General features: G+C 34.0%; 1 protein-coding gene and 1 long non-coding RNA gene across 4 annotated transcripts; one reads left to right on the top strand and one right to left on the bottom strand.

Moving 5' to 3' along the window:
- Positions 1-15,073: 15,073 nt before the first annotated feature.
- Positions 15,074-16,463, top strand: LOC124897551. 2 transcript variants are annotated; one of them, XR_007054291.1, is made up of 3 exons: positions 15,074-15,125; positions 15,413-15,519; positions 15,806-16,463. It is a non-coding gene; the product is annotated as an uncharacterized LOC124897551 (long non-coding RNA). The 2 variants fall into 2 exon arrangements; XR_007054290.1 differs by lacking the exon at positions 15,806-16,463 and having other exon boundaries at positions 15,413-15,686.
- A 19-nt stretch (positions 16,464-16,482) lies between these two features.
- LOC107867710 (putative transcription elongation factor SPT5 homolog 1) lies at positions 16,483-40,800 on the bottom strand. Of its 2 annotated transcripts, none has more exons than XM_047410364.1 (22): positions 40,346-40,800; positions 32,987-33,225; positions 32,403-32,549; positions 32,120-32,281; positions 31,955-32,038; positions 31,537-31,607; positions 31,089-31,449; positions 30,853-31,008; positions 30,670-30,767; positions 30,522-30,570; positions 30,299-30,451; positions 30,066-30,209; positions 29,856-29,952; positions 24,721-24,879; positions 24,413-24,461; positions 24,246-24,340; positions 24,083-24,152; positions 23,570-23,624; positions 18,951-19,068; positions 18,710-18,853; positions 18,035-18,135; positions 16,483-16,925 (listed from the first exon to the last, which is right to left on the bottom strand). In XM_047410364.1, exons 1-22 carry the CDS (start codon positions 40,656-40,658, stop codon positions 16,680-16,682), a joined length of 3,111 nt encoding a protein of 1,036 aa, XP_047266320.1. In that variant the 5' UTR covers positions 40,659-40,800; the 3' UTR covers positions 16,483-16,679. The 2 variants fall into 2 exon arrangements, with proteins under 2 accessions (XP_047266320.1, XP_047266321.1); XM_047410365.1 differs by having other exon boundaries at positions 30,853-31,005.
- Positions 40,801-72,089: the final 31,289 nt, after the last annotated feature.

The raw sequence follows: 72,089 nt of genomic DNA, 5'->3' as shown, positions 1-72,089 counted from the left end.
GTTGGCCATTCATTTTGAGCTGTAACTGACTTGGCTATAGTAGTGAATGCAGTCCTGAATTCTGCATGGGAGACATGCTCGTCCAGGGGATCTTTCTAAACTTGCTGAGGGGCTAACTAATTTTTGTTTATTCTTTTGGGAGGCATGTTCTACAAACGTAAAGGGATAAACGGATTTGAATGAGAGTTAAATTTGAGCTCATGCTCACTGGCACAACATAAATGCTAAAATAAGAGAAACTATTCCTAAAATATCTTATAGCCTCATGTACATAAATGTGGTGCGCAACACACCCATGCATGAGACTCTACTAGATGTGACTTTTCAGAATTCCTAGGACTCTATTGAACCTTAGTCTCTAATACCAAGTTTGTAACGCCGCAAATCTGATACCCAGAATGCTACACAGTGCTAACAATCCTGAAGGACCACAAGCTAATCCATGACTGATATCTGTAACTGAGCATTGCATAATATACTGTATAAATATGGAATAAATAGGCTGAAAGGCCATAAGGTTCAAATATCTGATAAAACATAAAATCTGGAAATACGGTATATCAATACCAAAACTGAAATAAACTGTCTGAACATGCTAGTCTGAAAGCCTCTAAACTGTCTTAATACTGTGGAGTTAATGGGACATGTCCCCAACTAACTTTGTCTACTAAAACTAAAATAATGAAGTGATAAAATAATCATGCTATCCTTGAATGATGGAGACTAACTACAAATTTACTGTTGTTGGTTGAATCTGAAGCTAAGTGAGATCAAAAACATGAGCGTCCGAACCTATGGTATAAAGTACCATAACGCAGAAGAAAAGTATGCATCAGTACATCTGAATATACTGGTATGCAAAGTGAGGTAGGCTGAATGCACGGGGTTCCTATACATAAACAATACTAACTGATTGAACAACATGAACGTGAGAACTGTAAATAAGATTGTGATAATACTGACTACTGAGTCTGAATACTGATAACATGAGTTTCATATAACTGATATACTATTAACTGGTAACTGAATGATTGTTGCTGACAGTCCTAATTCTGATAGAACTATCTGAGTTCCATACTGGGCTGAGTGACTGTATCTGAAAGTCCTAAATTTGTAGAACTATCTGAGCTCTATTAATGAGATTGAATCTGAAACTGAGACTATGGGAGGTAATCATCTAATCAATATACCCCAAATCTGAACAGGTGGGGTCTAACTTATAACCCCAGCTGTAAGGGTGTCAATACTGTGCTACGGGTAAAGACAAGTTGTAAGTTAACCCTCTCTGATAGGGAGCTCATTTGTCAACCCCTCCTAGTAGGAAAACTCAAATGAGATGCATAATCCCTAGACTCGTAGGGGTGATACAAGTATGATCATGATCATGACACTTTTGAGTATTTTTTAAGACTAGTCACTAAAGGGCTCTTTTATCATTTCTCTATTATTTGTAATATTGTATAAATAGAACCTTGTTGGGTTTATTTTCTTAGTTTATTCTTGATATTAAAGACACTACTCTTGTGAGAGAAAGTTCTCAAAACTAAAATTAGGGCATAGCATAAGGGTGGATTCTTTTGTGTGTTGCAAAGCTTGAGACTTTGGTGCTTTGAGAGATGGATGCCTCTCTTGTATCACTGTAAGAGTTAGGTATTTGTTGTATGAAGTGTTAAAGGTCCAAGAGTGAATATGCTCTTGGGTTGTTAAGACTACATCAACACTTGTCTAACTATCTATCTTTGTTTTTTGTCCTAATCTTGTAGTTTGTGTTGTTGTTGTTCAAGACGTTTGGTTATTGTGGTTGTAACATCGTTGTACTTCATTTTTATTATCATAATATAGTTTGGTTTGCTTCTGTAAATTAGGTGCTAAACACCTTATTACATGGTGTTCTTGTTTTGTTCTTGAATCCGAGAGGGTTCACCAAAAGAGGTCCATAGTTCCTTGAACTAGTGGACTATTTTGGTGTTTGTTTTCTTGTGTTCTTGGGATGTCTTGTATCATTTGGTATCAAAGCAAGGTTTGATTTTGTTCCAAAAAAATCAATCTTGGGATTGTTATCTTGAAAATCAAAAAAAAAAGTGAAAAGAAAGAAAAAGAAAAAAAGTTACTGTTCACGTTTTTAGGGTCTTTCATAAAAACTTGATTTTTGTGTGTTTCTAGAGTTAGATACTAGTTCCATAACACTATTAGAGTCTAGAAATTGAAAATTCCAACAAAAAAGAAGTGTCAAAATTAAAAATCTCCAAAAGTTTTGAGTTTTTGATTTTGTGTTTTTCTTGTGTTTTTAGTGTTAGATTTGTGTTCTCTAACACTATAGGAGTATAGGGTTAGAATTTAAGCTAAATTGGAGGTTATTTGAGCTATCCACCATTGTTAAGCTTGAGTTTGAAGAAACCTGAAGGTGGATCTCATTGTGGGAGGTTGTTTTGAACTCACATATGTTTTGTTTTGTAGAATTTGTATTGTATTGTTGTGTGTGGCGTTGTGGACTGATTGGGTGTCTTGTTGGACCATAACTTGAAGGGTGATTTTTGGTATAACCACAATGGAACGCGAGGATTCAAATGCTCAAACAATGGATAATGTTACACCCCAAAATCATAGAGGTGAGACTAGCACATGGTGCCACACTTGACTGTACATACAACCTAAAACCCAACCAAATAACATTAGTGTACTCTTAAGGCCAAGTTGAATTTTAAAAGAAGGGAGCATAATGATCATAACACAAATGCAACAAAAGTATAACATAAGGACACTTGGACTGTAACTGACCACGTGACCCATATCAACAATCGCCTACAAGCCTCTAAAATGAGAAATATCTACTCGCTAGGCGGGACAGGCCTCGTAGTATTCATCAATTATACAAACCAAAAATAAGTTCTAGACTCGGCAACTTCGGAAAGAATGAAGCATACCAATCATCAGTTGAAATCGATCATACGCAAAAAGAACCTCTTTTCCTTCTAATAACCTACAGGCATGAATGCAGTGCCCCCCAAGCAATGGGGACATCAGTACAAAAGAATGTACTGAGCATGTAAGGCATAAAGTGACCATATGTAAAATAAGAGCTTAAATAAAACCAGATATCAATGTATAACCATAGGGGAAAGTATAGAAGATCACCTTTTGTTATAACTGTGGAATCATAGTACATTCATTACGTTATTTTTTTCCTTTCTTGCTTTATAATCTTTGTAATCCATATAATGCAAATGATCAGCTGATCAGTGGTAAATATCAAATCAGGATCGGCCCATGGTAGGCTTATGCCCCTGAGCTGCCACCTGTAAATACATTAACTGGAATCGGCCCTGTGCTAGGTAATAGAACCCCTTGGGCTGCCACCCATTACCATATCAACTGGGATCCGCGCTATGCTAGGTATAAGAACTCCTTGGGCTGCTACCCATATTACATATTTTCGTTACTTAGTTTAATTAGCCTTTAAGATTGTTACTTCGGTGATCATAATCCTTTTGAGCTGTTGGAACTATAAACATCTGATGTAGACATATAGATAAAATGCTTGAGGCAACAACAATGACAAATGAAGTAAAGAAAAAAAAGGCGGACTTCAACGTGACACTCAGAAACTCATATGACTCAATGAACTTTATTAGACACGGTGAATATACACAACTAATCCATAAGGCCATGTGAGAAGTAAGGACTTTAGGTCGATAAATGATCCACTACGGTGTATAAAAAAAGGACAAATAGTTCTACTTAGCACGAGTTTATTGAAGACACATCTAGACATCCCAAAATTGAGCTTTCAATTGGTGACACATAACTTCTCAAATAAAGAGGTTGGACTTATAATAAATACTTACTATATGATAACAATTAAAAGGGTACATGAGCATGAGAACTATTGAGGAAAGTGAATAGGTACAAATTAGGAACAAATGCATATTCCAAATAAAGACATAAAGTTGTATGATCAAACCAACAGGGACTCTACAGGTCACATTATCTTAACGGGACAAAAGCGATATTGAATCAAGCAACATATGATCGTATTACCTAAATAAAGTATACAATCAAGTAAATAATTAGAGGGTATAATTTAACAAATATCACAGATGCATTCGTGGGTAACTAGGGTAAAAGTTCTAAGTTATAGGCAAACCTTAGTCTTTTACACATCTTCAACCCAACTATAGCTTGGAAAGTTCAAGTTATTACACAATTAATTGGTTCACCCTCAAATTATAAACAAGTGTATTTGATACCTCATTAATTCTCAGTAACTCCCATACATTGATATGAATTAAGATTAACATCTAAAGTATACTTAGTTTGTGCTAATCATACTAAGTCCGTAAAACAGTGAATCTGGACAGCCTTACTATTCAGCGTTGCAACTTAGTTTCGAATAGGTAGACGACGTAACCAAGCTTTATAACCTTCATTAAAGTTATAGGTATGTATCTTGGGGTCGTAAATAATCCACAATCACCACAAAATATATTTTGTAAAGGAAGATATCAGTTAAATACTAACAGTAGCACATAGAGGGTTTCTAAACTAAAGAACTGGGCAGAATTGGTCCTCTCTTGCGTACACTATTTCGGAGCCATAAAAGAAGAATCAGCTTTTGATATAGAACATAAGTTGTAGAGCTACGTGTCAGCTTTCCAAAACATATTTCTATAATTAGAAAAGATCACTACATACCGAGATGAGCTCGTTTTACTAAACCCTATACAATCTGACAACGTTTAAAATTACTTACTCACACTCTATGATATATCTAAACCCCCAACATTTTTCCTATCGGTGTTTTATCGCATAATAACTATCCTTATGACTAGATTTTTTTTTCCAGGGCATTACCTCCAACTTGGTACTAAACACAAATTAACATGAGCTCTCGACACAAGATAATTAACTCAAATGAGAGTGAACAACATAATCAGAAAGCTCCATGAGATATCCCTCAATAGTGTACCAGATTCAGAATCTTGAAATTAAGAACTAGGTCATGGAAAGAAAATTTAGCCTGTACATACTTGTTTCTGTTGCAAATCAGTACAACCTACCACAGTTCATCCTCCCATTATAGGCATTATTCTACACTAGTGTAAGTGGAAAAACTAGTATTAATAGCGAATTAACCCCATGATATATCTGGCCACTTCTAAGCTCTATAGGTGCCGACTAACCACAATCACATAATTAAAACAAAAGGAGTGAGGCACGAGCAATCAAATCCAACACACCTAAGTTTTAACAACCTTACTTGCCCTTACTTTAACTCGTACGCTTATAACACGATGACTACCATCGGTAACTGACCACCAATTCTATATGTATCTGATTCTTATATCGTCATAATAAGAATAACTTACCAAGCCTCCACAGTCCCCACACATAATGAGAGACAAAAACTCAAAGTTTGATTACAAAATCATGTAAAATAAAATCCATGTAGTGTAGGCGTACATCCTGACCCCTAGCCTCAAAAAGAAATGAATTGAAATGCATGTGATGTAGGCACACACCTTAATCCTAGCCCCCTAAAGCATGAAATGTAATGGATAATAACTATGCATATATATAGATGTGGGAAAACAACATGAACACCGGGCCACAATAAAAATCCTAACCCATCCAACAGTTCACAACATAAATAGCCAAGTTGCTTTGCGGGTTGACAAGATCACCATACTATCTAAAACATGTAAAGCACAAATTTGAAAATAGCAACACCACAATTCATATACGTATGTATGTAAAATGTCCTCTCCAAAAGTAACCTTTATGTAACCACCCATCTTTAAAGGTTCACGATCATATACGATAGTGGCCGTAACTATAACTCACATCTAGGCAATCCTTTAACGCAACTCTATTGCTTACAAAAACTCACGGTGGTCTAGTCTTGGTAACTGTTAGATAATTTCTGTGTTTATTCTCCTATGTTATGGAGCAAGTACATTTAAAGACGTCACAATTCAATGTCAAATAACATGAAGAAGATAAAACTATAATTGAGATTTCCCGGTTAATTATGTTCAATTAATTAACATGTGACAACTGAAAATAAACTAATCAAATGAGGGAGTAGGAGCAATTAAGGGAATTAACAATAAAGAGTTGAATTTACTAAGTGCTATTTCGATTTCCTATTTCTATTTCTAGTTATCTTACAACAACTTCCCCCATAGCTCGATAGACCCGAAAGTCACAATACTTGCAAAATCATGCCAAAAAGAGAAGGGATAACCTTAACATACCTTAATAATTGTCTTCCAAAGCTACCATGAATTCTCGAGTGCTACGTCGCTACAATAACTTATTCAGCCAGTAATAATCTCCTTCTCCCCATAGTAAAAAAAAAGAATATGAAATAGGGGATATCAATCTAATAAAGGCATATAGCCAAAGCAATTTACAACCTAACTTTCTCTGTAGCTATGTTTATACCAAGAAGAAACCAACAATCTAATGGTTCTTTCTATTTATAAAAAAAAAAATGGTTTCTTTATGCTTAACTTAATGGATATTCTTAGAGAAAGCAGTAACTTTCCAAATTTCAAGTAAATTTAATACCAACACTTACACAATGTTTGCTGGGTGCTCCCTCCACTTTCCACGTGAAACTGGTGGTGGCCCATATAAATTATTTTTGATCCATTACATATATATTCGGATATTATATAAATTCATGATAAAATAAATACACCATTTTTAAATATATCACAATTAATAGAAAATTATACCAAATAAAGCCTACCTTTCATATTAATAATATTTTAACATAATGAACATTTTATCTCCATTAAAATAATAACAAGTTATAAAACTCTCACTAAACTTAGTTTATACAAAAATGAATTGTAACTAAAAAAATTTCATTAATCAAAGAAAATCATTCATGAAGTCTGAGAGATTCTTTTCGTATTTACTAGAATTCATACAAATTTCCTATGTATAAATCATGTCCTATAGTAAAGGAGTAATTAATTCATTTTATAATTGGATTTATCTTCTAACATGATAATAAATAAATAAATAAATAAATAAATACGTAAATTTCCTATAAATAAAATATGTGGTCCTCCTAGATTGTTTCCAAACGATTCTAATCCATAGCATATCCTTGGATATTTTATTAAAAATAGCCACTAATTGATAAACATGAAAGAGATATTAACAATTATTAAGTATTACACACCTTATATTTAATTATATACAAGCACCACTTCATGTAACAATTAAGAATAACTAATGACTTAAAATTGTCCTTACATATATCATGAATCTGATTCTTCCACCAAATACTATTGAATTATAAAAACTTATAAAAATCAAATTGGAGGTCCTTGTGCGAATATGTGTGACTATCATGTTACAGTAAAATAATCGAAGTTAGGCTTCTAAGCGCCTGACAGAGGACTAAGGACAACCATAAAAAGGTTGGGGTGTTACATCTTTCCCCCCTTAGGAACATTCGTCCTCGAATGTAAAATAAAAATATGGATTCAACAATCTAATTCATAAGACTCAGCTCTAGAGAACAATCTAAAAGATGAGAGAATGGAAACATATCTTAAATGTCATGTAGCCTCCAATATATAAGTGTGGTGCACGACACACCCATAAGCAGAACTCTACTTAACACGGCTTGTAGACTCCCTAGGACACGACATTACTATGATACCAACTTTGTCACGCCCCAAAATCATAGAGGCGAGACTAGCACATGGTGCCATACTTGACTGTACATACATCCTAAAACCCAACCAAATAACATTAGTGGACTCTCAAGGCCAAGTTGAATTTTAAAAGAAGGGAGCATAATGACCGTAACACAAATGCAACAAAAGTATAACATAAGGATACTTGGACAATAACTGACCACTTAACCCACATCAACAATCGTCTACAAGCCTCTAAGATGAGAAATATCTACTCACTAGGCGGGACAGGCCTCGTAGTATTCATCAATTATACAAACCAAAAATAAGTTCTAGACTCGGCAACTCTAGAAAGAACGAAGCATACCAATCATCAGCTGAACTCGATCATACACAGAAAGAACCTCTTTTCCTTCTAAGAACCTGCAGGTATGAATGCAGTGCCCCCCAAGCAATAGGGATGTCAGTACAAAATAATGTACTGAGCATGTAAGGCATAAAGTGACCATATGTAAAATAAGAGCTTAAATAAAACCAGATATCAATGTATAACCATAGGGGCAAGTATAGAAGATCACCTTTTTGTTATAACTGTGGAATCATAGTACATTCATTACATTATTTTTTTTCCTTTCTTGCTTTATAATCTTTGTAATCCATATAATGCAAATGACCAGCTAATCAGTGGTAAATATCAAATCAGTATCGGCCCATGGTAGGCTTATGCCCCTGAGCTGCCACCTGTAAATACATTAACTGGGATCGGCCCTGTGCTAGGTAATAGAACCCCTTGGGCTGCCACCCATTAACATATCAACTGGGATTGGCCTTGTGCTAGGTATAAGAACCCCTTGGGATGCTACCCATTTTATAATTTGAGGCAAGGGAGCAAGAGTATCATGGCTTACTACGATGAATTTCAACAATTGATGTTGAAACTTGACCACCGAGGCGAGCAAGTAAGTCATGACATTGTGCGCTTGAAGGTTGGGTTAAACAAGGACATCTTCACTCACATGACGCTTCACAAATTTGAGACGAAGATCAAAGAGAACACATTCATGGCTACCCAACCCGACGCCACTAAGGGTTTCCAAAAACATCCTCCAAGGTATGAAGGTAAATTGAATTCTACTTGCAATCCCAAGGGGTTTCAATGATTCAAGTGTCAAGGGTAGGGGTACAAGGCTAGTGAGTGCCCAAACCGGCGAAATATGATCCTAAAGGGGGGTAGATTGTACTATCTTGGAGAAGAGATGGGCATTGAATCGGTTAAGAATGATGACAAACTGCAAGATAGAGAGCAAAAAGAAGCTGAAGTGCAAAATGAAGAGTATGAAGAAAATGTGTGTCCGGAAGAAGAAGATTGCGAAGTGCCTTTGTAAAAGATACAAGTATGATCATGATCATAAAACTTTTGAGTATTTTTGAAGACTAGTCACTAAAGGGCTCTTTTGTCATTTCTCTATTATTTGTAATGTTGTATAAATAGAACCTTGTAGGGTTTAGTTTCTTAGTTTATGCTTGATATTGAAGACACTACTCTTGTGAGAGAGAGTTCTCAAAAGTGAAATTAGCTCATAGCATAAGGGTAGATTCTCTTGTGTGTTGCAAAGCTTGAGACTTTGGTGCTTTGAGAGATGGATGCCCCTCTTGTGTCATTGTAAGAGTTAGGTGGTTTTTGTATAAAGTGTTAAAGGTCCAAGAGTGAATATGCTCTTGGGTTGTTAATACTACATCAACACTTGTCTAACTATCTATCTTTGTTTCTTGTCCTAATCTTGTAGTTTGTGTTGTTGTTTAAGCCGTTTAGTTATTGTGGTTGTAACATTGTTGCTTTTCATTTTTCTTGTCATAATATAGTTTGGTTTGCTGCTGGAAATTAGGTGTTAAACACCTCATTACATGATGTTCTTGTTGTGTTCTTGAATTTGAGAGGGGTCACCAAAAGAGGTCCATAGTTCCTTAAACTAGTGGACTGTTTTGGTGTTTGTTTTCTTATGTTCTTGGGTTGTCTTGTATCATAGGTTTACATCTCAACCAACGTTGGCTACGTAGTTCTGAAATACAAGGATTGCTTCTAAGGGTCACACCCTCTACTGTTAGTGTGTGCCCTCATCTTTGGGTTCGCTCGGTGCTGAATCCTACTCCCAACTGAATAGATACTGAACTAATTATACTGAGAAGAACTGGACTGAGTTCACTGAGTTCCGTGGACTGATGTAATGTTACTGAATTCTGTTAACTGACTGAGTTCGTAAGATTACTGAGTTTTCCTGAGTCATGTAACTGACTGAATTCTACTGAGTTCTGAAATTGACTGAGAATACTACTAATCATGGCGTGACTAAGATTATCTTGAAACTGACACTGGCTCTAGGCACACCGCTAAATTGTCAGGTATAAGTACCCTCAGGACTCGATAGCATGATACTGGCAAGATAGGACACTTATTAAACACATGACCATAGTCAACAATTCATAGTACAAACGTTGGGGATTTTCATGAAGTATTTGTATGTCATAAGCTTACACATGAATAGGAATACATATAAACATGTCATAATTTCGTAAGTCAAAGCTCATGAGCATTCCACCAAACTATTACAATGCATAACAATAACATAGAGGTCATTGTGAACATAAGGGTAAAGCATGGATTCATCAATTTGGTCACAATTGAGTCATAAAGCATAATTCTTATTCTCATAGGCATTTTAGCAAACACCTTGCATGCATAACTTGAGACTTAGGCATGAACATTAAAATAATACATCATGGCAATATTTTTCACTTCAAATACAAGAATTACAACCACATGCTAACATGATTTTATTATATGTATTAAAGATTTCAACTTGGTAATCATACAATAATACAAACACGGATATGATTCAATTCATAACATGGAATTCAAAATTTATATTTTTGAAAGGGTTTCTTGAGCTTCATGGGTGAAAGGAACCTATGAATCAACACTTTACATGCCTTAGATGGAATTTTCTTGAAGATTAACGGTGGAATCTCCTAGATTAGAACCTTCAATTGAAACCCTAGACTTGTTCTTGAGGGAATTTGAGAGAAACAACTATATTTTGGTGAAAACCTAGTTGAATCTCATGTTATAGGCTTATATAGGGGCAGAAAATTGACCCTTTTTCCCTTAAAGACGTGGACATTTAATGATTGAAAACTAGGCATCTACGTGATTGGCGATGCGGCGCGTCGATGGCATTGACGCTATACCCGACGCGTCGCGCCATGATCGCGCCAAGCCTCAGTTGCTTTTACTGGCAGTCCCTGCAACAATGTTAACCAACGTGATAGGCAATGCGGCGTGCCAAGATCGTATTGGTCCACTATTTGGGGACACCAAAAAAGGTCTAAACAAGTTCCAAAAAATCTGAAACATGTTCGGAAACACCTATTGACCTCTCTGATCATGAATCAACAAAAATATAGACCATTAAGGTCACGAAATGAGATTGCCAACTTTTGAAGGAAAAAAATAAACTAAGTCTGATAACTTAGCTAGAATTTTCTAAGTCTGGGACCCCCTTGACAAGCTTAAAGAACTGAATTAAGCTTAGAAATTTTGCAGGGTCTTACACATATGAGTCAGGTCAAACAAGACCAACTGGTTATAAGTCATTAACAATCTCATTATCAGTATCATATTCCAGAAAAGTTATCAATCAAATTTCTTAGGTATTAACAACCTCCCCTAAGTGTTCCACTTTTATTTAAATCTTATTATTTTTTCAAGCATTAAGAATCCATCCACACAAAGAACTCAAAGATAATATCACTTAGCTAGTCCTCACAAGGAACCAATTACAATTTCAAATAATACGACTGCACATGACTTCCAAATACAGTCTCAATGATCGGACCACATAACTCCACATAATATCAAATAACTGAACCATACAAGGATCCGCCCACAATATCATTAGCAAGATCCTCTTATTAAGGGAAACACATATCATCTCAATTTTTGTTCATGGCTTTTTCATTATCTTTCTTTCACAATATGTTCTCTTATCATCCTCTCAATTCTCATATCATCAATTTCATCAATATAATAGTACTAGAAATAAGTAAGGACTATAGAATTATTAGTTACACAACAACAGGATATCACATAGTCCTATTGCAATTATCAAAAAATCAACTTAGTAAGTTTTCCTCACTGAATTTTAAAAAAAAAAAATTCACAACAATGAAAATATATAGCAACCCACGGTCAGCGAAATATCAAACACAAGCAACAAAATAAGTTCACTACTTTCATAAGTCTTCACCTATTAACAATAATCTTTAGCCCTTGTTAACATATATTAATTGGAATCTCCTATATTCCAATTCAAACATACTAAGATACCAATTAGAATCAATTAGATTCTAATTGAGCTTTGTTGAGATACCAATTAGAATCATCTAGGTATCAATTGGATCCAACCCAGTAGTCAAATATTAGGATGGCACGACGGGGAGAGATAAAGGAAAACGATATCTACATGCCTTATAGCCTTCCAAAGATTGGGTGTGGGGCCCTACACACCAATCTGTGGAACTCTACTTGATATTTTTCTTGTACTTATGGAACCGATGAACCTAATGCTCTGATACTAACTGTCACAATTCAAATTAATAGATCATGGGAGTGCCTATGCTATCCTATGTAGCTAGAATCCTAATTACCCAACTAAAAATATGTGAATGACTTCTGTTATTAAGAGAATATTGGATTAAATATAATAAAGTAGATTAATTACCAATAAATAAACTTTTTCAAAAAATTCTCACAACTATCTTTACCACCCCAATACTTAGTCAGACATGTACAAGAGCTACCTATTATAAACTAGACTAACGATAAAATAAATAACACAAAGACTCTATATCTACTAGAAAAGAAGTGCGAAGATGGTTATGAATATTGCCATCCATCTAGTAACTGTAAACTAATTTACATCCAGTCTACACCCCAAGAAGAAATGTAAAAGAGTAGGATCAGTACAAACACATATACTGGTAGGCATCACTGACCGATTAGTGTTAATCCACATAATTGAAATATAGAATCAAAGAAAATAAATTATGACATCTTAAATATAACATAATTCAATAATTGTTTTAATATCATTATAACACTTTTCTTGTATAATTTACAATTTCCCAAGTCCGTTAATGAGATTATACTTACCACTAGCATAGTTTAGCCTCATTAATTCAAACTATCCACCACAATCTAACACTAAACCACCACTATAACCCCTTTATTTTTATTACCTCTTTCATTACCCACATCTATAGGATCAATCCATTAATCATAAATAGCTCACACTAAACTCTCTTGTTAACAGCCAAACATTCTCTTATAACATTGAAGAATAGTAACTAGCCAATCGGATAAGCCACGATTACAACAATTATAAATGAAGCAAGTCTACCAATATATAGTAAGTAAGTACAGATTTTTACTTTTCCAATTGCATGTCACAATCAATCTCAAGGATATAATCAAGTAGGGAATACAAGTCACCTTATATCTTAGTAAAACACAACAGAAAACTCAAATCTCATTAGCAAACCTTATAGATACTCTTAGAGAAGGATTAATTCAATTATTAGAACTTCAAGATCATTTCTTTGGGATTATTTATTGAAGTCATCACTTTATATCACTTTATTATCATCCTCCTCCTCCTCCTCCTCCTCCTCCTCCTCCTTATTATTATTATTATTATTATTATTATTATTATTATTATTATTATTATGTCGGGTCGTGGCACCCAATCCAATCACGTCACACAGCAATATCAAAATTTAACGTCGACCACATTACTTGAGAAATCAATAAGGTAGCTATACTGGAATTTAACATCCACCTTATTTCTTGAGAAATCAATAAGATAGAAATACCAAAATTAACATTAGAAACATTGCTTGAAAATTGATAAGGTACCAATACCAGAATTTAATGTAATTTAACATTATGCACATTGCTTGAGAAATTGATAAGCAATACCTGAATTTAACGTCGGCCACATTGCTACTAACAATCTTTTCACTTTTCATTTCTTAATAAACATTCATCTTTCACCTTTCAACGTGTATGAAGGTATATCACATTATCATTATGGTTCAAGACCTCTCATTCATCAATATTTTGGGTCTCTAACGGGCATTATTTCAGCAATTCATTATTATCATCAACAAGCCATTCTTGACATCAATTTGAGGATTTATTATTACTCCCTCCATCTCAAATTACTCGTCAGGATTCATGATGAGTCATCATATGAAGCGTCACCTACGTGTAGGAAATTAGACAACAAGTCTTCACCAAATACCACAAGTCGTAGCCAGACCCGATGACTCGTAGCCACTACCAAGCTTTTCTCCTAAATAGTTTAGGATATGATTTCTTTTGAATCTATAAATACTGCCTTAGGTTTTATGTTAGAGTTAATGTACTATTACTTCTTTTGAGTGCATATATTTGTTCTTGAGAGTTGTTAAACATATTTTGAGAGACTAAGCATAATTGAGATTTTTTATTTTATTTTATTCTTCTTGTAAGTACATGGTTATATTTTCTTCTTTGAATTATTGTCGTGTTCTTGCAATTATGAGTAGCTAACCTCCTTAACTAGGATTGTACAAACTATGATGAAATAACGAAGTAGGGTCCCAAGTATATAATGATTCTAGATTGGTGTGTGCATGTATTGTTATTCCCTTCGTATTGGTTGGCTTTTAAAAAGTGCATGTGTTAGTACCTGCCTGTATTTTTTACTTGCTTTAACCTAGAGAGGTAGAGATTAGGAAAAGGGAATCAACAACGGTGTCTTGGAGCAACCAACCTTCACTTAATAGCTTGACCCGTGAACGCAGAAAAGCTAATATGGAATCAAGGATAAGGGTTAGATTGTAAAACTCATGAGGCTCGGATAAGCAATCGGGGATAGTCATCCAATAGGGGCGAACCAGCCGTTTAGGTGAATTTAACTTATTGATTATGCATGCTAAGCATCAGGATAGATCATCGGTACAGAGAACCTACGGAGTTATGAAATCATGGGAAACACAGTCTTGTCTCATACTGTCTTCAACTCAATTCAATAATTGTTACTTGGTTACATACTGTCTTCAAAGATTACTTTCAAAAAAACTTTCTTCCGAAATAACTGATTAATAGATTAAATAACCGCATGGACCAGGCTCCTAACCATATTTTATGTGGGATCGAACCCAACATTGATTAGATTCTTTGATTCAACGAATGTTTTATACTTCATTGTGAGGTATACTTTGGACAACATCACCTATTTCCTTTACTATTGGGTTTCCTCTAGCCAAAGGTATACCTTCTAAATTTACCTTTTTATCCGATATCACTTTACCAAATAGACTTACCTCACAATCCTTCATGCTGGACCCTTATGGCGTTTTTCAAGTGTAAGTTTCCTTAAGCACATGTAACAAGTCCATAAATTATCATACAACTAACTTCTTAGAAATTGAAAACTTATGTAATTGTAGAAGATAGAAATTGTAGAGTAATATGTTCTAATCCTCAATGGATTGCTCATTATCTAATAGCTATTATTCCATAATTTAAAAGTTGAAGTACTGAAATGTCCCTTCTAATTTAATGCAATATCCTATATAATTAAAATACGATCTGTATAATTAGATCGAAGCTGTCCCTTGCCAACTAAATAACTGTATCACTTGGATCGTAGTTTTAATACTATTTCAAGGTGTGTGCTGAAAATCTCCACATGTCGAGCTGCACAGAAAAATATTTGTTTGGCTTTATGCGAGGCTGATCAGTCTTATTAATCTTCAGGTATATCTCTCAGACAAACATCCACATATGTACTATACATTGTTCATAAAAAAAATGATGTTAAACTATCAAAAAACCTGTCAAAAAGGGGTTAATAGAATTAAATAATGACATTTCATGAATATTGGTTTATGTATCGATGCCCTTTCTTTAATGTCATAAGCTCTTTAAAGTTCGTTTGCAACAATTTTAATCCATTGTAATAAATTAACTGCTAGAAATTTTTGAGGAACTCTTTAAAGTTCGTTTGCAACAATTTTAATTCATTATAATAAATTAACTGTAGGAAATTTTTGAGAAACATATCACGAAGAGATGTTGGGAAAATTTTAGAAAGAACCATAACGACACAACTGATGGCTCAATTCAGGTGATCAGGTGTGAAAACTTGATCTACCTAAAATCAGTCAATATTCACGACAAATGTTTCCTTCATGATATAGAGAAATAATTCCTTACCAGTATTTGGAATAAATTTTCATGATCAGGTACTTCATTAAGAATATAATTTTCATTTATTTTAAAACACAACAATTTTAACGAGTCGGGGAAACAAGAGGTATTAATAAAAATGAACAGCATTTTATTTCTCAAATATTTTCTCAATGGAAGTATCATGTCAACAAAATTAAATTAGAAAATCACCTAAAACAATTCAATGACGTCGTAAGTAAAATATCGAGTGACTTTAGGATAAATTAAAAAAAAAAAAATTTGGTCGGTGTCAATTAGAAATAGACTCCTAGTACCAGCCATGAGCCAACAATAGAATTTGGCTGGGAAATGAAAAGTACATGTGAAATATCATAACAATTAGAGACCTTACAGCCTTATGGTTTCAGTGATCACCCTCTATTATTTTTTACACAATCAAACAACTACCAGAGTACCACTAAAACAAATTCTACCAAGTACCACTGGGGCATTCAATTAAAACAGAAACAAATAACACATCACAAAAAATTTTCACAAATCCTTTTAAACATTTCTTTTTGAAAATGCATTTACATAGTTCCTTTCATACATGAAATAGCAAAGTAAACAAAAGGACTGTAAACCCGAAGGAACCCTTTTAACTCATGAGCATAACATGAAATATAATACAAATGCAAACTATTGCTATTGATCACTACTTGCTTACTAACTAGAATTGCTCGTCACTATGCATGCGCTAACTTAGCCAAAAGTACCATGTCTAATATTTTAACATCAAGGGTATCATCAACCTTTACAATCCCATCAGTGCCATCAACACCAATAAGCTTACCGGTTGCACCGCGTTGGGGACCACCCATGATCTTGATTTTATCAGACTTCTTTGGTACAACTATATCAATTTCAGTTGGGTGTGCAATGATAGTGTCACCAATGCCACCTGATCCAAGAGCAACGCTACAGGAACCATCCTGCTCCAGAAGCAAGTTAAACAAATGATGGTTAACTTTCCAAAAAAAAAATTGAAACTATTCCCCTTGAAAAGGAGGTTTTAACTACGACCAAAAAGCAGAAGAACAAATATATGATAAAAGCAGCAACATTTTCAGGAATATGTATAACAAGCATGTTATGACATGCTGGTATAGAACCATTAGAATAGTTTTATATACGTTTAACTATACACACTCGTCTCAATTTAGCGGCTTGTACGTTACTGCTGAGGAAAGAAATTTCTAAAAAAAAACATGGTTATATAACAGAAAAAGAAACATTACATCAAAGTTGAAGCGTGGATATTTTAAATTAATTGTTTAAGGAATCCAAATGCTTGCAAGTTGTGAAAATTGTAGAACTACAAAGATATCAATCATTTCGAAACGTTCCAGTACGGAGAGTATCATTATTATTCTGTTATTAGCTTATACTACTTACTGTTGATATTGTTATTAGCTTATACTACCATTACTGTTGATATTGCTTGTGTTATTTTTTGTTGTTGGTACTTGTCTTTTCTGAAGTGCTTTTGAAAACACTTTATTGAGCCAAGGGTCTATTGAAAATAGTCTCTCCACCTCACACAAAGTGGTCGTGTGCCTGTGGCGGTGGAGGTGGTGGGGTGGGGGTTAAGGCATACACACCTCACTTTCCCCGGACTCCAGTTTTGGGATCAGACGGTCATGTTGTACTTAAATGTCCAATGCATCTGCTCTGGAAGTGGTTTAAGAGATTTCTATGCACTTCCCAAAGAGAACACCCTCTAAATGTAATGCTTATACCAATTTATGTTACACTTTCTCTTTTTGAGATTCAAACATACATATATTACGAAACTACGTAAAAGGTATTATAAGTTTTAATTACACACATTAAGCTAAATGACAATTTTAATACTGCAATGATCTACAAAAACTGAAATTTAAGTCAAGCTGGTAAAAGGCATTATAAGTCTCCAAATCTGACCATCATCACATAAATAGGGATGGAAGAAAAACTACTATTTATAACATGCACGCCAGATCATAGTAAGTGAAGCAAAATCCAACAAAGGAGAATACAAATTAGTACAGAATATACATACCGCTAGCAGCTCATGGACAACTCCAGTGACAGTATCATCATTGGACTTCCGTACATTGACCAAGATATCAGGCAAGAGCCAAGGACCTTCTGTATCCCCACCTGCAATACAGAGTTGTCACCTACTACTGAATGTTGAAAATAGTATTGCCTACCGCTCTTCCAGATGAAATAATAAAATGAATTTGCAATAGTGAACAACATTAAAGGTCATTCTCCTCTACGACTAAATCTTGTAAAGCCACAACTGTTGGGACTTATTTGCATCCCTCACATTGCGATTTTGACTAACATTATACTAAGAAATTTCGACATTACAATCAACAAAAACCATTGAGAATATGTAAGAATTAAACACATTAAGCTAAATGACAATTTTAATACTGCGATGATCTACAAATAGCAACAAAAATATAGAAGTCAAAATTACACACTATAACATTGAATTAAAATGCACCAACATGAATAAAAATCATCACTTTGCAAAGTGGAACCAAGAGATCATCTGATCTCAATAAAATAATTCCTTCACTAGAATGAAAGAGATTATGGGTAAAATATATAAATTCTGCAGTGATCACAAGTTCACTAACTCAAATTAACTTTTCAGTAAGATTTATTAAAAGTAACTTGTCATTCAAAAGGCACAAACTATTGTATTGAACAAGGGACGCACCACCTATTGGTGACATCATATCCAGCCCACCACTTCCAGGAGTCATTGGCTGCCCGCCAGGAGTACCAGGTATATATGCTGAACTCGGTGTCATTGGCGGTTGTCCACCAGGAGTTGATGGCAAGTAAGGACTTGGAGCATTAGCTGCATGGAACAAAGAAAAATGGCATCATACTCTCCATACAAGGACCCGAAGAAGAAAATGTGGCTTCCAATCATGTAAATGAGATTTTTAGGTTACCATATGCAGAACCATTTTCTCTTGGCGTCCCGGCATCACTGTAATTACCGCTAGGAGTATTAGTCCAACCAGAACCAGGAGTAGGTGCTTCATACGCCCTTGAACGCGGACTAGATGGCTGAAAAATGAACAAAGCATGAAAATCTTTTTTCAAGAAAGAGAACAAAGCATAATAATCTATATATCTTTAAAATCATGAACCCATTACTGAAATGTTGTTCGCCTTTTTTAAATCTTCAGAAAAGAATCACATTAGATAGAATTGTCATTTAATTATTTTCCTAATATTTCGAAACTTAAAATCAATTAAAATCTTACTAATTATTTTTTTCCTTAATTTTTTTTGAGAAGGTAACATTTGTGTGTATTCATTGAAACCAGTACATAGGTTGCTCTGAAAACCATATTTACAACTTGACAAAATGAAGAAAAGCTGAATCGTAATCCTAACAGGAACCTAGGATATCTATAATGGATTCAGTATCTTCTAAATACATCTGTGTGCACCAAAAACAAAAAAGTTTGATACAGTTCAGCTTGATCTTCTGTAAACATCTAGCATTCCTCTCTGTCCAAATTTTCCTTAATTAAACTATCTAGAATGTCCTAATAACGAGAAGGCAATGTAGGGCATGCATGGAAGTTGTTCCTTCGTGATGTGGATAATTTGGAAAGAGAGAAATAGGAGAGCTTTTGAGGGGGTAGAGTCAAGTGTTACACAGATGAGGGGTATCCTCCAGTCACGTATTTTATTTTGGTGCACCCACATAAAGTTCCATGTTGTACAGAAGAAGGGGTGGATTTTGTAGAGAATCATGTTCTGTAGATTCTTTAGCTATTTATATATCCTTTGAATATGGTCAACACAGTTAAATTTCTCATCTTTTAAAAAAAAAGCCCTAATACATAGGACTTCAAAATCGATTAAAACATTACCATATAAAAAGTATTTGACTTGCTATTTTATTCTTGTGGACCTAGAAAAAGCTTTTGGAATTTAATACGTGCAATTATTGTTTGTGGTTTACCTGATCGAACTAGAAATTCTCTTTCTTAACCTTTGTGAATAGTCCCACATCAGTAGCTTAATGGATAGGTGGACTCTTTTTATGGTCTTTTGGCAATCCTCCTCTCAGGCGCTAATTCATTTTTTAACATAGTATCAGAGTAGGCCCATCCCAAGTCCTTGTTACACATGTTGGGCCCCCATATTAAAATTGCCCATGCTCCAAATGTCCACCCATGAGTGTGAGGGTGGGGTTAAGAGTCTCATATCAGTGGTTTAAGGGATGGGTGGTCTCTTCATATGGTTTCTTTATTAAATTCAGCCCAAAATTTGTTTCTTAATAAACCTTTACCTTATCAACAGATAATCTAGTAGAAACTTTGAAATAACTATAAATTAATCATTTTGTTTTCCTATAAGTTAGCTGTACGAACTCTTGAAGTTTCAAACTCGACAATTGACGGAGTAAATTCAAAATGAATTTTTTGTAATTCGCTCTTGGATGATCACGAACCAATAAGAATCTCGACAAATTCAGTGCATGAAGAGGTTCACTTAGCTAACCTATAATTTTGATGAACACTGAATGAAGAAATAAGAATTCTATGAACTTGAGATAAAAAGAACCACATTAAGAATATGCATATAAATGCATCCACGGGTGTGGCTTAGTGGTCAATGAAGTGGGTTGAGAACCTAACATCTCACATTCAAATCCCAGCATAAACAAAAAACAATAGGTGATTCTTCCCATCTGTCCTAGTCTTGGAAAACAAAGTTATCTAATATCTATTGCGGGTAGGAGGTTCCACACAGGTAGCCCGCGAATTTAGCCAAGATGCGCGACAGCTTGCCCGGACACCACGGTTATCAAAAAATATGCATATAAATATTAAGTGAAAAAATATATTAAGAAAAGGATTCAAACGCGAGAAACGGAAAAGGAAAGAAGAAAAAAAATGTTTTAAAAAATTTAATATCTTTGTTATGTAAGGTAATTTAACTGCCCGCAAGGGCATGTTTGGGAGGTGGGTGGGAGACTTGGAATCGAACCCAGCCCCCGTCTGTCGCTCGTCCATGAGCTCGTTGCATGCTTTCCTAGTGCACTTACATCTCCAATGTGATTTGCGAGCTATTGTACAATGAGTAGATAACCACAAAGTGCACACCATAGAGTGCTAACACGAAGGGCTGAGTCTGTGGCAGGGGTTGTGGGTTTTCTTGAGGTCCCCAAGGAAAAGGTAGCTTAACTTCATTTCTGCTTAAAACATTTATTTAAGAACCTTGATAAATAAAAATCATATTTTATTTCTTTATTTCCTAAGAAAATTGAAAAATGGTTTGAGTCCTTAAAAGATAATTATAAATATTTCTATACTACTCTATTTCATACCAACTGAAAAATAGATTCTCAAAATATACAAGAAAAGGGCAACCCGGTGCACAACACTCCTGTTGTGTCCGGTGTCCGGGAAAGGGCCAAACCACATGATTCTAATTGTACAAGCCGTTGTTTCTGCAACTTGAACCCGTGACCTTATGGTCATCACACGGCAACAATTTTACTAGTTACGCCAAGGCTTCCCTTCAAAATATACAATTAATGTTAAAATCTTCATTATTTCCTTGTTTTTGTTGATTTTTTAATTAATAAAAATTATTATTTTCCTTTATAATGACATTATGCATGAGTACATACCTTTATTGTTTAACTAAATAAACTTGCTCACACAACAACATACCAGTGTAGTCCAAGTCCTACAAAAGGGGGTCTACAAAGTGCGGTCTGGAAGGGTAGAGTATACGCAGACCTTACCCGCACACTAAGGTAGAGGTATATTGACAAAATATAACAACCACGGATTATTGACAAACTTGTGAGTTAGGAAGTACATTTTCTTTAGCTAATGACTTATCAAAAAATGCTCAAGTGCGATCTTCGAGACTCCTCTTCCTACTTCTTAGGATTGTAGAACGGCCTTCTTTGACACTTTCGCTGGCTGTCGGGTTGCTGGGCTCAGCTTTCACCCACTATGTTTTCTACCGAAATCTTCTTCCTTCTCTTTTCTAACTTTCTTCTTTCTTTACCGTCTCTCTTTCCAAAGTTAGTGAGATTGGAGCTAACACAATATACTTTGATGTAGGTTTCAAGTAGCATGATGAAACCAAAAGTATAGCGTGAGCAGAGGAATGGTTTGAATGGATGGAATAGGGGCGAAACTTAATCAAAAGAACTACAACTACTTTTTTCTGAAATTCTTTCAACAGGATCTCTAAAGGAGGCATTGAAAGTTGAAGGGTAACTTTATGAAATGATGGAAGTTCCATGATCACTCTCAGAGTACTATATGCGAGAAACTTTAAGCACATGACATGTTAGATAACTATCATTCATAATCAAGGAACGAGGAAATCAGTAATCAATGGCATTTAATACAGGGTGGCGGGTTCTATTGCAATTAAGGTTGAGAAGTTCACTAACTCATACCTCCCAAAACAGCCATTAACCATTAATGTCTTTGAAAATACGGAGAAATGTTTTCTTTATTCAGAAAGAGACAGAAGATCTAAATGATGATGTAGAGAAATAAACTTAGCCATAACCCAAGAAGAAAAAGGAATCATCCATATCGACGGAGGTACAAACCCAACTCAGCATGAGGTGCTCGGTGGGCTCTGTCAAAAAACATTTCCGACATCCCTGCTTTGGTGGAAATACAAGGATGGGTGTTGATGGGTGAGCAATTACATGGAACCAACATTTGTCAAATGGGCCAAAATTAATTCTTGTCCGAGTTCTCTTCTAAGATATAGAAGCAAAGAATGTTGTGAGAGATGATTGGCACCGGAAAAATATAAAATCAACCTGCAATGGTGGTCCCCGGTGGTAGATCCATTCCAAGACATGAAAAGGTGAATCTTAATTTGGATCAGATTGATAGGTCTTCCCATTCAGTAATGGTTCCAAAAGGTGGCTGGATTCTAACTGAAGAAGAGATGGAGTTGAGAATCACTTGAAATGGGCAAGACTAATGGTTGGGCAATGGCGACAAAGTCCCAAAAGTGGTTGAAGGTGGAAAGTGAAGGTATCGTATCATCTCTGAGATTGGTATAAAGCTCCAGTGAGAACCAGAATTGTAGCAGCCGGAAGACAGAGAACAATGGACCAACGGGTAATAGAAGGCACACATAGTATAGGGATAAGGTTTTGAGGTAACATAGGTATTACAGGCAGATGGGGTGTTCAAAAGAGGTGGAGGCCTTCCCCAGGTAATACCCACGTGACTTGCCACATGGTCATTCAGCCAAAAACTCTCTTATCCAATAAATAGGTTGCCATAACAAAGAACTTGGACCCAAATCTGCTAGCTCGAAGTAGTTCAGAGTTGAATAATAAGAGGGCCTATTACAATGAGCCTAGAACTGACCCAACAGCGGAGGAGGAATTAAAAGCTAAAGCTTTTGTTTCAACTCTTGAAACACAACTTACAAGTCACGAAGTCCTTGCATCTGCGAAAAATATTTACACGTGCAACGCAGAGACCCTAATACTAGTCATATTAAAAGAGAAAAGTGCATTTCATATAGAAATAAAAGTAGAGAGCATTAAAACCTGATATTGCGGACTCGACCCCCAGGAAGCAGGGTTTCCATCTTCCCAATTATCCCTGATAGTTTGCCATTGAAACCATTTAATCTAAAGAAAATGGAATTGCAAACTCACTAAATCTATGGAAGTAAAAGCAATAAACTAAAATAGCAAGATCAATCTAAAGCACGAGCATGCCACTTAAACTGCAATCACAACACAAATGAAGACCAAAAATCAGCAGTCGCTGAATCTGGAAAATGCACAAACAGTTTCAAGTTCAAATCATAATTTTAAAACTTTCAGCTATACAAAGAAGACAAAATTCACATGTCGGGCAGACCCATATTTCCTTGATCCAAACCATAGAAGACATGTATTTCATGTTTCAAGTAAAGACAAGGCTCTTTTCGATTTCTTCAAACCTGAGATCAATCAGTTTCAGGTCAAATAAGAACTAAGCAGATTAAAGGTCTTCATATTATTTTAAAAACCTTAAGCCATTGCGCTTATTTTATTTCCAGTGATGCAGCATACCTGGGTGGACTCATTGGATTCCATGCTCTGTCCCTCATTGGCGTCCTCATGCCATCATGGATAGGTGTTGCTATAGAGGAAAATGACGAGAAGAGCTAAAGTCAAACAGCTGGGGAGAAAAGAAAGAAAAACACAATTGGAACGTGACAGCAGAATAATGAACCTCCAGGATCTCTCATAGGTGTCATAAATGGGTGTAGTGGAGTCCTTGAAGGATGTGATGGTGTTTCACTTCCCAGACCATATCTAGATGGTTCCCTGCAAACAGGAAAAATAGTTAAGACAATAAACACTCAAAATAACCCAATTTTAGAACGGAAATATACTTACCTGAATGGTGTTGACACGTTAACATTATCAGAGATATGGTTGCGATCAACTACAGGAAAAGTTGCAGTCAGAAATGAATGTAAGCATTCAAAAGTTGGATAAACAAAAACTTCAAAGGAAAACCCTGCTTAAACTTGGATGACTGCCCAAAAAAGCGGATTCAGCAAAGCATCCACCCACAAAAATTGCAAAAGAGGACCCTTAGCATTTAACAAATCACCTTTGGTCCCCCACCCCAAACCGCCAAAAAAAAAATAGAAGAAACTCAGAAAAATGAGTGACATTCCAAACATTGAAGAAACACTTGCCTGTAACAACTTTCATCTGGGCTTCAAGTTCAACGCGGACTGAAGTTCCTTTGATATCAACAACACGCCCTTTACAACCTTTGAAAGGTCCAAGGCGAATTTTCACATCAGCTCCAACTAAAGCATCATGCCCTCTTCCACCTCTATGTCTGCCTCCATCTAGAGCACACCAAGCATAAAAGTTGAGACTAATTTTAAATGATAAACAGCAAAATAAAGAAGAAAATGTGATAAATAGCATTACTTTACCACTTGTACATAAAACACAATTGACGAGCTACCCGTCAACATGCCTATAATGTTTGTTTGAGGATATTATGGTCATTTACAATTAATCTTTGTGCAATGTTTATTTGTATCACATGCTTTATTGTTTATGCATAAGCATAGTCCCAACTTCTCAATAACAAAAGTACCAGATATAAATCCAATCTACTTCAATCTGGGCACAACAGGGTATATTTGTAACTTTAGTTGATTCATTGGATGAAAAATGCATTTACTATTGCTCCCCCTCTAAAATTTCTGGCCTGTTTGACTCTTTCATCCTTTGCTTATATTCATCTCAAAGGTTCACTATCCATGGGCCCCACTTATCTTGCCACCCTGCTCTCTTCTTTTACCTTTAACATAACACCTGTAAGGCTGTAAATATATAGACATTATAGACATTCTCTCTTTATATGTAACTTTTTTTAATGGGTCGTCTTCTTTTTCTCTTAATTTTCTAGAGTAAAAAATTTTTTTGTCTGCAATTTGATTACAGTTGAAATGTATTATTTTTAAGCAACACATATTTTCTTAATTATTTTTATTTAAGAAATAAGAAATAAAAAATATTTATGAATTAAAACTCTATATCCACTTATACCAATTGGTTGTGAATAAATATACAAAAAAAGAAATGAACTCAAGAACAATATATATTTATTTAGGGTAAGAAAATTAAATTAATCATTCACCATTAAAGCTTCTTCTGTGCTTATCAAAGTTCTTAGGGGTCGTTTGGTACGAGGAATAAGAGGATAAATATACAAAAAAAGAAATGAACTCAAGAACAACAACAACAACAACAAACCAAGTGTATTCCCACATAGTGAGGTCTGGGGAGGGTAAGATGTACGCAGTCCATACCACTACCTCCGGAGAAGTAGCAAGGCTGTTTCCGATAGACCCCGGCTCAAGTAAGATAAGTCATCAAAAACGTACACAGCATGAAACAATATGGCAAGACATAAATACGCCACCTATAAGGAGTAATAAACAAAGAATAATAAGCAATCGTAATGCAGCATAACAAGAATACTGCACCTGCCAAGTAAAGCCCTATCCTACCTACCGAAAAAGTCACTAGCCTTCTATCCTAATACGCGTCCTCCAGATCTTCCTATCTAGGGTCATGCCCTCAGTAAGTTGTAACTGCTCCATGTCCTGCCTAATCACCTCTCTCCAGTATTTCTTCAGCCTACCCCTGCCCCGCCTGAAACCATCCAAAGCAAGCCTCTCAAACCCCTACGAACCGGAGCATCCGTGCCCCTCCTCATCACATGTCCGAACCATCTCAAACAGACCTTCCGCATCTTGTCCTCCACCGAAGCCACACTAACCTTATCCCGAATAGTCTCATTCCGAACCCTATCCCCCTAGTAAGCCCACACATCCAGCGCAACATCCGCATTTCTGCCACCTTCAGTTTTTGAATGTGAGTGTTCTTGACATGCCAACACTCCGCTCCATACAACATGGCCGGACGGACTGCCACCCTATAAAATTTGCCTTTAAGCTTGGACGGCACCTTCTTATCACACAACACCCCCGAGGCGAGCTTCCACTTCATCCATCCTGGCCCGATCCGGTGAGAGACATCCTCGTCAATCTCACCATTCCCCTCAATCATGGCCCCTAGGTACTTGAACTATCCCTCTTACACACCACCTGAGAATCCAACCTTACTACCACCTCGTCCACCTCCCTCGAGACATTAAACTTACATTCCAAATATTCGGTCTTGCTCCTACTTAACCTGAACCCTTTAGATTCAAAGGTCTGTCTCCACACCTCTAACTTAATATCCCTATAGTTGTTGCAACTCTGAATGTCACCCTTATTCTTATACAGAGGGATCATAGTACTCCATCTCCAGGCCTCAGGCATTTTCGCCGACTTGAAAATGTCGTTGAACAAATCCGTCAACCACCTCAAACCAGCCTCGCCAGAAAACTTCCAAAAATCCACGAGGACCTCATCAGGCCCCATCGCCCTACCCCTTCGCATCTTGCGAACGGCCTCTCTGACCTCCTCCACCTTAAAACGTCTACAATAACTAAAATCACGACACTCCTCCGAATGCTCCAGCTCACCCAACTCAATAACTCCCTCCCCTTCATCATTCAAAAGCCTATGAAAATACGACTGCCACCTTTTCTTGATATGACCATCCTCCACCAAAATTCTACCATCCTCCCCCTTAATGCACTTCACCTGGTCTAGATCACGTCCCTTTCTCTCCCTAGCCTTAGCCAGTCTAAACAACATTTTTTCCCCTCCTTTCTCTTCTAAACCCGCATACCAGCTCTCAAACGCTGCCGTCTTAGCTGCCGTAACGGCAAGCTTAGCCTCCTTCCTTGCTAGCTTGTACTCCTCCCTAAAAACCCGCTTCTCTTCAGCATCCTTACTCTCAACCAACTTTGCATACGCCCCCTTCGTAGCCTCCACTTTCTTCTTTACTTCATCATTCCACCACCAATCCACCCTATGGTGCCCGGCTCGGCCCCTAGACACATCCAAAACCTCACTATCCTACCTACCAACTATGTCTCCCCTACGCTCCCACACCTCCATACCAGTCAACTTCTCCCCTATCTCCCGCGCACACCGGCGTCAAGCCGCCCCACCTAATTCTTGGTCGGCCCTCCTCACCCCTACTCTTCTTACCCTTCTTTATTCCCAAGTCCTTCACCAAGAGCCTATGCTGAGTCGAAAGATTCTCACTCGAAATGACCTTACAGTCCTTACACAACCCCGTATCCTCTTTCCTAAGAAGCAAAAAGTCAATTTGAGTCTTGGCTATCGCGCTTCGGAAGGTGATCAGGTGATCGTCCTTCTTTAGAAAGCTCGAATTCACCACCACCAGCCCAAAGGACCTCGCAAACTCCAACAGAGCAGCTCACTCTTCATTTCTCTCCCCAAAACCAAAACCACCATGCACATCGCCAAAGCCTCCCGAAAACGCCGCGATGTGTCCATTAAAATCCTCTGCTACAACAATCTTCTCAGAGCTAGGCACGCCTCTAACCACCTCATCCAAGTCCTCCCAAAACCGCATCTTCTCCTCCCCGCCTAAGACCACCTGCGGCGCATACACACTACACACGTTCAAGAACAATATATATTAATTTAGGATAAGAAAATTAAACTAATCATTCACCATTAAAGCTTCTTTTGTGCCTATCAAAGTTCTTAGGGGTCGTTTGGTATGAGGAATAAGGGGAAATCTCAGGGTTAAATTTGAATTAGATTTATGTTTTGTTTGGTTGACGGTACAAATTATTTCATTCAACTTGGGATTATTTTATCGCACCTCTCACGTGGTATAAATTAATTCAGTAATCATATTCCCAAGACTATATTCCTAAAACGAGTTTAACTGCACGTGCAGCTTTTGATTACTTAAAATTAATTGATGTTGTCTATTTCAAAAATTTTTAATGAAGTATAAAAAATTTCAATCACTTTTCAAAGATCCTTCACACTTTAATATAATAATGTAAACATAAAGATATATTTCACTCTAAGCACATATATACTTTATTTTACCATCAAAGGTTTCAAGTGGTTGACGAATCATCACTTTTGCGTTTGTCATGCAATACTTCTTTCCCTTCCTACCAAAGGCTAAGAGAGATGCAACAATTTGAAACATATTTGTGGTATGATTATTTTTTTATATTTAAAATTTTTCTTTGTTTTTAAAGTCAAATCTTTACAAAATCCCCAATTACATTCTTATTACGTACTTAAAACTTATAAAATTTGGTACTTCTTAAATTTTTCTTATTCTAACATTTTTATATTTATTTCTAGATTTTTCAAATCTTCTTAAAATCAAATTTAGTTGATTTAAAAATTTTAAACTAATGAAAAAAGTATACTTGTCACTAATTATGATGATTTATAATAAGGAAAGGTTTTACCATAAATACATTTAATTAATTTTTAATTCTTAAATATTAAAAAAATAGTGAAAAAACAATTTTGTCTAAAACAAAAAATTTTAATAAAGTTCAAACAATATTTCTAACGTCATTTACACTTTTAATATAGTATAAATATAGATACCTCTTTCCTTTCCTACCAGAAGCTAAGAGAGACGCAACAATTTGAAACAGATTTGTGGTATGATTATTTTTTTATATTTAAAATCAATCTTTGTTTTTAAATTCAAATCTTTATTAAATTTTTTATTACATTCTTATTACCGTACTTAAAACTTATAAAAATTTGATACTTCTTAAATTTTTCGTATTCTAACATTTTTAAATTTATTTTTAGATTTTTCAAATCTTTTTAAAATCAAATTTAGTTGATTTAGAATTTTTAAACTAATGAAAAAAGTATTAGTTGTCACTAATTATGATGATTTCTAATAAGGAAAGGTTTTACCATAAATATATTAAATTAATTTTTAATTATTAAATATTAGAAAAATAGTGAAAAGACAATTTTGTCTAAGCAAAAAACTTTTAATGCAAGACAAAAAGTTCAAACAACATTTCTAAGGCCTTCGCACTTTTAATATAGTATAGATAATTTAGTCCGCATATCAAACGACCCATTAACCTACTAAATTAACTTGAATAAAATTAAAGAGTGCTATAGAATAAAGCATAAACTGCAAATAATTTATTCATATGATGAAAAGAATATTATGATTCACTATGCTTCATAAGATGAAAAAAATATTATGATTCAACATTTAGCATAGTGTTATTAGGCCCCTGCTAGAACGGGCTATTCTTAACTAGTTTTTAATAATAAACATCAGATGATCAGGAGGACTCCACAGGTGAACAAAATTAAAAAAAAAAAAAAATAACTTACAACATCCAGATATCACACCATTATCAGAAACTTACAGTTCATAGGTGGGCCACCTCTAGACGATCTCATTGGAGATTGAGGAGCACGTGGTGGAGCTCTCATATGCGCAAATCTCGATGACAAGGGGTTACCCTAGAGGAGTTCCATTGTAAGAACAATATTCACAAGCTAGACATTTGTGAAGATAGAATTGCAAAAGCAAGAGCGAGCTCAAACTTCCAGAAGCAAGAAAATACTAGACATACATTTCTATCACCATTTGCCCGTGAGCCACCAACCAACACACAAGATTGGGTTTTGGCACAAATAAAACCAGCATGCTCAAGGTGATGCCGATCATAAATAAAAACAACTCCTCTGAAGATGTGTTCTACAGGACCTTGTTTTCCCTACAAATATCAAGGATATTTATAACAGCACATACAAAATGTATGAACAATGTCAGGCACAAGAAAGTCTTACAAAAGCCAACACTCACTTGACAAGGACCCTCAACAACTTTTACCACGTCTTTCACCGCTAAGTGGTTCTTAAACCGATCTTGGGCATTCCCTTTCTTTTCAACTTTCGCTTTGATCTCCCTAAGTCTAACAAGTGCTACCTCAGGTCTATCAGGAACACCCTTAAGGACCTATAACATCACGCAAATGTGAGCAACACAATTAACAGAATGGTTTCAACCTCAAAACTACAGTACTCACCTGAAAGGCTTCGCTGTCTACACGAATAATCACACCAAAGCTCTTATTGCTGCAGAAAGTGTAATCAATTAAGAAATTGAACTGTTGGTTCAAGAAGGACTAAACTGTTTCATGTCCCTTCAACTCTCATAAGAAGCTAGATGCTTACTCTAGTATTACAAGGTCATGGAGCTCATATTCCCCAATACGAGTGAGACCAGATGTTACTTCAGAACTCTCAACAACATTATCGGCAAATACACGGAGCTGCAGTATCAAAAAGAAAAAATCGGATCACCATTGTTCTGAAAACTGCAGATTAGAGACCTCAAATTACCATGTATCAACTTACAAGCTCCTTGGTTGTATCTGATACCAGGTTAACCACATGTCCCTGAACAGAAACAACCATACCAGTTGCACCTTCTGATGAACCAGATACTACTTTCACGTGATTTCCAAGATCAAAGTACTTGCATAGCTCTTTGTCACTAAAAGCCAAAGTCTGCTGCCAAAGTAAGTTAATAAAAATCACTCCTGAGGCACTTGATGCATAAAAAATATGTACTTAAAGAAGGGGAACATTACCAGAGGAAGGTCTTTCTGATTCGGTCTGATATGAACAGTATCTTCTTCCACTTTCTCAACATGGCCTTTCAAGTTCCTGAGATCCCCCTTCACCACAATAACGCGATCACCCTTCATAAAATGACCTTTTTTCCTATTTGCGAACAAGGTAGATAGACTAGCCATATCGCCATCCCCACCCTCACCAGTTTGGCGGAATTTCTCAAGTTCATCAAAAGTTGGCTGTATGTTCAGGGTGCTGATTGATTTCATTGACACCGTCTTATATAAGAACCCATCTTTGAACATCATACCTCCAATATTCTCAAAATAGTCCCCTGACATTGGGTCTCGCCTACGTTCCACACGTAGATTCATCTCTCTGCATACAATGAGAAACAGATTTAACAATTCGGTAAAGACCATAATTGTGCTCTTACTGCAACTAAAGACACCAAGGGAAAATTACCTTGCTTCATCAATATTCATAAAGCGTGGTGGAGGAATAAATGCTTTTTTCTTTGGAGCCTCCCTTCCTTCCTACAAAAGCAGTACAACACGCAAGAAGGAATGTCAACTGTTTTTTACAACAAACAACATTTGTTTTGGATAGGTGACCACATATTTTAGCAACTGCCCAAAAAACAGCTGTAGTATTTTTTGTTGACAAGTAAAAATAATCATGATGAAGCAGCTCTTTATAATACTGTGAATCTAGAAAGAAGTACAAGTCAGCCAGGTCCAAACAATCCCTTTAATGAGATAAGGAATTCAAATATTTCTTACAAAATTAGCATTAACGCTCTCATGTATTTCAAGAATACAGAACATATCAGCTAACAACTCTAATAAGAGTCAAAATATAATGACCAACCAAATGAACATACCAGCTTGTTTGCAAGAGCCTGTAAATCAATCCTTGGAATTAATTTTACGACGACTTTCTGTCTCACATTATCTACATCCATAACCTACATAAGCAGAAAGATTGAATATCAGAAGCGAATATCAAACTTACTAATTGCAACATAAAATGCAGAATACTTGACAACCTTTGCAAGGTCTCCCTTGTAAGTTCCCATCTTCATTCTGACCCAAGTATCCCTGGCAAGATCAACAGCTTTGCTTTCAACTGAAAGGACATCAGTCATCTCTTTTATGGGAACCAGCATTATTTTAGCAGAGGCATATATATTACGCATACCCTTGCATGCCTGTAGCATATAGGATACATAAATAATCAGGTCACTGGATGGTTACTTGATAGACACGTTATTTTAACGAATCACATAAATATAAGCCAAAACAGAGCATATTGTATCATCTATTACATACCTCCCTCACGTGGGCTTCTTTGTCTGCTTCTATGTATATATAGTTCTTAAGATGATCAAGGGCTACAACTGATCGAATTTGCAATTCAGGTCCTCTATCAATTGCCTTTTGCATTAGGCAAACCGCAACTTCTCTCTCACGGCCAATCTACAAAACATGATATAGCAATAAATTTCAAGAAAAAATGTGAAGGTTATAAGTAACATATATAGAAATATAAAATGCCTATGCACACAAGGGAGCAGACCCGCCCAGTGATCAATGAAGTGGGAGAAGACCACAAGGTCTCGGGTTCAAATCCTAGCATAGCCTAAAAAAACTAGGTGATTTCTTTCCTTCTACTTAAAACCTTGATGGTCCTTGCAGTACAGCCCTTCCCCGAATCACACATATAGTGGGAGATTTAGTGTACCGAGTTTCCCTTTTACCTAAACCTTGGTGCATAGAGTTACTCGGTAACCATGTTAGTGGAAGTAGCAGGTAACCGACGGAATAGTCGTAGTTGCATAAGATGCCCCGAACACCACAGAAATAAAAACAAATGATAAAATGCTGAACTTCATGGCAGCACGCCAACACCATACCGCACATTTCACCATCCAGAGCTTTGGGTCCCTGACAGACGGCAAGAGAGCTTGCTGTTCAACATCTGTTGCTTCCTCATCATACTCTACATGAGCTGACCTCGCATATCTTTGCTTAATGCTCCTTGTAAGCTCCTCAAGGTCTTCTTCTTGGTCCTCATGCGGCAACAGCCGGTGACGATATTCACGTCTGGCACCATCCTCATCAGGTATATCTGCTCCACTATCTACTATGAAATCTGCAGATAATAATCTAACGATCAACACCAGCAGATAAAAGACAATGCAGGGAGAAAGAAACCACAGAAAAAGCTCAAAGTTATTACTCCATTTATAAACTAAGTTTCCCTTAAATTAATTCTAGACAGAGAAAAACTCAGGCCAGACTGGACAAGAAATTCTATCAAGTACAAAGTATGCAGCAAATAAAATGTATGTAGTATCTCGAACTAAGGATTCCCCAAAGCTAATGTCACAGCCTACAACATTTGACCCAGAAAGTATGTGTCAATTGTTAAATAATATCATTTTTTGGGGTGAAGCGGAAAGTTCCGTTAAAGCATCAAGAAGATGTACAAAAAAGTTGCAAGAAAGAGAGTGTGTTTGCTCATATAAGCAAAAACTAGTCTAGTCTAACACCAAGGGAGAAACACATTCCAGAAAATAGCACAACTAGCTACAGGAGCCTGATTGAGCCTAGGGGTATACACAAGTTAAGGTGTGCAACTTTTGCTAGTTAAGGGGAATAATATGTTTTAAAACCTTTAATGTTCCTTATACCGATAAAAAGTGCCTATGAAGCAATTCAGTGCACAAAGCATCTCGTGTTCAAACAGACATTTGGGGAAGGGCTGCATTTCGAAGAGTTTATGCATGTAACTCAATCTATCTTATTGTTTTGGTCCTGTAGAATGAATGCGTCCGCCTTATGACCCACAACGAAAAATAAGCCTTGCGACGAGACGCGGACATTACCCATGCTGCGGTTCCCTCCGGTCTGTTCTCGGGTTGGGTTAGGGGAACATCCCAGCGATTGCCTTAGTTTTAGAAGATGGACTGTCTAATGTTTTTTCATTCAGGGAACTTATTGGATTGTCGCGAGCAGAACGAATTGGGCGCGCTTTGAAAGAGACGATCCATTACCGAGAGTCGTCTTATTGGGAATAACAAGAGCATCTCTCAATACTCAAAGTTGACATGAATAACTCCCTTTGGTATTCTACGTGCACCCTTAATTGAGCCACCTTAATTGAGCCAGCTAAAAAAGCTAAATAAGCACTTTGCATTTAGAGAATAAGTTGGAATTAAGAACACATCAAAATTTCTATGATTTCTCGTTCTAGATGCATCATGAGTGCCAGCTTTCATTGGCTTTCTTGAAACTATTATGCGTGACCCAGGCAAGTCGGAGAAGAACGTGATGGAGGAATAACGTTAACACTTTCTAACTCTATCTGGTACATAAGGCAGATTACTCTAGTTGGTATTTTGTCCTCCAAATGAGTTCCCAAGGACGTTTATCAACCAACTCCGTGTTAGAGCTGAGTTGTACATAGTGTCCCTTCACAAGAATGTTCCATCTTCTGAGTCCCAACAATATAAAACTGTCTTCCACCCGAGGTTTTGGAGAAACCCCTGCTACTTTAGCAAACAATTCAATTAGCTCATTTATCTTCCGGTCCTAAATGTTCTCCTGCGTTGTAGGTCACTATTGTTGTGCTGCCAATTTTGTACCACGTGAGCCACTGGATTGTTTGCCAGTGAAAATTAAATTAGGAAGCCCCTTTTCCAATGCCACTTTTATCTTTCCAGAATGATTTGTGTGATCCATCTATTGCCCAGCACGTGTGTTGAATTAAACTGGAACTCCTCTCATAGTTTAAAGATATGCTTCCAAGGATCTGTGTCATGTGGAGAGGTTCTGTTATCTTGTGAATATTTTGCACAATTCACTATATTTTGTTTTAATTACAGCTGTCCACAGATTTCATCTTACTATGCCACCAGTGGCATTTCTTTTTCTTTTTTTTTTTTTTAAGAAGGTAACAATTTTGTATTATAAACCAGTACTTAGTGCTAGAATGAATCTATAACTTCTAGGATTGCTTCTTCATCTACAAATGAACTCTTTGTAGACCAAAAACAAAGTAACAGGATACAATCTGTTTTAATCTTCTGTAAAGATCTACTTTTATTCTCAAAGCTCCTAGAATTCCTTTCTTTCCAAATGGTCCACCAAATGCATGCTCTTCTTCCCAGCTAGAAAGAGTGTCAACAATATTACTAGGCATCCATTGGATGCCTCTAAGATTGATGAAAATCTTCCATAATTGATCAGTGATTCTGCAATGAAGGAACAAATGGCTCACTGTCTCTGCTACTTCCCCACAAAGGCAGCAATGTGTCACTAAAATAATGTCCCTTTTCCTCAAGTTATCATGCATCAAAACAGCCTCTTTTGCCAACAGCCAAGTGAAACAAACCACCTTGAGTGGTATCTTGACTTTCCAGATCTGCAACCAAGGCCAATTGAGGCTTTGTGACATGCACAAGTTCATGATCTTGTACTTGTGAGCTCACTTTATAAGCCCCCTTGCTATGTCCAATCCACCCCTTCCCTCATCCCTTGGAATGTTTCCAGCAGTTTTAAAAGCTCAACTAATCTATGTACTTCCCAAAGATATATTCCAACCTTGCGGAGACCACATTTCTGCCACTGATCTTCACATTTATGAAGTGCTAAGTCAAACATATCTAGGAAGATTTCAAATAAGCTTTTGTTGCCTAACCAACTATCTTTCCAAAAGCTTGTTCTGTTGCCATCATGAACTTTGATGACAGTGTGACTTTTTAGAAAACGCCACCAATTCCTGATTGATCTCCACACTGTCGCACCATATAGGATGTATACTTCTTTAGTAACTCAAGAATCCATCTCTCCCTACTTCATGTTGATCACCTTGCGCCACAATGATTGTGGTTCTTGAGCATATCTTCACAGCCACTTCAATTTTAGTGCCTTGCTTTGATTCTTTAAGTTTTTAATGAACAGACCTCCTTGTTTTTTTCCAGTACTCAATACCTCAATACCAGGTGAAAACCTTTTCTTGTTACCTTGCCAGAAAACAACCCTTCTGAGCTTGTCCAGTCTTTGTAATACACTTGCAATGATTGAATACAAAGTTAGCCAATGAGTGGGAAGGGCATCCATGACTGCATTGACCAGTGTAAGCCCGCCCCCCATGGACAAGTATTGTGTCTTCCATCTAGTCAACTTTTTCTCACATTTCTCCAAAACTGAGCCCCAGATATGTTTAGAATTTGACTTTGTCCCCAAAGGCATCCCAAGATAACCAGAGGGAAATCCTCCCACTTCACCCCCAACACAGATGCCAATCGATTCATGTTAGGAACCGAGTTTGTAGGATATAGGTGACTCTTTCCCAATTGATGTGAAGACCTGAAATACCTTCAAATAGTACCAAAATGACCCTTAAATATTTTAGCTGCTCCTCATTGCATCACAGAAAATTAAAGTTTCATCTACATATTGGAGATGTGTCACCTCTAGACTCCTCTCATTGTTTGTGGACACCTCGAAACCAGCAATCCATCCATTTGCTTTTGTTGTCTTGAGCATATTGTTCAGACCCTCCATGGCTAAGATGAAAAGAAAAGGGGATAACGGATCCCTTTGTCTGATTCCTTTTTGTGCATCAAAAAACAACCTGCTGGGGCTCCATTAATAAGAAAAGAAAATTTCACAGTTGAAATACAGAAGTTGATCTGATCCACTTATCCCTAAATCCCATTTTTTTAGGATACTTAAAAGGAACAAGTTAACATGATCGTACGCTTTTTCAATGTCCAATTTGCACAAAATTCCAAGCTTTTTTAGGGTCAATCTTGAATCTGCAGCTTCATTTGCTATTAGAATGGAGCCTTGTGTATTGAGAGATTGTAGACCTCAATTCTCTAGCCACATGGGTTTATGGCTCAAACTCTCGCTGAGGTGTCCTTTAGAATTGGAAATGGCAACACAGTAAAATTTTAGAAGGATAGGCAGCTTAGCAATCAACCTCTCAGTGTCTCCCATCCTAACATCTTCAGGGTAGGGTAGCCTCTGATCCCGACTCTTCAGTGGCCCAAAACAAAACAGGGAAAATGGAATATGGACACCCCATTTCAGGAGGAACGTGCAAGATTGGGAGCTTGATAAGCTCATTGACTTATTCAGAGTTATGTAAGGAGCTTCAACATCCCCTCATCGACCAGATAGCTTAAAATGGAGCAACTCTGGAAAAAGAATATATACAGCGAAGGAAGGATACAATAAATTGTGGTTATCAAACGATATGATAGATCACTGGCCTTGGAAATTGATTTGAAAGACTAAGCTACCACCAAAAATCAAGTGTTTCATCTGGACATCCCTCAGAAATGTTATCCTCACCTTGGACAACCTAAATAGGAGGAACTTTCAGCTAGTGACAAGATGCTTCATGTGCCACGAGCTTGGAGTCGGCAAATCATTTGTTCTGCTTTGTCCAGTGGCAATAGATCTTTGGAATATGTTCATCTCACTGCTAGGTAGAAACTGGACTGTTCCCCAGGATGTCAAAGCAGTGGAAAGCTGGAGCCTAAGAGAAGTTGACAATTCCATCAAGAAGACCTGGTAGATGATCTCTGCATGTTATTTTTGGTGTATCTGGAAAGAAAGGAATCTCAAATGTTTTGATGGCATCTCAACTCCTAGCAGTAGATTGAAATCTTTGTCTTTTTAACCTACTTAGTTGGTAAATGATATAATTCTCTTTTTGGATTTTATCAGCTCCCTCACTATGGTTTAGAGACCATATTTTTGCTTTCTGGTTAACGCCCAGACCTACAATAGGAGTTTTTGTTCTCAAGAGTTAAACATAACTCTTTTATGTAACTACCTTGAATCCACTTGATGCCTTGCTAATATAACATCTTACTTCATCAAAAAAATAGAAAAAGAAAACCTCTCGCTGAGGTGTTGAAAGGATGATGCCTAAATTAGTGTCCGGTAGTCAAATGGCTTTCTTGAAAGGGAGGCAAATCATGTATGCAGATTTAACCTATAATGAATGTCTCAACACTAAGCTGGGCAAGAAAAAACCAGGTATAATGTGCAAACTTGATATTGAGAAGGCATAAAATCATGTGAATAGGGAATTCTTGTTGAAGGTTCTCGAAGGTTTAGTCTTCGACAACAAATGGATGAATTGGATTTGGCATTATATCACCACTTTTAGGTTCTCAGATTCTTTGTACTAATAAATGGACCACCACAGGGTTTCTTTGCTTCCCAACAAGGCCTCACACAATGAGATCTGATTTCTCCTTTCTTATTCTTACTGGCAACAGAAAGACTTGGTAATATGATCAACTTTGCAGTTCTGAAAGCTGTATCAGTGGTTTCAGAGTGAAAATGTAGACAGGATAACGACCTCTCTATTTCACATCATGTCTACACAGATGATCCACTAAATTTTTGTGAAATAGAGGTGAACCAGTGTGCTTGAACTGAGCAGAAAAATTCCATTGAACACAATTCAAGACTTGCAGAAAGTTGTTGCAATTTTAGGATGAATACAAAGTTTCTTCCTAGTAGTTACCTGGGATTGTTTCTGGGGCGAAAAGCAAAATCTGAATTTATTTGGTAAGTAGTAGTGGAAAGATGTGAAATAAGATAGGCCAATTGGAAGAAACAATATCTTTCTTTATGAGATGATTAAGATTAACGATCAGTGTTATGTATGCAATCCCCACATATACAATGTCCTTATTTCTTATGCCATCCAAAGTGGATAAGGAAATAGACAAGCTTTTTTATTTTATTTTATTTTTTAAAAGAAGGAGGGGGGGGGGGGGGGGTATTAATCTTGTCAAAATGTAAGATTGTCATTGCAACAAAGGAGCAACAAGAACTTAAGGATACAAAACAGAAGCCTTCTAAAGAAGTAGCTTAGGAGATTTCGCTAACCTTGTGAAGGAGAGCAATAGCAAAAAAAAATCATTTTTTGGAAGTATGGTGCACCAACTGAGGTCCCTCTCTGCAAGGAATTAGGATTTGGAACATATTCTCCTTATGGTTCTCACAGCACATTGACTTCAAGATAAATAATGGACGGAAGATTTATTTTTCTCAAGAGAGGTAACGGAAGGAATATTTCTTTTTCTCAAGATAAATGGACGGGTAACTACCCTTAGAGAATAATACTAAAGATTGGTACTTGACAAAGAATTCAAGTAACAAAATGTTGGGCAGGTAACAGTTGGAATATAAAATTCAGAAGAAACATAAATGATTGGAGCTGAATCAGCTTGCTGAATTCTTCAGCATTACTGCCTTCATCTGTAAGCCTAACCACTGATGAAGATCATTTGGTATGGAGAGGCCACAACAAATGGATTTATGCTATCAATACACATTTCAACATAACTTTAACTTCAACCAACTTCTTTTCCGAACTTCAATTTCAAATATATTTTCCCAACTTCAGCTTCAAATATATGTTCAAAAGGACCCTAAAGATCTGAAAGACCATGTTAACTAAAAAAACAGCTCTCCACATATTCCCGATCCTACTACACCTACTTAACCCCAAATTCCAATTAAAAAAACAAAAATTTCAATACATTTCTATGATCAATTCTTCATTCCGATGCAGGCAAGTAAACAAATTGGGATGATAAAACAAATAAACCACCAAAAGAATACAGAAACAACCAACTTCTTTTCTGGACTTCAATTTCAAATATTATTTCCAATTCAGCTTCAAACATATGTTCAAATGGAACCTAAGATCTGACAGACCATATGTTAACGAAAAAAATAAAGATCTCTTCTTCATTAATCGATGCAGGCAAGTAAATAAATTGAGCTAGAAATCAAATTAACAACCAAAGAGAACAAAAAAACAGCCAAACTTATTAACTAGACCTCAATTTCAAATATTTTTTCCAATTTCAGCTTCAAATATTTGTTCAAATGGACCCAAAAGATCTAACAGTAATGAAAAATAAAGCTCTTTACATATCCAGATCCTACTTCATCTACTTATCCCCAAATTCCAATTAAAAAAATATTTTCAATGCATTTCTATGCTAAATTCTTCATTCTGGGATTCGCTCCAGGCAAGTAAACAAATTGACAGGCCATATTAATGAAAAATAAAGCTCTCCACATATTCCCGATCCTACTTCATCTGCTAATCCCCAAATTCCAATAAAAACAAATATTTTCAATACATCTCTATGCTGAATTCTTGATTCTTTGATTCGATGCAGGCGAGTAAACAATTGAACTGATAAAAGATTATTAAGTCTAACCGTCTTCGATATCTTCTTCCTCCTCGTCCTCATCACTATCAACAGCAGCTTCGAGGTCAAAGAATTCCGAACCAGTCCTCCTTTTAGGGCGTCTTCTACCACCACCGCCATAATCATCATCATCGTCTTCGTCCTCATCGTCATCTTCCTCCGCCGCATCATCAATAAAATCTGATCTACGCCTTTTCCGTCCAGACTTTCCTCCATCATCATAGTCTTCTTCTTCCTCCTCCTCTAAATCCTCCTCTTCATAAACCTCTTCCTCTTCCTCCTCTTGTTCATCGTCTTCATCGTCGTAATCCCGGCGCGGCATATCGGAATCGCTGTTCTGTAGAGTTGCAAGGAGATTTCTGAAATTCTTGTGTTGAAAATGAAGGGTTTATAAGGGTGATGGAACCCTAGATAAAGGAGGAGAAGATTTGGACAGTGTAAAGAGAAAATAGTGGAGGAAAATACCAAAAAAGTCCTTTGAGTTTGTTAAAAAAATTAAAATAGTCCCCTCTAAGGGTCGTTAGGTTTGAGCTAGTGAAGCAAATAATTTTGAGATAAAATAATAATCCCGAATAAAAAATTTTATTGCATGTTTGGTTGGTAATATTCGAGATAACTTATTTCGGGACTATTTATTCACTTAATTGATGGGATAACAATCCCATCATAATTTATCCTTGCGATAAATGTATGAAAGGATAAAAATACCCTCATACTCTATTATTTTCATTTCTCTCTCACACACATATATATATTTTTTATATCTGTATTCATAAATAATAAATTATGTTTAATTAACGTATAATATATTCATAAATAAATAATATATATAGATATATATATATAATTAATGTAAACTGTATAATAATTATGTTTTAAACGTATAATATATATTATGAACAGTATAATATATTATGAACATAAATATATATTATGAATAACGTATAATATATTCATAAATATATATTTACAGGATCTATTAGGCTGGGGTATGCCACTCAGCCTACCAGACCTTATAATAATATCGGATTAAGTCAAAGTCGGAAGACCGAACCAAAGCACCAACCGAAATAGGAAAGAATCTAAAGTAATTTTATGACTGTATGGATGATTCTTTTACCCAAACATGGGGCCTGTCAGAGATTTAATAACCTTATGTTGAACCTTTGTGTCTAGAAGTTCTAATTGTGCGGAAATTCGCCCTTTTCTCATCATCAATACGGGCTAGAGAAGCACAACTTACTAGACGGTGTCACAGAGACAAGGTTAACATAAGTCTATTGAACTCGACTGTACCTCCATTTTGGAACCAAGTCAAGAAATTAAAAAGATTCTTTCATATTTTGATAGAGTCTGGAGCTTTCATAGTTAACATGTCAGCGAAGTTAGATCTTCAGCATAGATATAAGATACTGTTCAGCCGGACATAGTCACGGCCAGATTATGGTAGAAGTTTTGTTTGAATAACTATAATAAATAAAAAGATAGGTACCTGATTTGCTGGGAACCCAACGGAAATAGTAGCAAACAAGTAACTGCTTCCTTATTTATTTCTTGAATATATTACAGAGAGAGAGAGAATTTCTGAAAATTCAAAGAGAGTTTCTAAACTCTTGCCTTCCTTCAAGGATGAGGCATCTATATATACTAAAAAAAAAGAATCTTGCACAGTAATAGATGGGTCCCTGTGCACAGTGTTTTTACTATTACAGATAAGATTTTATCATATCATGTCCATCAGTCAAATATTGTCTTTGCCTTTCCATTTCTTGATAAATTCTTCAGCTTTTACAAGTTCTTCTTCTTCTAATAGAATTTCTGGAGGTTGTGCATCAGTAATATCTTCAGTATTTGTTTCGGTACTATTCATTGATATATCTGAATTTTGCTCAACAGTTTGCAGCAATTTATCCCTGACCTCGGATAAATATTCCTCGATCATTTGCATTTTATTGCCGCCATGCGCAGATAGTCTTCGAGAAACATAGTTAAGACTTTTTTCTTCGATCAAAATTGATTTTTTGGGAGCTTTTTCATATTCAGCAATTTTCTTGACTATTTCCTCCCGTTGATCATGACCATAGGGGAGTTTAGTTTCTGGATCTTTCCGAAGTAATTTGTCCCAAAAATTACAATAAAATGTTCAGTATAAAGCAGGAATTTGTTGAGCATCATAACCTATTTCGATGGACCAACGATGGATCCAAGGAATAGAGAATTCTATATAGAAATACATTTGATCGATAGTATCGATTTTACAAATATGTTCTGAAAGATATAATTCTGTTAAGAAAGGAGAGGACTTTTTCCATGAGGAATATAAAGAAGAATATTCCGGAGGTAATATTTTGATCGTAGGTCCATGCTGAGACCACCATTGGATGAACCAATTTGGGATGGGTTTTTCGAATACTTTAGCACAAATTTTTATGAACCAAGTGTGTTTGTGCTTATAATTATTATAATATAAAACATGAGAAAAGGCTTTAATATAATCCCAATAAGTAAAATTGGCAAGGGTTTGGCCCATTGGCCCCATTGGCATAGAACGTTGAGTCATTGATGAAATCCCCCATTCTTCAATAGGAATAAGTTTTTTAATTACCATTTTGGAGTATCCATGAACTCCGGGAGTAGTTTCCCCTAGGGGACTGTGATCAAAAGTTGCACTGAAAGTTTGGACTAATATGTGTTCATAATAAGTCCGTGTTTTGTAGGATTCACCAGTAAAATATACATTGGCAGTAAGGTAATTTTTGAGTAGTCGCCATGCTTCTTCAGAATTTTCTTGCCCGGGAATATGCTGATTTTCAAGATATAATATAAGTTCTCTGGCATCCAGTTTTTCATATGAGGGCTTATCTTCAGAATTTTCTTGAACTATGGAGGCAAAAGAATCTGCAGTTTTTTGTTGATCTGATAAATAGGATTGCAGTTGTTTGTATAATGGATGATTTTCAGGAATGTCTTCTAAATGAACAGAAGAGCCAATATTCAGAGTTTTTGATGAAGATGATACATCTCCATGAATTTTTGAATTGATCAAAGTTCTATTCCCTTGTTGTAAAATGGGAAAATTAGAACTTGCAGAGCTATATGCAGAATTTTGTCGGTCAAAATATGAAGGGTTTGTTCTTCCACCTCGATATGAAGAATGTTGATTCCTTCCACCTCGACCTCTACCTTTGGCGATTTGCCAAGGAGGATCCATACTGCATTATTTCAAAAATTGGATCAGGAGTTGGATCAGCATACCATGACATATATTCGACGAGATCTTCATAAAATGTATCTTTTGTAATAAGATCGTCAATAACTTTCCGTAATATGAGCATGTGTAAATCCATATTCAGAGGAGCTGCCTTTATAAAGGTGAGTAAGAACTTTTCAGAGAAGAAGTGTAGAAAGAGTTTCATGATATCTGTAAACATTAATCACTTAAGTCAATGTCAAACCAATAGATTTCGTTGTCAATGAATTCATTGTGATTTTCAAATTCTTCTGCTATTAAACGATGAATTAGAGTTTCTAAGATCAGAAAATGAATATCTTCATTCAAAGGAATGCATTTGATAATAGTTATTATAATTTTTTCAGAGAGGAAATATGTGTAAAAACTCATAAAAGATATTCTCTAGATAAAAAATCAGGCAGAGAATTTTCACTACCCCTTTTATACTGTATTTCATAATCAAACGGGGCTAATTGAGCTTGCCACCGTGCAAATATTAATTTAGAAGCATCATGTTTGAAGTCTTTATTAAACATAAATTTAACTGATTGAGCATCAGTACGAATTATAAATTTTTGGTTATACAAATCATCCTGGAATTTTAAAACACATTTAACAATAGTTAGCATTTCATGAGCTACCGTGGCGTATTTTTTCTGACTTTCTGTCCATTTACCAGAATAAAATCGAATCAAACATTCCGTCTTTGTATGGGGATTAACTTGTTTAAGTATTCCGCCATAGCCGATATTTGAAGCGTCAGTTTCAACAATTTTTAACCAGTTAGGGTTTGCAAGAGAAGTACAAGGAATGGTTTGAACTCTATTTTTTATTAATTTTACTAAATCAGTGTGTGCTTGAGTCCAAGGAGTCTTATGATCCTTTTTTAGTTTATCATATAAAGGGGCTAAGTCTCTAGACAAATTCTTGTAAAAAGGGGAAATATAGTTAAGACTACCGAGGAATCTTTGAAGCTGTTTTTTATCAGTAATAACATCAGGGAATTTTTTAGCAAATTCTAGAACTCGTTGTATAGGTTCAATAGAACCTTGAGAAATATTATGTCCTAAAAATCTAATGTTTGTTTGAAATAAACTTATCTTAGGTTTAGAGATAACTAAACCGTTTTAAATAATTATTTATTTAAACGTCTGTAAATGTTTAAAATGAGATTCGAGGGTTTTTGAAAATACTAAGATATCATCAATATAGATAATGATAAAGTCCATATAGGGGTTAAAAATATCATTCATAATCTTTTGAAATTCGGAAGGAGCATTTTTCAAACCAAATGGCATGACATTCCATTCATACTGTCCGAAAGGAACATTAAAAGCAGTTCTATAACTATGATGTTTATCAATTTGAATTTGCCAATATCCAGATTTTAAATCAAATTTAGAAAATATATTAGCATCATATAATCTGGAAAGTAAGTCCCTTTTATTCGGTATAGGGTATCGAATCCATTTTAAAACTTTATTCAGAGGTTTATAGTTTATAACTAGTCGAGGTATCCCTCGTTCTTTTTCAGCAGCATTATTGACATAAAAAGCTGTACAAGACCAAGGAGATTTTGAGGGTTTTATAAGACCCTTTTGAAGAAGATTATCAATTTCTGTTTTACAGAACGTATAATATTATGAATATATTATGAATATATATATGTTAATTATGTTTAATTATATATATTATGTTAATATATTTAGTTATAATATATTATGTTTAATTATATTAATTATGTTTAATTATATATAATTTAATTATATATAACATAATATATAACGTAATATATTCTCACACACACATAAATTATGTTTAATTAACGTATAATATATTCATAAATAAATAAATTTTGAACAGTTTAATGTTCAAAATGGTTGTAAAATATATAAATTATGTTTATTTATATATTTTAATTGCTCTAAAAAATAATAAATTTTTTTAAGAATGAATATTTAAAGCTAAATATATATATATATATAAGTTAAATAAGATGGAGGGTATTTTGGTAATCAACTAATTTATTCCTAAAAATTATACTATGCATATTACTTTGAATACAACTAACCAAACACTCAATAAAAAATAATCTCAGCATAACTAATCTCAGTATAACTTATCCCGGTATAACTTGTTTTTAAACTAAACGACCCCTAAATATAAATTGGAGCACTTCCGTTTGGATAGTTGTTCTCATGGTACTGTATTGTATCATTACTAACTAGATAGCTAGCATGGGCCAATGTAAATTATTTTTTGTCTCAATTTATATGAAACAAATAAAATTTAAATAATTAATTATATTTTTAATATAATTAATTATATTCTTGAGCCGGGGTCTATCAGAAACAGCTTCTCAATCTCTTCGGAAGTAGCGGTATGGACTGCATACATTTGGGAATACATTGGTTTGTTATTGTTGTTGTATGTTTGTAACTATTTTAAATTGTTAACTATTATAATTTTTAATACTTTTTATGTAAATTTTAAATAATATATGTTACTCTGTTCAAACGTTTATGGCATTGATAATCAATTATATTTTTTAAATTATTGTGACTTATAATAATGTCTATTCTATTCTACTAATTAAAGTGACTTAGTAAAATTATTATAAAGAATATCGATGAAAAAATTAAGTGGACCTCATATAAGACGACAAATTAATTTAAAATATCAAGAGTTAAATTATTATTTTATATCTATTTTATTTTTTATTAAATATTATTAATTTTGTAATACTTAAATAACTTATAATAATTAATTATTGGTGAAATAGTAAAATCGCGATTGAAGCAGCTGAAACAGCCATGACACTAATGTCTATTTTACTTTATTTATTAAATATATTATATTTTGATATATAAATAACTTATAATAATTAATTAGGGTGATATAGTAAAATTATGGTTCAAGCAGCTGAAGCAGGCATGTCGACCATGAGCAGCCTGCTTCAGCGGCTTCATTGTCACTTATTATATATGAGAATTACTTTAAAAAAATACTTGTGAAAAAAATTTAATAGGGCCTCATACAAGTCATCAAGAGATAATTTTTATTTTATGTCTAGTTTAATTTTTTTAATTAAATATTATTAATTTTTTAATTCTTAGATGACTTATAATAATTAATTAAGGGCAATAAAGTAAAATTAAGGTTGAAGCAGCTGAAGCAGACATGTCAAAAAGGCCTATTTTATTTTTTTAATTAAATATTATTAATTTTTTATTATGTAAATGACTTATAATATTTAATTAGGAGTATAATAATTAATTAGGAGTGATATAGTAAAATTACGGTTGAAGCAGCTGAAGCAGACATGTCATAAGTGCCTATTTTATTTTTAATTAAATATTATTAATTTTTTATTATGTAAATAACTTATAATATTTAACTAAGAGTATAATAATTAATTAGGAGTGATACAGTAAAATTACGGTTGAAACAGCTGAAGCAGACATATATTTAATTAAGGGTATAATAATTAATTAAGGGTGATATAGTAAAATTACGATTCAAGCAGCTGAGCAGACATGTCATAAATGTCTATTTCAATTTTTTTTATTAAATCTTACTAATTTTTTAATACATAAATGACTTATAATAATTAATTAGGGGTGATATAGTAAAATTACAGCTGAAGCAGAGTCATAAATGTCTGTTTTAATTTTTTTTTATTAAATATTACTAATTTTCTAATAAATAAATAATCTATAATAATTAGTTAGGGCGATATAGTAAACTTACAGTTGAAGCAGCTGAAATAAGCATGTCGACCTCTTACCTGCTTCAGCTGCTAAACTGCCTCTTATTATATATAGTAAATCAACTAGTGTACCTCCCCTCACGAGGCATGTAATATTTTAAAAAGAAGTAAGAATACATAGACAAATCATTGAACTTTTTGACTTTTTTGTATTGATACCTCAATTAGGGCATGTTCCTATTGAACCTTTTATTTATTCACAAATGGTTTCAATTAAGCACAAACGTTCGACGTGGCACTCTGTGTGTTCACACGTCTGTGAGGCGCGTGAAATCTATCAGAAGCAGCTTATGTGGCACTCCCAATGGTCTTATTGCTCTTTTTTTATATTTATACCTAATTTCTTTCTCTTACCCTAATTTTTTCCCTCTTTCTTCCTCTCTACTTCATAGCTATCATTTTTTGTCTTAAATTCTCCTTTTCATCTTCAAATTTTTCTCTTGCTCCTCTCAAATTCTCATTTTGTTATTAACTTCTTCCTCTTAGTTATTTTTTATAGCAATGTCTAATTCATCCTTCTCATTGTCTTCATCCTCTTCAATTACAAAAGGGGTATGTTTATATGGGGTCAAAGCAGAAATCAAGACCTCATGGACATAATTCAGCACTGGACGTAGATTCTTTTGCTGCAAAACTTCAAAGGTATTCATCTTACATCTCCTTCAAATGACCACAACTAAATTTTTTAATTTAATTTTTTCTTAAACTTGTAGGCGAGAGGTGGATGCAATTTATTCAATTGGTATGACGACGAAATGTCTTCTCAAACAAAGAGGGTGATGTGGAATTTATTGAAAAAAGTTAAATCATTTGAAAAAGAGAGGAATCGATCAAGAAAATTAATAGTGATTTGAGTTGGTGCAATTGTAATTTTGGCTCTTCAGTAAATGTTCTTAAATTTTGACTAATATTAGGTTAGGTTGCTTGTAAATGAGACTGTTTTGATTTTGCTTTGATTTTGGCTAATTCTGGGTTAGATTGCTTGTATGGGACTGTTTTGATTTGGCTTTCCTGTTGTAGTTGGTTTGTTTTGGCATTTAAATTATGTATGAAGCAATGAAGAAAGAATGAAGATAAGTTGTGAAATATTACTCTACTCTGTTTTGATTTTTGCTTTCCTGTTGTAATTGGTTTGGTTAGGTTACTCTATTATGTTTTTTCAATGTTCAAATGATTCACACTGTCAAATGTTTCACACAAAATGAAATACCATTCAATAATAATGTAAAGCACAAGTGCGAGTGATCAACATTTTTTACACAATAATCTACCATTCAACTGCTCAAATGAGCTCCAACCATACATTAAGTATTCATAAAAAATAAATCTAAAATAGACCACAAAATATAGTTCAGAATCTTTAAATACCCCAACAAAATACCAAAGTAATCACACAACTAATCTCCAAACTATACATAGTACTTGAAATACAATTTAATTCAACAACTTCATATGCCTCCTGATGCACTAGAACTTCCAAGCTGTTATTTGACCGACTCATACTCTATAATTGAAAAATTGTGACAGTATCCTTTTCTTTCCACTTTGTTCCTCGAGGCTTATAACCAATATCAATGTTTGTTTGAATTGTATCTTTTCAAACACTCTGAATGACAACTCTTTCACCTCTAATTTCAAGTTGCATAAAATGAAGTAAAATTAGAATTGTCAAAAAATAATTAAAAATTACTTAAAGTTGTAATTCATACTTACATTTAAAGTTTGGCTGCCATTTATTTGATAAGTGTAGATACCAAATCCTCCAGTCTTAGACTCTTTTGTCCTACTGTTGATGTTGATGCTCCAATGGTCCTTTTTTCCAAAGTTACTGATCAGATACAATTATTTTTCCTCTACATGTACCTTTGTTAGTGTCTCTTCCAGTACCCTTGCCTCTGCCAGCTCTCATACCTCTGCCAGTGTCTCTATATCTACTTCTTCTAGCTGGCTGCACTCTTATAACTGCTAATGTATCAACACAAATAGAACTTTCTTGTTAACTAAACATTTACGGCTGGTTGAATCTTGGTGGTTGGCGAAAGCTTGGTGGTTGGCTATAGGTTGGTGGTTGGTTATAGGTTAGTGGCCTACTAGAACTTGCTGCCTGGCTAGAGCTTTCAGCTTGTCCTATCCCATCCTAACAATAAAGCCTAGTAAATATGTAGTATAGAAATAATTATTTAATTATCAAATTAAAAGAAATGAGTGTATTACCTGAGCTTTACAGAGTGTTCTGTTATGGCCAATTTGATGATACTTGGACCAAGTAATTTTTAGTCTTTTCCTGGATAGCTTTTCATACTTCTTCTTAGGCTCATTCTTTTTTTTTTTCATTCTTTGGTGGTCTGTCAGGCATTGGTCTAGGCTTAGGAGAATTAATCACTACACCACTTTTGTTAGGCCACATTTTCATATTAGGTATTGGCTAAAGAAAGTAGTCATATGCCTTCAAGAATGTATCTTTCTTATACTGCTCTTCCACATAAAATCAGGTTTTATACCTTTATGCTGATAATCAATACAACATGTTGACATGGTATGCCTCTCAATTTTCAGCTTCTAAAAGTGCAAGTCCTTGCCTTAATATCAACTATATGCCTGTAAGGACCATTTAAAATTTCATACTCAATTTGACCATTGAACATAACTGTGCAATTTCTAGCTATGTCTTTATTTTCTTCAAGTACTAGCAAAGTCGTAGAGGAGATATCTGAAACTCAGGTGTCAAAAAATTCTCATTTCAACATTCCTATCCATGATCTTGTGTCTAATCTCCTCTAACATAATGATTATAGATTTATGTCTAGCAGCTAAAATCCATGAATTAAATGTCTCACACATATTATTCTCAATAATGTCACATTTAGGATGCTCCCTAAAATATGTCCTTCACTATGATTTCTTTTCATAATGTAATAAGTCCTCATAGATATCCTTACCAAGTTGACTGAGTATGTCCATCTCATCCACAAACTTCACTTCAAGACTGACTTTAGCACATCTCCAAAATTATTTTCTTTCTTTCTTCTTCTCTCCAAATCTGATGTCAATTGGACTAGATATGTCTAGCACACTACCTCATTTCACAATCTGATAGCAACTCAAGTAGAATTGACACAAGACCTTACATGAATATAAAAACAAAATCAAAACAAAAAATATTTGAACATAAACTGTATAGTAGATAAATAAGAGATCAAAATTAAAGTATAAGAATTAGACTAATTTTTTGCATATCTGACATGACTGTCAATCCATGTCCAGTGCCTAAGTTTAAATCTTAAATTAAGTAGTTAATAAAGAAACTCCAGCTATGTTTTGTCTCTTGATCATCCACTGCCCAAGCTATTGGAAACATTTAATTATTTTCATTTCTCCCAACAACAACTAACAATTCACCCTTGCAAGCACCTTTCAAAAAGCAATCATCTAAATCGATAATTTTCTGCACCCTGCCAGTCAGACTCTCTTTAATGTATTAAAGCACAAATAAAAGTAAGGAAATATTTTTTTTCAGGTCAAGACTCTCTATATATCCTCACCTAACAAAAACTATCAGGATTAGTATGTTTTATCATGTCTGTATAGTCACACAACCTTGAAAATTTCATCTTTTAATCACTCAAGATTATTTAATTACTACATTTTCCCCTGGAACAAATAGCCTTTTTCACATACGAACTCAATTTTTTTCTCACCAATTCCTGAATTTTCCACAGTTTTATATAAGGTTCTAAAGTTATTTCATCCTTGAATTTACTTGCAATAAACTTAGATGTGCGCAACTTGTTTTTTGTTGTAGTAGTGCATACATGTACAAGATAGGAGTTCTTGACAACAAAGTCACCAAAATACTTATCAATGCTAGCAAACAACAACCATTTACATTTCTTGTCCTCACACCTAACTCTAACTCTATGCTTCTCATTAGACTTAAGCTTTGATCTAACTTTGTATTCAATAGCATACTCTACCGCAGCCTTTCAAAATTGCTTAGCATTTTTAAATATCATATCAGGCTCAAATATAGCCACAACACAATCCCCTGACAGCTTCAGGATCTAATTCATCCTTGTTGTCATCACTATCAAGATCTTAGCTATCTATATACTCCTCATCTTCCCCTAATCTTTCACTATATCTATCAGCCTTATTCTTTCTAATATCTTCAAATCCCCTATCAACATCTGTTGTTTCAATTTTAATTTTCTCATTTTGGACAGTTTTTTTTCACACAGTTTCTCCTTTCATTTTTAAGAGTTCTTAACTCTTAACAACCCCAGAATTATCATCTTTTAGTATATTAAAGTCTTGAGAGTTAGTACTACTACCAAGATCTATTTCAACCCCTTCTAGATTTGAGAGTTCATCTACACCAACTTCTACATCTATTCTTTTAGGTCTTGAACAAACCTTAGTAAAATCAAGACATTTTCTACTTTAGTAAAGGATTTTTTTAGGATCTTTAAAGTAGAACCCACCAACAGTCAAATACCCAAATTCTCTAGTATAGTAAAGTAATTCAATTAAAGAGAAGTGGTCCTTATCGATATTTACATATTCCACCTCACTTTCTCCTATGTAACATGGACCAGAATCTTCAGAGACAAACTTGTCATCATGATAAAAACGAGTTATAATAATGATATTATCATTCAGATTTTCTGACACAAAGCCCCAAAAATTCCCGACAAGTTATGAACGGTAAAAATCCTAAAATAATCTTAGCTTTTTCCAAAATTTTCCAAACTACCATTACAAATGTAATATACTAACAAGGCACTAAGAAACCATTTACAACAACAAAACATGACAAAAATGTGAAATTATTGGCATTTGAAATATACCTAAATGTGATTGAACCCTAAATCAACAACAATTCTTGGGATCAAACTCTAAATTCGTCGCAACCCTTGAAAAAATATTAAAATCAGTGTCGACCTACAACTAATCCCTAAAATATACTAAGATATTCTTGAATTTACAACATAAAAAGCATAAATTAGTAGTCTACTTGAAAGTGAAATCGCACAATTAAGGTTTTTGTTAAGAGGGATTTGGGGTTGGTATGGAAGAGTCAGACTTTTTTTTGGGGAAATGAAGTGGAATTTAATAATTTTGTGTATTAATAATAAAGAAAGTGAGGTTTACAATATAAGTGGTTGTAATTGGTCACACTTTACACGTGGGAGGCGATTGCATACACGCGCCCAATACTTAAAAAATGCAGTCTTTAAAAAAAGTGTCACGTCAAACATTTGTGCTTAATTAAACCATCTGAGAATAAATAAAGGGTTCGATAGGCACATGGCCTAATTGAGATGTCAATACGAAAAAATTCAAATAGTTCAGGGTCTTGTATATGTATTTAGCCTAAAAATAATCACAAAATACCGCTCTCTCTATTTGGAGTCTGTTGCATTTTACAACTTCTTATATATGCCTTTGTTTGTAAGTTGCATCCTGTCCTATTTTATTTTATGACTTACACTCTAAACTTTTTATTTTTCTTACAAAATGATGAATTCACTTTTTAAAAAAGATTTTCTATAAGAGTAAAATTGGAATACAAATTATTTTTGTAAAAAATGACACAAAACTAAAAAGAACTAAATAAAAAAATGTGAAATGTCATAGCAATAAGCTTTGATGATTAAAGTACTAAGAATAAATCCGTACAGACAGTTGGAAAAGGGTTGTTTATCGTCTATGGTATCAAATAACATATATCATTTATTGCTTTCAGCGAACATAAGATTATGATAAATGCTCCATGAGGCCTCTTTGATTTTTTTTTTTAAAGAGAGAAATTTATTATGAGAAGCAATCATAAAAGCATCTGGAAGAATGCGATCCCAAAAAGAAGGTCAAACACGCAGAAACGAAAAAAATTATGAAAAAGTGAATTAAGAAGGAAAAATCAAGATGAGCCAAAATGGTAGAGTGACCATCCAAATGGCATACTTCAGTGTAGAATGCTAACAATTGATTTCTATACAGAATATATTAATATATATGTCATGGAGTGGTATAAAACAATTAGAACCTCAGACTAGCGGGCAAAAAAAAAATAGCATGTGAATAATAAGATAAAAGTAATTTATGAATCTGTAGGTAAAAAGATGCCGAGGACTTGAAAAATGACGGAGACCGTGATTTTTTATTGTGTTTTTTTTTTTTAAATCTTATATATTTTGTTATAAGTTTGTCCTCATGAAAGATTTTAAAAAAAGAATTTATCTCTCTACTTTGAAAAATTGGCTAAATATACCTTTCATCAGACGTTGGGATCAGATTTATTCTTATTGTCATACTTTGGGGTGGGGTTAAATATACCCCTCTACTTTGAAAAATTAACTAAATATACGCTTCGTCATACTTTGGGGTCAAATTTACCCTCGATATCATACTTTGGGTCATATTTATTCCCATTGTTAAGAAACGTTTCACTTACCCTTCTTTTAACAGAAAAACCCAAATCAACATTAAGTTGTCCAATTTTGTAAAAAATAAATCACACCCTAATCTACTTTACCCGACCCATAAAAAATATATAAATAAATATACCCTTTCCTCATGTTGGTCGAAATTTCAGATAAAAATATTTCTATTTCAATGTACAATGCTGGTAGGTTGTTTACAAATAAAAAAAAGTAAATGAAATGGAATAACATAAAAGCATGAAACTAGAGATAATGTTGATTACAAGTTGTGCTCCTGTCAGTTATATTCACTGTCAGTTATATTCAAATTTTAAAATTTGGTATGCAATTTTATGTGCATCTAGATTCTAGAATCAGTGAATAAGTTTTCTGAGCAAATGACATGATGAAAATTTGTGCAGATCTAAATTGCATATAAAGACATATGAACAAAGAGATTCCACGATTGACACACAGAGAGACCTCTTAACTCAATCATCTAGAGAAGGCCTAATCTATTGTATTTGACCATCTAATATTATTTTTCATGAGCTCTGCACTGATGCAGATCTATAAACTGAGAGAGGGATTTATTTTATTTCTAAAGATTGGAGCATTTAACATTGATTTAAAATTTTCTATTAAAGAAAGGGTATATGTGAAAAGTTTCTTAACAATGAGGGTGAATTTGTTCGCAAAGTATGTAATATGGAAGAGACTAGGAACTCACGAAATGACACCAAAATAATCCACTTAACAAGGCACAAACTGAGGACCCTTGGGAGCTAGTTTCGGCCAAGAACAAGAATACAAGTTTGACAAGTTAACAAAGTGTAGGTGACACCAAAATCAGTCAACCAAACTAAGTTACAAAGCAATATAATGAACAATGAAGAACAACGACAATGTTATAACAAAACAACACCACACGAATTACAATACAAGACACAAACTACAACAAGATAACAAACAAAAGGATAGATAGCTAGCAAAGGTGGTATAAATCCTAAGAACCAAAGAGTATATTAAAATCTAAGACCCTTAACACCTACACACACAATCACCTAACTCTTATGATGACACAAGAGCGGAGTCCATCACTCAAGCACTAACGTTTCTAACAAACAATCAATCACAAGAGATTTCACCCTTGAATGCTATCCTAGTTATAAGTTTTGGTTTTGTGCCTCAAGAAGAGAGGACTTGGTGTTTCAAAAGTTCAAGACTTCTTACAATAATAAACAACTACGTAATAAAAATCAGTACTACTAAACTATATATAGTCTCTTTATTACATAAATGATGAAATGCCCAAAAGGCCGTTAATGAAAAGGGGGGCGCCCCTCTAGTGTAACAAATGAGCAAATGGGGCGGCTTTGGTGTGTCTTTGATCCTTCTTACGTCTCAATATTGCACTTCCTAGGATGATACTTTGCTGTACTTGTACACACATTGATCTTCATAGTCGCACTTATATGTTCTACAACCTGCACATAAAAAGATTTGATACTAGGCAAAGTGCTAGTATCTCGGTTAATAATCAACAAAGAGTCCTTATGGGCAAATCCCATAATCCCAACTCTCGGCTTCTCTCATTCTTCATCCTGCTCACTCTCAACTTCTTCTTCCATACCCTCACTAAGTATGACTTTCCTTTCCATATACATAGGCACTACAATCTCACTTTCACATGGATAAACATCTTTCTCATCCCCCTTATTGGGCTCTTTGGGTTTTACCTTCTTTCCATCTTGAGATTGATCATCAATATTTTTTGATTCATGTCCCACCTCTTTCCCATTAAAGTATAATTTCCCCTCACTTAGGATCATATTTCTCCTATTTGTACACTCGTTAGCCTTATGTCTCCAACCTTGGCATTCAAAATATTAAAAAGCCTTAGAACTAGAAGAGGAATGCAGTTTACCTTCATTTCTCGGAGGGTACCTTTGGTGAGCCTTGTTCTCAGTTTAGGCAGCCTTGTCCTCCAGTTTCTCCATATTGGATAGGTTATTTTTGTCCTTGTTCTAACCCGAGGAAGATTGCCCCTTGAGCTTTACACTCGATTTCTCCTGTTATTCCCTATCAACTTTTAAGGCGGCTTAGAAAATGACATCAATAGTGTCGAACTTGTGAAGTATCAACCATGAGGCAACGTTCCTATTCAACCCCACCTTGAATCGAATGATGTCGTGGCTTACTTTCTCTCCTCGGTGATCAAGTTTTAAAATGATTTGTTAGAACTCATCATAGTAAGCCACGACGCTTTTGTTTCCTTACCTCAAGTTATACAACTTAGCAAGGAGCTCTTGATGATAACTCTCGGATAAGTACCTTTCTCTTATGAGGTACCTTAATCAAAACTAAGGAGGGGGCTTCCTCTCTATCAAAACATTGCCAAATTGCTTCACATGCTTTCACCACGTAGTAGCATAACCCTCAAAATATGCAATCGTATAATAACTCTTTTTCTCTTCAGTAAGGTCATTAACTTGGAAGATTCTCTCCCAAGCGGACTCCCAAGCTAGAAACTCTTCCAGATCACTCTCACCCATGAATGTTGGAAGCCCCAGCTTGTTGGTATTTACCCCTACATTATGGTTTTGGTTCCCTTGTTGGTTCCAATAACCAACTCTTTCTTCTCGACCGTGAACTTCTCTCAGATCACCTTGCTTATCCCTCATCTCCTTCCTTATTATGTAAACATCATAATATGGTCCATAACCAACATATTGTTCTCCTCTACCATACCCCTCAACATGGATGGGTCTATTTGGGTTAAGTGGAGGTTGTAGTGGTGGGATTGGATTTAGATAGTGAGGTCTTTGGTCAAGTAGAGATTGGATGGGAGGACTCAGGTTTGGTGGTGGTATTGGGTCCCAAGTCCTTCTTGTTGGACTTAGTGAAGTGGAGGATGGCTTGGTCTATCATGATCTCAGTTTTGGGAGTAAGGGTTGGTTTGATTTGTGGTAATAAGTGGATATAGCATTTGGTGTATGGCCTCGGGAGTACTGGTTGGTGAAATGTGTTGAGGGGTAGAAGGTCGACTTCTTTGGCTTTCCACTCTCTCTAATATCCTACTCATAATTGATACTTCACCCTTCATTGATACCACATTCGAGTCTAGTTTTTCAATACCCGCGGTCATCCTAGCCATGTCTCGGGACATAGCTTCAAGGCAAGTCAAAATGATACTTATAGTATTTTGGTCCACCGTGGGTTGAGGGGATGAGTTCTCGGGTTCTATTGCACCAAAAAAGTCCACAATGTCACATACAACAACACCAACAAAGGTTCAAGTCTTTGAACCGCAAGCAACAATACAACACAACCCATAAGACAAAAACCCACACGTTGTTGTTGAAGAAAATTTATTTCAGGTATCAAGTTGTTTAATCTCACTCCTTTGATGAAAAAAGTTCGACTATGGTGTAGGTGGACAAGATTTAAGACTCTATTTTCAAGAGTCAAAAAGTCTTCTATCAACTTTTCACTAACTTGCACTCTTTTGGGAAAACATCTTTTTGGAGTAGCTTTGTCTCTTTCTTCTTTGGTCTATTCTTGAAAAGTGTTGTTACTCCTTTTTAGTAACTATACTTTTTGAACTCCTCTTTTTCTTTTTCCATCTTAGTGTTGTCTTGAAATTGTTTTCAAGACAAACACAAAGTCTGGCCTTTCTTTTCTCTTTCAAAAATCAAACAACACCTTTGTTGAATACCACTTCAAGAACAATAAGAACAACAACAACTCTAGTCGTCCACAACTTTCAACAACAATCTTGTCAAAAGCTTAAATCTTGGACTTTGACTCAAAAAGTGTTTGTGAACAAGAAGCTAACAAAAGAAACTACTAAAACAAACAAAAAAACACCTAGATCTAGACACTTTTCTCGGCCAAATACAACACCAACAAAGACTCCTCAGCCAAGAACAAGAACACTTCAACTCTTTTTTTTTAGATTTTTCGACTAAAAGAGCCTAAGATTGGTAGTGTAGGAACATAACCAACCTTGATCTGATACCAAATAATACGGAAGAGACTAGGAACTCATGAAATGACACCAAAATAATCCACTCAACAAGGCACAAATCGAGGACCCTTTTGAAAGCTAGTTTCGGCTAAGAACAAGAATACGAGTTTGACAAGTTAACAAGGTGTAGGTGACACCAAAATTAGCCAACCAAACTAAGTTACAACACAATATAATGAACAATGAAGAACAACGACAATGTTATAACAAAACAACACCACACGGCTTACAATACAAGACACAAACTACTACAAGATGACAAAAGGATAGCTAGCTAGACAAAAGTGGTATAAATCCTAAGAACCAAAGAGTATATTAAAATCTAAGACCCTTAACACCTACACACACAATCACCTAACTCTTACGACAACACAAAAACGGAGTCCACCACTCAAGCACCAATGTTTTTAACAAACAAGCAATCACAAGAGATTCCACCCTTGAATGCTATCCTAGTTACAAGTTTCGGTTTTGTGCCTCAAGGAGAGAGGACTTGGTGTTTCAAAAGTTCAAGACTTCTTACAACAATAAACAACTAAGTAATGAAAATCCCTACTACTAAATTATATATAGTCTCTTTATTACATAAAAGATGAAATGCCCAAAAGACCTTTAATGATAGTGTAGCAATGATCAAATGGGGAGGTTTTGGTGTGTCTTTGATCCTTCTCATGTCTAAACATTGCACTTCCTAGGATGATCCTTTGCTGCACTTGTACACACGTTGATCTTCATAGTCGCACTTGTATCAGTATGAAGAAGGATGTATTTAGATAATTTTTCAAAGTAAAGGGGTAAATTTGACTCCAAAGTATGATAACAAGAGTAAATTCGGCTCCAAAGTATGTTAAAGAATATATTTAGTCAAAATTTTCAAGTAGAGGGGTAAATTTAACCATTTTTCCTTTTAAAAAAGAGTGTGTTTATCAGTTTGTAAGAATATAAAGAGGTTAGGTTGCAAATCATAAAATAAAATAGGATATGGTGCAAATTACAAAATAAGACATATGTTAGGGTGCAAAACACAATGGACTCCTCCATTTACTTTTACTTGCCACTATTTTTCTAATTGAATTTTCACTTTTACTTGTCACTTTTCTCATTTCAAGAAAAGATAAAAGAATTTTTTTTATTTTACTCATAAGATCAATTGTTTATTCTCTAAATCATTTTCAAGACATGTTACTCTAAACATCAATTAATAGGGGATAGGTAGTATGTTAAAATAGTCATATTAATAATTATTTTCTTAATATGTGTGTCATATCAAAAAGTGTCAAGTAAAATTGAATAAGGGAGTATAATCTTATTGGACATTGTTTTTATTGTAGCTATGGTCCCTGTAATATTAATTTTATAAAAGAATCTATATATTTTTTATCAAAGAAATATTTATTTTTATTTATTTATATTGCACAAAACTCAAATAGTAAATTATGAGATAAAAAAATAAACATACAAAGTATATTTTTTGTCTGCCTATGAAAGAAAAAGAGCAACAAGGTTCAGTTCAGATTTGACTGTTTCAGCATGGGAAAATAAAAACTTCCTAGAAACAATTAAAAAAATATCTCGATAACGAAAATTATAGGGGCCTACACTATTTATTACTTCATAGAACACTTTTATAACTAGCTAAATTATAGAATAATATATCAAAGAATAAAATTAACCAATATATTTAAAAAAATATTTAAAATAATATAAATTAGTTGAACACAAAATGATGGAGGAATTTTATGTGTTCTCTTTTGGGTTTTATCTAAATTAAGAATTAAATATTATTTTTAAAAAAATTATTTTTAAAAAATAATATCTTATTTCTAAAATCAGTTACTTTTTTTTTTAATATAAAAAGTGTATAAACTTTTAGTACAGACTTGTTCACATTTTAAAAAATAGTCCAAAAAACATATTTATCTGTGAGTTTATATTTTTTTATTTCAAATTTTGAATAGATTATTATTTTAAGGAAGTTGTGAAGACTTACTTTTTGTGTGAGTTAACCGTTGTTCTTTTAATAACAAATTCAAATTTTAAATTTAAAAGTGTATGGAAGTGGCCCAGTATTTTTGTTTTTTTGAGTTTGCAGTTATTTTTAGTTTAAAATTGTAAAATTTATATTTTAAGAAAGTTGTGTTCCCTTTTATTTTTTTACTAGTTTATGAGCATTATTAGTGGACTTGGAATTCCACCACTTCAGCATCAAAGTCCTTATTGGAACTGTGTCATGAGAAACCCCCATAGATGATGAGAAATATTGCTAGATGTCATTTGTAAATGGTCCATCAATAGAGATATGAGGGATGGTGTCCTAGCCAGGGTTAGAATAACATCCACAGTTAGCAGGGGCTATACCAAAGTGGCTAAGTCTTTTATTTGTATGTATTTTTCTTCTTAGAGCTCTCGAAAGAAGAAAAGAGCATTTGAAAGGAATCAACGTATGCCAGGTGTAAGTATTTATCATTCATTTGTAAGCTTTTTGAGAAAATGCTTGTCTCGATTGTTATGACAACTCTACTCCCTGGACGAATCCAATCACTACCACCAAGTGCATTTAACATTCTTTAATCATCAAAATTGTTATGAACGATGAAAACCTTTTTCTGCCAAAACCCTTCTTTGATCAATCTAATACCCTCATCAACATTGTATAATTTGATCTTTAAAATTTAACTTAGGATTACTGTAAAGAGATGGTATCCCTTCACTCTTCATGAATTCAAACTCTGTGGCATGCACTAATGATGTATTCAAATTTATAACGTTGGCGTGCACCAATAGTCTGTTCAAACTCATGATGACAAATTATCAAATTATCCTAATATAAAGAGTCCATATGTTTAATACAACATGATTAGCTTATTTTTTTTATTTCTTAGATGTTTCTATAGATTATTGCATTCAATACTATGTATTTGAAAAGAAAGAGAAAAACGGACCAGAGCTGTTTAAGTTTCGAGTTAAATATTTGTCCTATCATTAACCTATAATCCTTCAAAAAAAGAATATTAGAAAAAGATGAACTTTTTTGGGGCCATAAGACTAAACATCCACTGAACCATATAAAGTATTTCATACAATTCTTAACTCTTTAAATGTTTTTCTCAATAGAATCCATCAACTTAAGTATATTGCTAGAATAAACATAAAAGTTATTCATAAATTATTGCTTTCCTAGGTACTCTCTGAATGTCACGTATTCCTTAGAAGCAATTATACAGACAACAGAGAATCAGAGAAGTATTTGATTGCCGAACTTTTAATTAAGATAAAGATAAAGTGTGACCAATTATTTTTAATGTGGAGCACAAATTTATGTGCAAAAATCTATTAAAGTAGGTTTGAACATATAATTTTAAAAAGTAACAATGAATTTGGTGCAAAAAACCTTAAAGATTGAGCCCATAGAGTTTAAATTCTATATTGACCTATGCTATTCGATTAATGCCACAAATTAAAGTCAACCACAATCTCATCCTATCATAATAAATAAGCAAATTTTGCTTGATCAAAATAATCTCAAATATAAAAAACGCACACGAACATATTATCAAGGAAATAAAGGAATTGACAACATTGTTTCTATTCCCACTAACTTGTTTAGAGCATATTTCAGCTAGCGTCCCTTTACACTTTAATCGTTAAATCAACATATTTTTCTTCCGATTTACAATCATACTTACATGCATACAAAAATTATCAATAATCCGTACACATATAATTAAAGTAAAATATGATATTAAGAGATAAGAAGACTATCATTTTTTTGTGTCTCGGTGTTTCTTTTGTTGCATTGACGTGGTATAATGAAACTTTTAATTTAGAGGTAGTACTATTTGATGTGGGATTGGTATGCTTGAATAACACATGCAACTAGATGTATTTGATGTGGGATTCATTATCATTAATGCTTTTAGGCCTTTCCTTAAATAACCACAGAAAAAGTGCGAGAAATTGGACTTTGATGAAGAAGAAAAAGTGTGAGAGATTGAAAACGCATACCCTAAGTATTATGGTGATGCTGTTTTTTTTATCCTCGCACATATATAAAGAGTCCTTAAATAAAGAAATATACATACACAATATTAGTTGGTTTGAAAGTCCGCCATGTTCAGAAACAACCTCGTTATCTCGATGTTCTCTCCTTGAATAGAATGTACACCAAATTTTTAATCATTATATACAATTTTATTTTAAGATTGACGTATGTGGACTGAACTTTACCTGAGTCAAAATCTTTCAAAAATAACTTATTTATCTCCTTGAGACAACTTTCTTATGATTAGTGGCTTTCTTGAGATTTTCTTTTAAGAGATGCACTCTGAAATTGTATGAGAACCATATGAAGATAGGAGCTTACTTCTGGAAAAATCCAGTCTCACGCCCATCGAGATTATAGACAAAACACAAGACGACTCAAGAACTTTTAGTTGCTCTATAATTTTTATACCTAATTCTTATATGGACACAAATATTAACAACAAATACACAACATGAGTTGAATATTTTAAGACCCATATATTTTAGGACTCATATATTTCATGTATTTTAGAATTCTTTGTTTTTTTCACATTTATTTTATCATGGTTCTTCCCATATATTTTAGGAGTCCTTAATTTAATAAAATAATAATTGGAGGATAAGTGTGAAAAGATAATTTTATCTATTACAAAATATTTTAATGAAGGACAAAAGGTTCAAATCACTTTTCTAAGGGTCTTCATACTTTTAATATATTATAGATAAGTTTGCAGTTTTTTTTTTTTTAAAAAAGATTGAATTTTGAGTGATTTTAGGATTGTAAATTCTTAGTAATTTTAGGATTGTACGTAATTACATAAAAGATGTGTGTAATTAATTTTTTTTATTTAAGTTATAGACCAAAAACAAAAGTAAAAAAGTGCAAATTCTTGTTAATTATAATTTTGATTCTCTTTAACTAACTCAAAGTAAAAAGAGTGAAGTGAAATAATCTCTAATCTCTATCTCTAATATATTAAAAGTGTGAAAATTCTTAGAAAAGTGATTCAAACTTTTTGTCCTTCATTAAAACACTTCGCTTTAGATAAAATCGTCTTTTACTATTCTTTTAATATTTCAAAAAAATAATTTCATATATTTAAGATTTTGAGACAAACTAAATATTGCAATTAATTATTTTAAAAGTATTTTAAGTAATTTGTTTTCACTTTAGTTCATTTTAGGTTTAGAACACTCTCTCTCTCCCCCCTCCCCCCTCCCTCTCTCTCTCTATATATATGTATGTATGTATATATACACACACACACATATATACATACACGCACAAAACTACTAATATAATATGACACTAAATTCATAATAAGAATCTTATCAACTAATGATACTAAGGTAGTTATTAATAATTTCCATTTAGTATATGTCAGAGGTCATGTTAGAAGGTCCATTGAAGTCAAATGAGGCGTTTAGGGCTATATTTGGACTCGTAATGGATCAAAATTATTAACGCGTAAAGATCTCCTATAGTATCATTGAAGAAATCCGTTTCTCCTTATTGTATCAGAGCCGTGTGATATTGGTAGTGATAGGTGCTCTATGTTCAACACATTTTTTACTATGAAGATCATTACAAAAAGACTACTGTTAAAAATAGTAGAAAGAAGAATATGATATGCCACAACATTTAGACCTTCTTAATAAATGGACAATTTCTAAAGTCCAACCCAAACTTATATATCAAATGGAAACTTTTGAAAAATTAGGTCTTAAATAAAATAACTGAAGAAACTATTACTATTGATAATGATCATGCTACTTTTAGATTATTATTTGAAAATGATTGGGCTGCTTATAAGAAAACCCACAGATTTATGCATATTTGTTTCATACAAGTTGCACATAAACCACTTACTTTAAGATATTTTCTGAGAGTTTTATAGCTACTCTAAGAGATGGAAGAAATCAAAATTGGAAAAAGTCTCTTATACGGATTGTACAAATAAGCTTAGCTTATAGTATTGTATATTTTAATGCTTATCCTAATTTACAAATATCTTTGAATGATGAGAATTTTCTAAATGTTTTGGTATTAAGTATTAAACTACATGGCTATAATTATATACCAGGAACTAAAGTTATTTATATATGTTATAGAATTTATTATAAATCTTTATATACTTTATATCCTATGTGTAAAATTATGGATTTTAAAAAGGAAGCTATTTAAATAGAAACTAATTTTTGTAGATCAAAAGTTATTATCAGGAGACCTATTAAATGGGATGAAATTATTTTTTTCAAATAATGAATTTTTAGGAAGCTACCCCTCCTCAAAATAATATGAACAGTGAAATCATGGAGGTTGAATAAACCACAGATGGTACTGTTAAATTCAGATTTTTGAATTCCATACTTTAATAAATAAAGCTGATAATCTTAGTATTGCATATAGATTAACTAAATCAACATCTTCTTATATCTCTCCAATTGATTATATAGTAAATTCTCCATCTAGAGCCTCTACTTCTCAGATTAGGGAAAATAATAGAGTTAGTAATGTCATACTGGATAAGGATAATATAGCTAAAGTTATTCAAGACTTGGACCCAACTGAGTTTGAAATGAATTTTTCTACAGGTTTAAAATGAATCACAATAAAACTGATTTTAGTTCGGGGCCACCGATAAGAAAAAAAATCTTAAATGAGTTCTTTAAACCAAACTGGGAACTTTTTAGGAAATAATTTTTCTAAAATTTTAATAAAGAAGAAAAAAACTTATTTCAGGAAGAATTTTATATAGATCTTTCCAGTCATAACAAAATAATTGCTTTTGTTTCCTGATTTATGGTAAGATATATTGATGATTATATTTTCATGTTAGAAAGAGATTATAAGTTAAGTAATAGTGAAATCACCAAGTCAGTATTTCCTCCTCAACAATCTTTCAACTTGAAACGGATGATAAAATAGTTTATTTTGCTGCATTTACAAAGTTACTTGAAAATGATACTGTTATTATTACAGCTCAACATGTTAATATTATGATTAAGCAACAAAACTATGCTAATATTTATATGAGCATATTATGTGAATAAATTATTTCTATTCATGATAGGATTGATAGACTGTTCTCTGAAACAAATAAAATAGATCCTAGTGATACTAAAGAAAAAAACAAGTCTCAATTGCTACTAAAAATATTCAATCTCCCCCTGACATTAAAAACTTTAAATTAAAAAGAGGTCTTAGTGATCTAGAAAAAAATAATGGATTAAAATTAATCCTCTAAGCACCCCATAATAATTTTGAACTATAAAAAAATGATAATTATGAAGTCTCAAATGAGGTTAATAAAATTGAAGAAAACATGCTAGAAAATCAATCCAAAGAATGTACTACTAACCCAAGTGTAATGATCCGCCAAGACATTTTCTTGATTTGCATGCATTTTTGATATTTCGAGCCTTCCCACAATAGTTATAGGTTATTTATGATTTACCAAAATTGTTGATTCGGTGATCAGACAGTTCATTTGAATTTTAGGCTCATTTATTTTTTATTTTTGGAGCTTTCGCGATTTAGAATTTGTTCTTGGACCAAAACTCTTAGTAGATGACCTTGGATAAAAAATCTGACAATGCCATCAGCTCCAGAATGTTGATTTTAGGCTTAGGGGATCCTTGATTCAGGTTTCGAGGCTTTCAGACTCGTTTTGGGCTATTGGACGGATTATGTAAAAAATAAAACTATAGGTGTGGGCCCAACATTTAGTCAAAACAATCTCGTATAAAAGTTTTGATGGTTTTCTTAAGTCCGAAACATCGAATTTAGTATGGTAACATATGTTATTTGCGCGCATAGGGTTTTGAATGAATCTCGAACATCCAGTTGAAGTCCATTCTAGACTTAGAAAATCTGGTGAACCAGGTCACTAGTGTGACTGTGATCATGAAGGGTAAGTCCCGATTGCCGTATGCGATTTATGCCTTGGTAGAATTATTATCATGATGGGTAAATCGCAATTGCCATATGGGATTTATGTCTTGGCAGAATTACAATTCGATGGGCATAAATTGCGATCACGGAGTGCAATTTATTCTTGCCAAATCGCGTTCGCGATATCTGAGTCGTGATAGCAACTCCTGACCCCATATTTAATCCTCTTGTTCCACCCAATTTTCCCTCATTCTTTCTACTATTTTTACATCATGTTGAGAGATTAAAGAGAGTGAAAGAGTGGGGAATCATCCAAATAAGTTAAGATAAGCTAGCCTAATCCTCTTTGGTCATTTTCCATTGATTTTTTCTTTGATTTCCATCCAAATCCATGGTAAATTCTTAGAAATTAGGGCTTCAAATTCTTAAACTATAAGGGTTAATTTGAGGCCTGAATTGTACTCCATCTGTTCTCAAATTTTCAGCACAACTTCCTTGTCCTTCGAGGGACCTTGTGACAAGTTCAATTTCGAATTTCATTTACGGGTCCCGTGGGCTCGTTCTTGATCGAAAATTTGAACCAATCCATTATATGGCAACATAGATTTTGTTTAAACTTCTAATGATGCATAGATTTAAATTTTAATAGTATGATGACCTTTTGAGATTGTGGAGTGAAAATAAATGTTTTGTGGATGATTCAAGGATTTGCTGTTTGACATTGAGGTAGACTTCTGTCTACTCTTCTTCACAAGATAATTTGTTTTATATATTGCATGTAAATGAGAATGTTAAGATTGATTATGGGTAGAACATCGTGATTTAGTCTTGATTATTAAAATTTGGGGATTAGATGAGTGATTTTACCCATAAGGTGAAATACTTATTTTATTTCTAGGTTCCTATTGCTTGCTTCATAGGTTGAGCTAATTCGTAGAATGATCATGATATGATGCTATATTTGGGATGTGGTTTAGGCATTGGAAGCGTGATTAGTATGATCAACCTTATTTGGACTATTTAGTTTGAAACTATAATTTCAGTGGAGTTGACTTAATTGCTCATGTCATAGGTGGAATTCCTATCTTAGGGCTAATTATGGCTTATTACCCTATAGAAGTCAATTTAGATATCTTAGCCTAGTCCGTGGTAGAACTTGCCTAAATACGAATTTCGAGGATTAAAAGTGAGTTACTTCGGTCCACCTTAGGCCAAGACTTATGTCAGCTCTCATGGACTTATTTACATATATTAGACATAGTTGAGACTAATGAGCCTTTAGTATGAGACTACTTCGTGACTCGGTAAATGGTGATGATTTTTCCTGAATTATAACTAATGGCTCGTATCCATGATATGGCTTTCGAATTTGATTAATAATATGGCCTATCGACATGCTTAATGATATAGTCATAAACGTGATAAAAGATAAGATTAGGCCTTATAGATATGATATGGCCTATAGATATGATATGTCTTATAGACATGAGATAGCTTATAAATATGATTATTGATATAGATTCCGAATATTTATGTGGGCCTAAGGTCGTGATTATATGTGGTTGTTATTCGAGACCCATTATTGGGCCCAAGTCCATGTTATGATAGTGGTTGGATTTTGAGAAATGGTTTATCCTTGTAAAGAACGTGGCCGTAGTTTGTAGACATGTTAGTACTTATGATTACATTGGTTAAATACTGGTGGTGGCATGGATAAATTTGATATATTCATGATCACTAAAACGGTAACTGGTACAATTTCAACTAAACTAAGATTTTACTACTGTTTTCCTAAAAGGGGATTAAAGCCCACTTTCCACCTTAACAAAGGATTTTTCATAATAAAAATATTACCATCTTAATGGATAACTTATGTGCATTGAGATTGAAGATGGTGTTTTAAGGATTTGGCTGAGATAGATTCTGGCCCATGATTTTGTTACTATTATTTACTCCGACCGTGAGAGATTCTCGATCCTTTCTATACCTTTATGATGATTTGTCTCGGAGTTTACCCATGGTAGTGGATTTATAGATTACACTCCCCTTTAGCCATAACTTAAGTTTGTGCATTTTATATACATACATATATATATATATATATAAACATCTCTCTTGTACTGGACGGAGAAGTTTGATGATGTTGATAATGTAGTTGATGATGATTGAAAATTCTGAATCGAAACTAGATCGGTGTATATGTACTCCTGAACCCTAGGGACCCCTCGCTAGTGAGTTGTTGTACTGGAGAAAGGTAGTCGTCGTAGGTCCTGCCTTTGCGAGTTGTTGAGCTGGAGGAGACATATACACTGGGTTAGTTCAGGGTATTAAATCAGTTATGGTATTATGAATTATATCTTGGCATTCATTCTTGTATGCATATTGCCTATCATCAGTATGCACCTATATCTATCAACCTTATAGCGGTTGCATAAGTGATGAATATGGCATATGGTGTGTTGTATCTTGATTGGGCCTTTCCGAGCCTATAGCGGTGGGGATTTATAAAAGGCCCAGTTAGGTATTATTTGTCCGACTAGCTGGTTACTATCTTTATCGTTGCTATTATTATTATTATGATCATTGTTATGGCTAGTTTGTGACAGATTGATTACTGATTCGATATCAAAATTTGAGGCATGAATCTGATTCTTTTATCTTATGGTTATATCATTACGCATGATTATCTATTGGTTGGGCATTATGATTTTAGACCCTGATACTCTGATTCCGTTCTTTACGGTTGCCTCATTATGGTAATTATCTCATGATTAGACGGTTAGATTAAAAACCCTGAATATACTAGCCCTAGTTCATGCTATGATTATGAGGTCTTAAGATGCTAGTCTGACGACTTAGGTTGTACCTCGAGTTGACCTTGTTTGTATATATGTATATATATATTATATTTGTAACTATCTATATGTAGCTATGGTATTACCGCATATCCCTTCCTTCCTTCGTTTATTTAGATTGTATATTCATTTCTTGGCATTGTATACTTATATATATCCTTCTTTCATCCTTATTTCGTATATTGGCCAGTGATATACGGTATAGTGTTGAGATTCTTGAGTATGAATGGAATAGGATAGTTCGTCCTTGATGCCTCTTTGGCCCTATTATGCTAGTTCCTTAATATGAGTAGGATAGTTTATCCATATTATCTCACTAGTCTTCTATGTGGTTGCTGGATATTTGAGTGTAGTTTCTATTTCTGTTTATATTTTATATATATTTGAATTATCTTTAGAGCTCAGTCAGTTGCCTACTGAGTACCACGTGTTTGGTACTAGTAGTTCCAGACTACGGGTTGACTTGCCTACTGATGGGTTATAGTAGGCGTCATCATGACCTGAGAAATTGGGTCGTGACATCAGGCCCACTCCTCAAGATATTTTATTAAAGGAACAAGAAATAATGATTTTCAATAGTTATAATGGAAAAGAAATTTATGAATAGAACATAAATAGTTATAGTGATATGGAAATTGCAACAACAGTACATCGAATATTGATGTACAATATAATTTGCAAAGCTAATGAAATTATGATAGAACTATTGTAGAGTTTACTAGTCAATTAAAAGAATAGTGGGATTATTATTTAACACAGGATAGATGTTATTGAATATTACAATCAATTAAGCAGGCAGATCGTCAACCTGTCCAAAATGTAATTTATACTCTAATCTTTAATATTATGGAATATTTCCAAGGAAGATGGTCAAACAATAGTGAAACTATTATGATCAGGCTTAAGATTTAAAATTCTTACATCCTTTACAAGGTATATGGATGTATCTTTATATAGAGTTATGGAGTTACTAGAATGTAATAATTTTCATTGGAAGTCTAAATTCATAGATGGATTACCAACCCTATTTACGGAAAGAGTTCGAAAAACTCTTAGAGGATCAACAACGAGTATAAATTATGATTATTATACCTATGAAAAGTTGATTAATATTTGTACTCAATAAGGACTATTCTTATGTAATGAGATCAGGTTGAATCAACAGATCAAAAGACATCGTCTTGATGAAAAACAATAATTAGATGAATTTTGTGAATAATTTACTATTGACATTCCTAAGAATTTTAGAGAGCCTTATAGGTACAAAAAGAAAAAAGAATTTGATTAGAAAATATAACAGAATTGAGAAAAAGTCAAGACGGAAGAAGAATTTTAAAGCAAAAAAAGATTATATTAAATCCAACAAGCCCAATGCTTGTTACAAATGTGGTAGAGTAGGCCATTATGTCAAATATTGTAAAGTTAAGGATAAGATTAAATGACTTAACATAGATGAGGAGAAAAATAATTTTTGTGCAAAATTCTACTAAATTCTTCTTCGAAAAATTCAAGTCCGGATCAAGATGATAATGAGGATTCCTATACAGAAGAATGTGAGTGTCCATGATGAGGATTATATATCTTCTGAAAATGATTGCATACCTTGTCAATTAGGTCAACCTTGTAATAATAAGGGTGACGATGAATTTTACATTATTTACTCTCAATTTAAGGATCTAAATTTTAATCTCCTTGAAAATGATAAATTAGCAGAACTTTTGGAGATTACCAAAGATCCTGAGATAAGATCTCAAATAATAGAAAAGATGAAAAAATCCTCTACTAGTTTCACTAAAAAATAATGAAAAATTTCTTCTAAAAAAGGACCTTATACTATGTTTGAAGTTGAACGAATCCTTAAAGAAAATGAGTAAGTTGCTAATACTCTTGCAACAACTCATGATTTAAAGATAGAGATTGATAATTTCAAGAAAGAAATTATTAATCTCAAAAATATGAATATGGTGTTAGATATAAGAATTTTTAATTTAGAAGATCAAAGTCTTGTCACAGGTACTATAGATAATATACCAAATAAGTCAGTAGTGGGATTTTTCCAAACTGTTGAAATTACTGAGCATAAAAAATTTTACTAAAAAGTTATTCTTTTAATCAATTATAATTGTATGAGAGAATTTACAGCTCTTATTAATAGTGGGGTAGATTGTAATTGCATACAAAAAGGTTTGGTACCTTCTGAATATTTTTATAAAACTAATTACATTTTAAGAAATGCTAGTGGGCATAAAATGAGAGTTGAATACAAAATTTTCAATACATATATTTGTCAAGATAAATCCTATATGGCAGCAATATTTATTTTGATAAAAGATATTATCCATAAAATTATTTTAGGTGTTCCATTTTCTTGTTCACTAATATCTTATTATTTGGTGGGATGAAACTGATATAACTGAAACATTTGATAATAAAGAAATCAAATTTGATTTTATTTCACCACCATATTCAAAATTTTTAAATGCAATAAAAGAAAGAGTACTTTCAAAAAGCCGATAAGTTGACTTTCTATAAAATGAAATATATAGTCTATCAATTGAAGAGACTTTACAAAATCCTAAGCTAAATGAAAAGATCGAATTTTTGAAAAATTAATTTTCCTTAAAAATTTGTGAAGATCACTCAAATACATTTTGGCAAAGAAAGAAACATCTAGTCAGCCTTTCTTATGAAGAAAACTTTAAAGAAGATAATATTCCCACTAAAGCTAGACCATGCCAAATGAACTCAGAATATTTAGAACTATGCAAAAACAAAATCGATTCTTTAGTAAATAACGGCCTTATAAGACCTTCTAAATCACCATGGTCATGTACTGTTTTTTATGGTAATAAACAGTCGGAACAAGAAAGAGGAGTCCCAAGATTAGTTAATAACTATAAGCTTCTTAATAAAATTTTAAAATGGATAAAGTATTCAATACCTTATAAGAAGGATTTATTGGATAGATTATATGACGTTATTATATTTTCAAAATTTAATTTAAAATAAAAAAATTGACAAATTCAAATTCCTAAAGCAGATAAATATAAAACTGCTTTTAATGTCCCTATGGGTCGATTCTAATAGAATGTCATGCCATTTGATTAAAAAATGCCCCTCTGAATTTCAAAATATTATGAATGACATTTTCATGTCTTATATCAATTTCATATAATTTATATTTATGATATACTAGTGTTTTAAAAAACGGTGATAATACATTTTAAACATCTTGATACATTTACAAAAATCATTATACAAAATGGATTATAATATCTAAATTCAACATGTCTTTTTTTTCAAACAAAAGTTAGATTTTTAGGACATAATATCGAAAATAGTATAATAATTTTCATAAATAGAAGCATTGAGTTTGCTTCAAAATTTTCGGATGTTACTACTGATAAAACCCAACTACAGAGATCTTTGAGAAGTTTAAATTATATTTCTCATTATATAAAGAATCTTGCCAAAAGATACATTTATCTTATATGATAGATTGAAAAAGAATCCAAAAGCTTGGACTA

Source organism: Capsicum annuum, chromosome 4 (genome assembly GCF_002878395.1).
Source record: "Capsicum annuum cultivar UCD-10X-F1 chromosome 4, UCD10Xv1.1, whole genome shotgun sequence".
Lineage (NCBI taxonomy): Eukaryota > Viridiplantae > Streptophyta > Magnoliopsida > Solanales > Solanaceae > Capsicum > Capsicum annuum.
The sequence above is the reverse complement of the archived record's forward strand: the minus strand, read 5'-3'. Positions and strand labels throughout refer to the sequence as shown.

What these genes read in the sequence shown, in the direction of transcription:
- LOC107867710 (XM_047410364.1), bottom strand. Translation starts at nt 40,658, where the DNA reads ATGCCGCGCCGGGATTACGACGATGAAGACGATGAACAAGAGGAGGAA. An exon ending in TCTGGATGGTGAAATGTGCG is followed by an intron (nt 32,550 to 32,986) that starts GTATGGTGTTGG and finishes CATGTTTTGTAG; the next exon opens with ATTGGCCGTGAGAGAGAAGT. An exon ending in ATCAGAAAGACCTTCCTCTG is followed by an intron (nt 31,009 to 31,088) that starts GTAATGTTCCCC and finishes TTACTTTGGCAG; the next exon opens with CAGACTTTGGCTTTTAGTGA.